The sequence below is a fragment of the Mesoplodon mirus genome (assembly GCF_964341445.2).
Source record: "Mesoplodon mirus genome assembly, chromosome: 19".
Classification (NCBI taxonomy): domain Eukaryota; kingdom Metazoa; phylum Chordata; class Mammalia; order Artiodactyla; family Ziphiidae; genus Mesoplodon; species Mesoplodon mirus.
In genome coordinates, this window is record NC_138995.1 from 10940845 (window position 1) to 11012400 (window position 71556).

The following is a 71556-nucleotide window of genomic DNA, read 5'->3' on the forward strand; positions in this document are numbered from 1 at the left end:
ATTTCCCTACATCCCATCTTCACAATGTGTCAGACCAGGGAGTGCTACAAACAGCTTCCCTTGTTGTCATGGAGATGAAAGGAGGGTGAGGCACAGATTCTGACTTGAGCTTCAGAATAACAAAAAACAGATCAACATTAATGGCTGTCACTGGGAGGAATATACTCAGAATATTAGTAAAATATTTACTTTTTAAAAATTTTAATTTGACATTGTTTAACTTTCTTCTAGAATCCTAAAAAATTTTTGACTTTGATTTGTGGAATCAAATAAATTTAATTTGATTTTGTACGGAATACTAGTTTTTTTCATTTGTTATGTCCTACCTCAATTAAGGCCATTAAAAACGTGTATATGACATGTTAAAGTAGGCAAATTTTGCATTTTATCTCATTTGAGCGTATTTATCTTTTCAAATACACATGCTTCAGCACATCCCTGCATTTACAACACCATCATCACAAATAAGATTAACATTTTTTTCCTAATATTACCTAGTACCAGTCCATATGGAGATTTGCCAACTGACCCAATGGGTCTGTTAAAACTGGCTATGAATTGTTTAGCTGTGGGAAAAAGCCTTCAAATATTAATAACATTAAGTTATGGATATGGGATTTGGGAATTGGAGCTATTTTGTTTTCATTTCTAATGCGGTTTTAGCCAATCACACATTCTCCATTTGTTTGGAAAAGTGAGTGAGAGTTAACTTTAGAATAATTTTGCAACCCTTCGTTAGAAACGAGACTCTAACCGCTCAGTCCATGGGTCTCACATGAGCATGTGCATCACATAAGGCACTAAACACACAGGTGGCTGGGCCACACACCCCCCCAAGCCCTTCTGGTTCTGTGAGAAGGAGGGGGGACAGGAAACATGTATTTCTAACAAGTCACCAGGCAATTCTGATGTTGCCACTCAGGGGTCACACTTGAAGAACTACTACACTGGATTATTATGTTTTCACAACTCTTTTTTTTTTTTTTTTTTGGCCACCATGCGTCTTGTGGGATCTTAGTTCCCCGACCAGGGATTGAACCCGGGCCCAGGGCAGTGAAAGTGTGGAGTCCTAACCACTGGACCGCCAGGGAATTCCCCATGTTTTCACAACTCTTACGCATAATTTTAGCTATCCTAATTGATGTACCTGATCACCTAAGCTGGTCAAACAGGGTATTTAACTTTCTTTCTTACAAACTAATTTTTGAGGACCTACTGTGTGCAAGCCGAATGCCATGTTAACACCAGAAGCAAGAGTTGTGGGTCATGAGATGTTTCCCAACATTTCTCTGAAGCACCGCGACTACCCTGAGCACAAAAAGTCCATGTGAAAGCAGCCCTTTATCCACGGTGAACGACATTCTGGGGGCACAAGGCCGGACCACGCTCTCACCAAATCAGTTTGGCTGGGCCGCTCTGCGTGCACACACATACACCTTCTGTTGAGCTAATCGGTCCTGAGGGAGCAATCTGGACCGCCCGGGATTTCACTGCTTCTTGATGTAGTGATGAGAACCACTGCTATTCCGTTGTGAAGGGGAAATTTGGAAAGGTCAAAACTCACCCCCAGGCCCAGGGTGCCTAATGGGCTTGCTCTGAAGAGGCTCTGGGGAGAATTTATTTGACTCGGCAATGTTTCCCTCCAAGCAGATGCAAACCAGCCTGCCTTTGTTGAAAAAAGGCTATGAGACCCAGCCACGCGCTGCAGCTTGTGAGGGGTCAGAGGGCGGAGCCAGGGCAGGTGGGACCACTGTCACTCTCTCCCCCCCACCCCGTGTCACACCCGTGTGCTCCCTCCGACACACCCGATGACGCCACTCTCTCTTCTCACAGCCGGACACTGATTAACTATCGCCATCGCCCATCAGGCTTCATGCCGCAGGCCTGCCTGCCCCTCCTCTGCCGCTGACCCTGTTCAACCAGCGACCGCCTCTCAGCCCAGGTCGTCAGAGGAAGCTGCCGCTGCCTTGAGAAAGAATCTGATCAGATATGGTAATTAGGAAAAGAGGAGTGGAGGCGGCTAGTTAAATCCATGGAGGATATAAAGCCAGGTTGGGAACACAGGGTGATTCAGAGAATGAGCAATGGAAGCCCCTGCTTACGTCTTTATGGACGAACGCGTATAAACCTGCGTTTGCTGCTCAGTAAAGCTCTGGACCCTAAATGGCCTCCTATGTAAGTTAACTGGCCCTGCAACAAACTACCCCCAATCTTAGTGGGCGAAGGGGATAAATAGCAGTTGTTTGTTAATCCCCATGCGCCCAGGGGGCAGTGGAAGTCCTGCTGATCTGGGTGAGGCTTGCCTGCTGAGCTGCTCACGTGTCTGTAGAACCTGGCTTGTTGGCTGGAAGCCCGTGGATGGAGGCTGGCCTAGGCTGGGATGAATGAGCTCTCCCGCAGGTTCCCTCCAAATCCCCACCAGGGAACCCTCTCACGGTGATCACAGATGAGACAGCACTGAAGTGCAAGCATCTAACGTGCTACTGTCCTCTTGGCTAAAGCAAGTCATCTGAGGCCACAATCACTGTGCGAGGGCACGAAGGAAAGGTCTGGGTCCAGGACCAGAGATGAACTCAATCTACCATACCTGATTTTTGTTTAATTGTAGGAACTTGGGAAATTATGAAAGGTATAAAATTCACCATATTTCACCATCTAGAGAAAAAATATCCTGCTGTATTTCTTCCTTGTCTTTTTTTTCTATGATTATATGCAATTCCATTTACAAAACAAGAATCATAAGGTACATACAATTTGCATCCTACTTTTCTCGGTTATTATACTACACCCATTTTCACAAGTTTGTTCTTAAGCTCCATGATTTTTTTGAAGCCTGCATAACATTCTGACTTGCTGTTAAGCTCTATTAATTTAAACATTTGCAAGTTACGGATGCATTATTATAAAAAAATATTGCCTCCTGAGGGCAGTGGATTTAACTGAATATTAACTGGCCAATTATTCTTAAGTTTCTCAAGGTCTGTAGCCAAAATGCATCCCAAAATGTCTGTTCAACTTTCCATGACCAATCATGAATGCACTGCACCCGCTACAACCCTGAGTATTTTCTTATTAAATAATTTTAATAAGAATAATAACTGCAGCTTCCTCTAGGACCGTAGTCAGGAGTCAAATAGTTAATCCATATGAAGTCACAGAACAGCATTAGAGAAGTGTTAAAAAATGGTAGTGAAGTTATTACTCCTACTATAGTAATTGGAATATATTTGATTATTCATGATTAAGTTTAATTTCTCATTTTTATCTTCTTTTGTGAATCATTTCTTCACTTTCCTTTCCCCTTTCCTTTTTTCAATTTGTTATTTTCTGTCACCTTTGTTTTGTTATTTCTTTGCTTCCCCTATGAGTTTCTATTTTCACTGCCTATTTTATATTTTAAAAATACCAAATTTAAAGTTCCCTCATAAAATTCTTTCAAGAATTACACCATATGAAACAAATAGAATTACTAGTTTCTGTGTTGCCATGTTTCCACAACAACACCCAGTAAAACAGAGAGAAACCAGCTTCTGAAGACAGAGACAAGCCTGCAAACAGCCTCAATACTTTAAAATGTGTCCATGTTCTCGTGTTTCCTGTCAATAACTAGAATTTCTCTTTCCCACAATTTCCAGCGATGAAATTTAATCAGGTAGATAGGACGATGTTCTCACCCGGGACTCTCAGCTTTCTATATTGTGTGCTCCTGTGCTGGCGCCGTCAGGAATGGGTGGCTTCTCCTGGATTGTTGATAAGCAATGATTGTTTCGTCCATCAAGAAATGACACAAAGGCTTCCCTGGTGGCGCAGTGGTTGAGAGTCCGCCTGATGCAGGGGACACGGGTTCGTGCCCCGGTCCGGGAAGATCCCACATGCCGCGGAGCGGCTGGGCCTGTGAGCCATGGTTGCTGAGCCTGCGCATCTGGAGCCTGTGCTCCGCAACGGGAGAGGCCACAACAGTGAGAGGCCACAACAGTGAGAGGCCCGCGTACCACAAAAAAAAAAAAAAAAAAAAAAGACAAAACACTAGAATTACTCTACATGTGGAAGATAAATGTCTTCTCTCCTTACTGTGTTTTATTGGAATCAATTAAATTGATATAAAAATACATCCCTACAGCCTCTTGTGTGCATTTCATACTCAAACATTCATAATTGCTCCCCCAGTGTAATAGCCTAGACGTTAATTTTAGAGAGCTGAAATGGCAAGTCACAGATTTTTAAATCATTGAGTCATTTTTAATTAATGTCTATTTGTTTTCATTTTGAAGCTCAGCTGAAATAATCAGTAAGGATGTTGAAAGTACAGGCCACAGCAGTAGTTCTATGAATTTGTATTGGCTGTAAATTATTTGTGGAATCTTTATAATTTTTTAATGTAAAATATTCTGTTAAATTGGCCTCTGCTTAAATTGGTCTGTTAAATGAGTCATCCCACAGATGACTAAAGTTACACCTCCCTTTGAGTTGTCTGTGAAGAAGAAGCTACTACACTTGGAAATATCATTTCTTCTGTTTTCCTTGCTTCAGATAAAACTTTTTCCCAGTTTTGTTTGTTTCTATCATGACCATCCTGATGTCTTGCTGGTGTTTTGTAGGGTTGCTATCACCAGAGAGTTTGTTGATTTTCTTTCTTCAAAGTATCTGTCTGTGTTTTTGCTGTTCTTTCTTGACTATTTTTAGTGTATACTAAAATTCTCTATTGATTCAAAAGTTAAAAATGCATAATTTGATTTAATTCCTCATTTCTGAGATTTGGGATGTAACAAACACTGGATAGTATTAAAACAGCATAATATTATGACTTAGAATTGTTGAACCTCAAAGTCTACAGTGTACATATGTTTTAGGATCTCTGAGGAGGATGGATGGTAATACTTCACTATCCCTAAATAAGCTTTTGAATATTGACTTACAATCACCAAGGGTTTTGAAGAGAAACTTGCTGATACTTATCTCTTTAAAGTATTTCTAATAAAAATCATTTACCATCTGCTTTAATAGTCTTTAACAATGCCTACAGCAGCCAAATGGATTTGAAGACAGGCTTACATTTGTAAAAAAATCTAGTTCTGAAATTGCAAACCAATTTGAAAGTGGAAGGAATTGAGCCAGTGATAGGAAACAAGACAAAAGTCAAGCAACCAACTAACTTTTATAATTAGTACTCATTCAAAGCTCTTAACCACACTTTTTGATAGGTAAATCAGTATTATTTATACATTACATATGAAGGTATAAGCAGGTCTTTACAGGAAACCGCCCTCAGCAGGAAGCCCCTTTTCTTGTCACTTCAGCAAAGCTATATTGTACCTCACTTTTAAGCCCGGCACCGCCATGCTCTCTTATCTCCGACCCAAGCACACCTTTCAAATCTTTTAATCACACAGTACCTTACCTAACTTGCCGGTTCTTTCCATAGATCAAAAAAGTAGAAATGAAGAATAAGTAATTAACAGATGACCAGATCTCTTCCCTAGTTTCCCCTTCAGTAATCTGCTGAACAAACTGTGTGATCAAACTGTGTGAACAGGATCACATCTAGAGGAAGATCACAAGAAGCTGAGAAGCCTGCACACAGTGGGGGATGGCAACGACTCTGACCCCCATCTCAATGATTAACTGAGATTACTTCTGTTTCCCTTTCAAAATTTTCATGGCTGAGCAGAATCTTCGGGGGTGGTTTTGGGGGGGAAGCTGAGTCCACCATCTCCCCAGATGGTTGGCATTCTGATTAAAGGCGCCTTTCCTTTCTACCCTTTGAGAGTACTGATTTTGTTAGCGGCGAGCAGTGGGAACCCACATTTGATAACAAAGAAATCTAGACATAGAATTTTGTAAGATTGGTTTATAATAGTCATATTTCCAGTTAGGCAAAGAGCCAGAATTTGAACTAAAAACCTTCCTGAGCCTCGCTTGGCTCTTTTCCTAAGATTTTTTCGCCATCTGTAGTGGGTTCACTACTGTGCTCCCCAAATCCAGAACATCTGAATGTGACCTTATTTGGAAATAGGGTCGTTGCAGATTTGATTAGTTAAGGATTAAAGTAAGATCATGCTGAATCTGAGTGGGTTCTAAATCCAGTGAGAGTGTCCTTAGAAGAAGAGAAAAGGACGCACAGAGGCACAGGGAAGAGGACGATGGAGATGGAGACTGCAGTGATGTGTCCACAAGCCAAGACACTCCAAGGATTTGTTACAACCGCCAGAAGCGAGGAGAAAAGCACGAGACAGTTTCCCTCAGGGCCTCCTGAGGACACTAACCCTGCTAACACCTTGATTTCAGACCTCCAGCCTCCAGAACTATGAATGAAGACATTTCTGTTGCTTTAAGACACCCAGCTTGTGTTAGTTTGTCACATCAGCCCTAGGAAGCTAGTACACCATCACTTATAGGAAACAAATTTTATTTCCTAATATAATCCACTTTCTTCACAAAGCCAAATGCCTTTTCATTCCAGTGTCTCTTGAAACATGTCATGTAGACTTTTCCAGAGTGAATCTGAAAGTTGTGAGGAATCAGAATCATTTATAGTGCTTAGATTAGCTGTAAATGGAAAGTAGTGATTAATTTCCATTTGAAATTAGCTAATGTTATGGTTGGTTTTATTTGAAGTATGGAGGCTCCTTCTAAAATTCTCTCCAGACCTCAGTTTATCTTCTTATATTTTTATTCAAAATAATTTAATTACACTCACTGAGGGTGAAAAATCATGTTTATATCCATTTAGTTGATTACTGTTGGATGGAACAATTGAAAAATCATTCACTGCCTTTTTAACAAACCCAACCCCAGAAGTGATTTATATTGTTTCACTTATTTCTGACCCTCTGAACCTGACACAACAAAATCATGAACAGAAAATTTTCTAGGGCTAAGAAAGAGAAAAATCACATTACATTATTTGGAGTGTTTAAATACTGTGAATGCAGTGAGACTTGCCAACGGACCACAGCATTCCATCTCTTAAATGTTTTCTTTTTCAGATTGAGCCTGTCCCTCTTTCCAGAAATCATGCAACCATTATACTCTAGAGGATGGAATGTATTCCCTGCAACCTTCTCATCTTTTTACCTCACCTCTCCAATCTCACTCATCTTTTCCTTTTTATTTAAAATCCTATCAAGATTACTTTTTCCTGAAACTCATTTTTGGCAAAAATCTAGGACTTAACTCTACAGATAAATAACAATTAAGACTAGATTATAGCCCAAGCTTAATATTTAGAATCAGTTCATTATTAATAGCACTTACATGCAATACCATTTCTTTCATGACTTCATTGTGCTTGGAATTGAGAGAATGAATATACAAATGGACAACGGCCAGAACACATATGAAAGTAGAACTGACCCAAATCTGCAGCAACTACAGTCTTCAAGACACCAACCCATGATACCTAAAATCTATAGCAACCCATCCAGGAAGCCAAACAGCAACTCCTTTAGCAGCTGTCCCAAAACGACCAGGACTTGATTAACAACTGACAGGTTCCCTAACTCTTGCACTTACTTCCCACCTAGCACCAACAGGAGACAGCCTTTACCAAGCAACAGAAGAACGCGCCTCCTAACCAACCACAAGGATGCCCTTCTTGCAGTTCAGCCAATCACAGCTTCCCCACCCAACAGCCTCCAATCAGGGCACATCTGACGCCTTTTTTTTTTCTTGGCACTGTAAAGCTTTCTTCTCCCCTGCCTGCCTTTGAGTCTCTGACAAAAAGCAAGTGATGGTGGCAGACACCCTTTCTATAGTAAATGCTGCATAAACAGCTTCTGCTTATTCTCATTTGGGTGGTCTTCACTGATTCCCACAGAGGAGTGAGAATGTTCCTGCTCGACTGGCACTTGATAAGGAGATTTCAGTGTGACTATTTCCTAAGCAGAAACACAGATTCGGCTATTGTTATTTTCAGTGGCTGATTCTTCTCTGTAACTTGAGCTTATGCAATCATTTGTCCTGTTTTCCAACACATACTTTGTACTCATAATCCAATTTTATAAATATGTATACAGAGGCAACTGATTCCCCTGGTGTGTTATTTAACACACGTGATTTATTTTGTTAGGTAATCTCTCATAACACTTGCTTATATTTTTATTTCTGCTCTTCCATGTGGGTTCCCACTTATCAATGTCAGCATGTTATAAATTGAACTGAAATCACCTAAGGATTTTTATTTTTAGCTTGTGCCATGTTCACAAGGACAACTGGGAGATTTGCCAATGATCCTCTGTTGTCTTTGTTCAGATGCCTTATAATACACAAACCAAGGCGCAAATTTTTTTTTTTTTTTTTTTTTTTTTTGCGGTACGTGGGCCTCTCACTGCTGTGGCCTCTCCCGTTGCGGAGCACAGGCTCCGGATGCGCAGGCTCAGCAGCCATGGCTCACAGGCCCAGCCGCTCCGCAGCATGTGGGATCTTCCCGGACCGGGGCACGAACCCGTGTCCCCTGCATCGGCAGGCGGACTCTCAACCACTGCACCACCAGGGAAGCCCTCAAATATTTAAAAAAAATTTTTTAAGATAAGAGTGCTAATGTTTTAAGGGGAGATGTAATTCCCAGGGGAGGAGGGGAGGGAGGGAGAGAGGGAGAGGGAGAGAGGGAGAGAGGGGGAGAGAGGGGGAGAGAGGGGGAGAGAGGGGGAGAGAGGGGGAGAGAGGGGGAGAGAGGGGGAGAGAGGGGGAGAGAGGGGGAGAGAGGGGGAGAGAGGGAGAGAGAGGGAGAGAGAGGGAGAGAGAGAGAGAGAGAGAGAGAGAGAGTGAGAGAGTGAGAGAGTGAGAGAGTGAGAGAGAGAGAGAGAGAGAGAGAGACAGGGAATATCTGGAAGCAGAGATGAAGTTGTGCATTACTCAGGTGGCCACTGCTTCCCAAAGAGAAACAGCTAGTGGGCCAGCCACACAGGACATCTCTGGACTGTGTATAGCATGAGAGAACAAAGAGGGGACAAGCATCTCCAGCTCGCTGTCACCTCCTGTCTCTCACTGGTCAAAGTCTGGCCCACTAGGCGTTAACTCCTCATTGCCAGCTTGCATCACCCAAGCGTTTCAGACATTCACAGGTGAAGCAACACGGCACGCTCTGGACCACGGCACTTCGTTCTTGCCCAGAAGCTGTGGGAGGAATCAGAGCCTCAGGGGGTCCATCAGGTCGGGGCTGCCTGGAGCTTGTGTGTCTCCATCCAGTGGTGACACAGGAGTCCTTCCAGATGCCAGAACTCACCCGGGGGGGAGGACGAGAAAGCCTGTGCTATTAGACGATGGGGCAGTGGCCATGGTTTGGAGGTGGCAGCAAAGGCTGGGACTCGCTCCATAAACGAGGAGCCAAAAGCCCAAGACCCAGTGACGCCAAGAGAAATGTGACCCACACAGGTTTAACCTGGGAAGACTCTGACAAACGAAGTGTCAACACAATAAAGCTCTGAAGTAAATAAATTCTCCTAAAAGGGGAAACAGAAAGCTGTAGGATGCCAGAATGTATGTTACTGGAATATACGGCCACCTGCCCTTCCAACAGCGTGAGCAGAATGCAATCATACTAATGGATTCCCATTTAATAAAGGGAATCCTCAAACCACTTGTCTTCAGCTGGTGTGAGTTTAGAGAAGCAACAGTGAAAATAATCTACCCTGAGATTAAGGATGAATTTAGGCTGACCAAGACCAAATATAAAGAGGACATAGACATTTTTAATGTCTGAAAATAGTTATTTTGAAGGAAAAGATCACTATTGCCTTTGATGTATAAACATAGTCCTACACCCATAACAAGTATAGAGCATTCATTCAAGGAAAAGCCAAGCTACATGAGATGTCACAATGTTTTCAACTGTTTAATTGCATAGGAAAATACTAATATTTATATTTTAATATGTATTTGTTTCACAAGAACTTAGCTATGAATGAATTAAGTCCTGGGGCACATGTGGTCTTGTAAGACTATCGTCAGCAAAAGTGGTCCTTTTTAAGCATGTTAATAAGAGGACATTAAAGCTAATACATGTGGGATATGCAAATATTTGGATACTAGATTCCTTTTCCCTCCATTTCTCTAATCCCTGTAACATGCAGCACAGGAACGAGCTCCTCGTTTGTGTTCAATAAAGCTTCAGATATGAGAGGGCACCGCTGCCACCTCTGTTCTCCTCCCCAACTGCCCAGGCAGGGGCCCTGCTCTCACCCCTTCACGGGCGCCTTCTCCAAACTACACCACTTACTAGTAAAAGAGTTCCAGAGACAAGACTGCTAGTCAGTCAAGAGCAGCCTTGTGCCTGTTAAATCCCCAGTTGGGGGCCTGCACGGACTAATGACTGATTTCATCTGCAACACGATGTCATGGAAACCACAGTGAACTTGGAGTTAAAAGACGTGGTTTCAATGCTGAGTAAGATACTTTCAGCCCTCTGATGTCGGGAACGTAGTTTTACCTAAGCATCAGTTTCCTCACTCAAACAAGGGAATTCTAACATCTAGTTAGAATATAGAGCGGATGGTTGTAACAAACCCCAAACAGGAGAAGCTGAAAGAAGGTAGAAGTGATTTCCCCTGTGCCTCATAGTAGGCTCCTGAGACATCCACACCTGACATGGCAACTCCACGGGGCCAGGAACTCGGGCTCCTTTCTTGTTCTCCCATCACTGATGACGGAGCTCTGTCTGCGGGGTGAAAGGAGGCCCATAATCACACCGGCTGGGGTCACATCCCAGCTGACAAGGGGGAAACCGGAGTGGAACACAGACCTCTCTCTTCCGAGGGCACAAGCAGGACTGTGCTGGGGATGGTCGGAACCAGCCTACGAGAGCCAGCTGTCTACTCTTCAGGAACTACGGGAGCTGGTTGTTACACACAGCCTTTGTTAAAAATTAAATTACAGAAATTCTCAAATTACAGTAAAGTCAAGGGCAGCAGACGCTCAGATCTCAACCCTTCCTAATTACCGCACTACATTTCACCGTTACCCCTGTTCTGTGGTTATTTACTCGTAGTGTCTGTGTGTGGGCACACTGCATCACCATGTGCCGCTGCAGGCCTGCAGACAGTGAAGACCCTTCATGTTGCAGCTTGAAATCCATCATGCTTGGTGTGTTTACACTACGGAATTGGCAAACATATCAATTCAGGCCTAAATTTATTGTTCTGCTGATTGTCTAAGATCAGGAGCTAGCAAACCACCCAGAACCTGTTTTGGTTTAGTCCTTAAACTAAGAGTGATTTTTTTTTTTTAAACATTATAAAGTACAGGAGGAAGGAAGAAAAAGAGGGAGAGAGAAAGAGCAAAAGCATGAAAGCAAGCAAGAAAGCAAGAAATAAAACTTTGATGGAGGCAGGCTGTATGTGGCTGCAAAGCCTTAAATATTTACCAGCAGGGCTTTTGCAAGAAATGTTCCTGAACCTGATGGACAAAATATTAAAAATGCAAATGAAACTGAGAAGCCTCCTTGCTGGCTGTTGCCCTCAGGGGATGGAAGCAGCCTCATTCCTTGTCATGTGGCCCCTCGAGATTCTAAGACAGTGAGAAAGAACATACCTTGTGTTGAATCCCTCTCAGGCTTTGACTCTTTCACCAGGAAGCACCCAGTGCCTTCGAGGTGCTCACCTGAATAGCTCAGGGGATAAGCACCCTCCCTGGAAGTTAGCTGTGCCACATCCCACACTCTCACCACCACGGGAAGGCCCCGCCCCGCATTTGTCTCTATAGTTACAGGTCCCGCCCCCAATCAAGAGGATGGATTCCACATGGCCTTGGATCACTGGCGCATCCTAGAAGTCCTCCTACTCCAAGGGGAACCTCATCGTTGGTGCCACATCTACCTCTTTTATTTACATTATTATTTTGAGAATTTAATGAGATCATGGATATGTAAAAGCACTTTATTAAAATAGAAAGTCTGTAGTGTTAAAAAGTGTTCTGTAAAAAGTTACAAGTGCCGTGAAATCTAAAGTTATTCTTCCTGACCTCTCCTCTTGCTCAAATTCATGTATCTGAATGTTTGATAACAGAGCTCCTTTCCAAATCCTACCTCAGAACCCAGGATGCAGGTACATCTCTGACCCTGCTCTGGTTCTGTAACTTCTTCCAAGTCCCCCTGAAGAGCTTACTGAACATGAGGAATACAAGACCCCTTCATGGTCAATCTAGCAAGTTCACTGTTTACTGAATAATCCTTCCTTTGGTAATGAGAACTCAAGATATTCCACTCTCCCTTCCCTGTCCCTCCCCCTCCCCCTCTTCCTCCCACTTTTTTTTTCCTTTTATTTATTTCACTAACACATTAGCAAAGTGTATAAAAAGCCTAGAGTTTAGCAATAAGAAGTTAGCTCGCACCTCTAGTCAGCTCCCAGACACTGCTGCGTTGGCCAGAGGCCAAAAGATAATAATTAGTTTTTAAGTTCATCTTTATAACGTACATCTGCTGCCCACCATATCTATTCATAAGCTAGTCCTAAATTTTCTAAGGAAATAAGGAGGCAAATGTAACAGATTCTCCCTCCAGTGGAGCCCAGCCTTTCAGTGAGATGCACACAAGGATCTTTGAGGCTTCTTTGAACAGGAGTTACAACATTTGATTTGAGCTTCTTTTTAACTGAAAGCAGTATTTTCAGTATTGATGGTTAACAAGAACTTACTTCAGGTGCAGAAATAAAGCAAAAACCAACCAGCTGTATTTCTCACAAGGTCTGTAGAAACACTGGGAACCCACGCACACACGGATGTCATGTAAACAAAAGTTGCATCTGCCATTTCAAGTGCCCACAATGTCACCTCCACCCCATCTTTTTAACAAAGATAAAGATAATGGCCCCAGCCTTTGTTAAAAACAAGACAGCGGGCCCAAAATACAGTAGCTTATCCTAAGCCTCACATCACCCAACCGAGACAGTTTCAGTTCTCCCAGAAATCGAATCTTAAATAAGTCAACCAGAAATCCCCTGATTGGTGCTAGTCAGGTAATCTGCCTGACGGGCCCCTGCCATCCCCTAAAGGAAAGTAACTTTGCAATAACCAACCTGCTTTTTTGACTAATAAAACTTCCTCGTTCTTACTCCCTTCTGCCTATAAAATTCTTTCATTTTGTACAGCTTCTCGGAGCTTCTTTCCACCTGCTACACTGGATGCTGATTCGAATCAACTTTTGCTCTTAAAATTTTTTAACATGCCTCGGTTTATCTTTTAAATAAATAGGCGTCGGAGAGGGAACCTAAGGAGACCCCCTCCCCCGACAGCCCTCAGGAGCACTGAGCAACCCGGGAAGGTACCTGCGGAGTCCCTGGAGCTGGCTGTTTTCTTGCTGCCTCTGGAGGTGCTGGGCAAGTCCTCTGGGTCCTGGATCCTGGATCCGCAGCTCTTGCCTTATGAGCTTTCCGACCATCTGAGCATTTCTTTTTCTGGCCGGGGTCCGGAAACCTGCTGGAGGCTGACTGGTCTGACGTAGAAACGCTCACGCCTGGGGTGGGAGTGGTTCTGACTTGAGCCGGAGCGGAGCCAGTATGAGGCCTCAGGTGAATACAATTGTGTTTTAAGGCTGAACTAGCAGGTTAAACTTATCAAAGATAATCTTGAATTAGAGAGGCCATAGTGGAGAACTTTCAACTTCGGTAAACTTATCCATTTACAAGATGCCCTAGAAAAAGAAGTCTCAGCCAAGGACTCACTATAAAGGGGAGAAGAAAAATTACTCTTCCTCCTCTCTAGAGCCTGCAGACGGCATCCTGGGAAAGCTAGCAGAAGCTGGCAAAGAGTGAGACTTTTTACCAGTCACTTCTCCCAGGTCTCTATCTGTGGTGCCTGGTTGAGAGAGGAAGGTACAATTTTACATTGTCCTTTTCTTTGCAAATTCAGACTCTTATTAATTTGGTTCTGGGGATCCACCGTGGTTTTTTATTTTTGTTTTTGTTTTTTTTCTTTTTTGGCCACGCCGCGAAGCTTGTAGGATCTTAGTTCCCCGACCAGGGACTGAACCCAGGCCCTGCAGTGGAAGCGCTTAGTCCTAACCACCGGACCACCAGGAATTCCCTGTTTTTCCTTAATTGAAGTTTAACTGACATACATTATATTAGTTTCAGGTGTAGGACATAATGAGCCCACATTTGCATAACTGTGAAATGATCACCACAGTCTAGTTACCATCTGTCACAATACAAAGTTACAAATTATTTTTCTTGTGATGAGAACTTTTAAGATTTACCTTCTTAGTGACTTTCAAATTTGCAATACAGTATTACTATAGTCACCATGCTGATGACTAGATATTTAGTTACATCCCCATGACTTATTTAATTTTAAAACTGGAAATTTGTACCTCTTTATCCCCTTCACTGGTTTTGCCCACCCCCCTTCCAACCCCCGTCCTCTTTGGCTATCATAATCTATTCTCTGTATATATGATTTCTTATTTGTTTGTTTTGTTTTTTAAATTCCACATAAAAGTGAAATTCTACAGTATTTTTCTTTCTTAGATTTATTTCACTTAGCAAAATATCAAGATCCATCCATGTTGTCACAAATGGCAAGAGTTCATTCTTTTTTATGGCTGAGTAGTAGTCCATTGTGTGTGTGTGTGTGTGTGTGTGTGTCTGTGTCTGTGTGTATCTCACATCTTCTTTTCCATACATCTACTGATGGACACTTAGGTTGTCTCCACATCTTGGCTATTGTGAATAATACTGCAATGAACATAGGTGGGCATATATCCTTTCAAATCAGTGTTTCATTTACTTCAGATAAATATCCAGAAGTGGAATTACTGGATCATATGGTAGTTCTTTTTTTTTTTTGCAGTACGCGGGCCTCTCACTGTTGTGGCCTCTCCCGTTGCGGAGCACAGGCTCCGGACGCACAGGTTCAGCGGCCATGGCTCACAGGCCCAGCCACTCCGCGGCATGTGGGATCTTCTCGGACCGGGGCACAAACCTGTGTCCCCTGCATCGGCAGGCAGACTCTCAACCACTGAGCCACCAGGGAAGCCCCTGGTAGTTCTATTTTTAATTTCTTTAGGAACCTCCATACTGTTTCCATAGTGGCCGCACAAATTTACATTCCCACCTAGGCTCCCTTTTCTCCACATTCTCACCAAAACTTATTATTTCTTTTCCTTTTGTGATAACCATTCTGACAGGTGTGAGGTCATATATCATTGTGGTCTTGATTTATGTCTCCCTGATGATTAGTGATGTTGAGCATCATTTCATGTGCCTGTTGGCCATCTGAATGTCTTGTTTGAAAAAATGTCTATTCAGATACTCTGCCCATTTTTTAATTGGATTGTTTTTGAGTTTTATGAGCTCTTTATCTATTTTGGATATTAACCCCTTACCAGATACATGATTTACAAATATCTTCTCCCATTCAGTAGGTTGCCTTTTTATGTTGTTGATGGTTTCCTTCACCGTGCAGAATCTCTTTAGCTTGATGTAGTTGCATTCATTTATGTTTGCTTTTGCTGCCACTGCCTTTGGAGTCAGATCCAAAAAAATACCACAAAGAGCAATGTCAAGAAGCTTACTCCCTATGTTTTCTTCTAGGAGTTTTATGGTTTCTGGTATTACATTCACGTCTTTAATCCTTTGTTTTTCTTTTTTTGGCTGCGTTGGGTCTTTGTTGCTGCATGTGGGCTTTCTCTAGTTGTGGTGAGCGGGGGCTTCTCTTCATTGCAGTGCACGGGCTTCTCATTGTGGTGGCTTCTCTGGTTGTGGAGCTCGGGCTCTAGGCGCAGGCTCAGTAGTTGTGTCTTGCGGGCTCTAGAGCGCAGGCTCAGTAGTTGTGGCACATGGGCTTAGTTGCTACGCGGCATGTGGGATCTTCCCGGACCAGGGCTCGAACCCTCTCCCCTGTGTTGGCAGGTGGATTCTTAACCACTGTGCCACCAGGGATGCCCTTTAATCCATTTTGAGTTAATTTTTGTGTATGGTGTAAGATAGTAGTCCAGTTTCTCTCTTTTGTATGTGTCTGTCCAGTTTTCCCAACACAATTTACTAATGAGACTGTCTCTTCCCCATTGTTTTGATATATTCTTGCCTCCTTTGTCATAAACTAATTGACCATATATGCTTGGGTCTACTTCTGGGCTGTTTATTTTATTCCATTGATCTATGTGTCTGTTTTTATGCCAGTCTCATGATGACTGTGGCTTTGTAATATAGTTTGAAATCAGGAAGCATGATGCCTCCAGCATTGTTCTTCTTTCTCAGTATTGCTTTGGCCATTCAAGATATTTTGAGGTTCCATACAAATTTTAGGATTATTTGTTCTATTTCTGTGAAAATGCCACCAAGATTTTTATGGAGATTGCACCATTTTTACAATATTAATTTTTCTAATCTATTTATGTCTTCTTCAGTTTCTTTCATCAATGTCTTACAGTTTTCAGTGTACAGATCTTTCACCACCTTGGTTAAGTTTATTCCTATGTATTTTATTCTTTTTGATACAATTGTAAATGAGATTTTCTTGATTTCTTTTTCTGATAGTTTGTTGTTAGTATATAATAACACAATGGGTTTTTAAAAATTTATTTCACTTATTTATTTTTTATTTTTGGCTGCACTGGGTCTTCGTTGCTGTGTCGGGCTTTCTCTAGTTGCGGCGAGCGGGGGCTACTCTTCATTGCGGTGGCTTCTCTTGTTGCGGAGCACGGGCTCTAGGCACATGGGTTTCAGTAGCTGTGGCACGTGTGCTCAGTAGTTGTGGCTTGCGGGCTCTAGAGCACAGGCTCAGTAGTTGTGGTGCATGGGCTTAGTTGCTCCACAGTGCGGGATCTTCCCGGACCAGGGCTCAGACTCATGTCCCCTGCATTGGCAAGCGGATTCTTAACCACTGCACCACCAGGGAAGTCCCCACAACAGGTTTTTATATACCGATTTTTTTAACACCTCAACTTTACTAAATATGTTTATTAGTTCTAACAGTTTTCTGGTGGCCTTTAGGGTTTTCCATATACAAAATCATGTTGTTCACAGTGACAGTTTTACCTCTTCCTTTCCAATTTCAATGCTTTTTCTTTTTTCTGACTAATTGCTCTAGCTAAGATTTCCAATACTGTGTTAATAAAAGTGTCTAGAGTAGGCATCCTTGTCTTGTTCCTGATCTTAAGGGAAAAGCTTTCAGCTTTTTTTTCACCATTGAATATAATTTTAGTTGTTGGCTTGTCATATATGGCCTTTATTATATTGAGGTACATTCCATCTATACCCACTCTGTTGAGAGGTTTTTTTTTAATAATAAATGGATGTTGAATTTTGTCAAATGCTTTTTCTGCATCTATTGATATGATCATATGATTTTTATCCTTCATTTTGTTAATACCCATTGGTTGTTGAATCTTTCTCTCCCAGAACAGCTTTTGCTTTTTTGTTTGTCTCATTTTGTGTCCTGAGAACTTAGCTTTGGAACCATCAGGTTGGGTGTCCCAAAATGTGGCCAGAAAGAAAAGCAGGTTGCACTCTATTGGCAACTAGAGTTCTACTGATTGTTGCCAGCTTTCAAGGCAACTGTCTACATCTTTCTCTCTCAGCTGTCTTTTGGGAATGGTTTGGGTCTTGGGAGGGTAGTATCTTTTGCACCCTCCTTGGGAGTATTTCTTGTATCTGAAGGGGAGCGGGCTTTGCCACCCCAAAATATGCCACTTACACATGAGGATTATTTTTTGAGCTCTTGATTATTTTTGAGCTCCTGAACCCAGCAGATCCACTGCCTAATTTACATTGGAAAGAAGGCCCATACCAGGAAGAAAACTATTATCAGAGATATCATTTTGAAACAGGAGGGAAGGCAGCAGGTCACAACCTTTAAAAGAATGACATAGCTGTTGAGGATATGATATAAACTGTTTAGAACCAACTAGGTCCAAGATGGTGGAAGATTTGATGTCCAGTGGACCTTAAGCCTCATTATAAGCTCATTGTAATACATTAGCATATGCTAAATGACACACCCACAGGTGCCATGACCATTCCGAGAGGCTGACCATAAAAGGGCAAAAAGTGGTTGGTGGCCCAATTCCTGGAAATCCCTGCTCTTTCCCCAAAATCATTGGAATAAACCTCCTACTTGTTAGCCATGAAATTATCCAGACCACAAAAACTAACCACCCCATATTTCGGGGCCACTCTCGCCTTTTGAGACAGACTGCTTTCTGTCTATGGAACGTGTATCTCTCTAAACAAATCTACTTCTTACCTATCACTTTGCCTCTCACTGAATTCTTTCTGCGATGAGACATAGGAACTTGAGTTTCTGGCTTCCCTAGTGGCGCAGTGGTTGAGAGTCCGCCTGCCGATGCAGGGGACACGGGTTCGTGCCCTGGTCCAGGAAGATCCCACGTGCCGCGGAGCGGCTGGGCCCGTGAGCCATGGCTGCTGAGCCTGAGCGTCCGGAGCCTGTGCTCTGCAACGGGAGAAGCCACAACAGTGAGACGCCCGCGTACCGCAAAAGAAAAAAAAAAAAAAAAAAAAAGGACTTGAGCTTCATTAAGTCCTGAGACCAGGTGTGCGATTTCAATTAAAAGACAGTGGGTTCGAGTCCCAGTTCATGGGTTCAAGACCCAACCTGAGTTTTGGTCTGGTTTGAGTCACACCTGAGGTGTGTGGTTTCAATTTCACCTAAGAAACTTATGTGCCTAACCAGGCAATCTTTGTTTTCTGAACATCTCCTCTGCCTTCCTGTGAATGACCTTCCTCCCCTTGGTATCATCAGACCCCCTAACCCTTTCCTTAGCTCAGGTATTATATAGGATGTCGTTACTTGGCTGCCTTTTGAGCCTTCATATCTTTACAGGGCTCCATAAATGTTTGTTTCTCCTGTTAATCTCTCATATCAATTTAATTATTAGACCAGCCAAAGAACTTAGAAGGGAAGAAGGTGGAAAATTTTCCACCCCTACACATCCAAGTGGTTGTTCAATACTGCCAGGAATATTTACTCTTCTTCTCGGCTGAAGCCTGACAAGATATTTGAAAAGATTCTTTTTAAAAGTAGCTCTATGGTCAGAAGTTGGCCAAGTTGGAAACTGATATTCAGAACCTGGTAAGAACTTATTTTTTTAGGCTTTCTCCTTTAACCTAAAATAAAACTATGTACCCACAGGGGGGAAAAACATTCTGAAGCCTTTGTGGAAGGATTTACTAAAACATTCCAAAGACACATAGCTCTAAATCTAGAACATAGGAATCTTTTGATTTCCATCTTAGTGGAAAATCTTCTCCCTGATATAAAGAAGCAAATTGAGGATAATGTAGCTGGGTGAGTGGGTCAACCTCCATATTATTCAGGTGGGCCCCAATCTTTTGAGGAATTAAAAAATGTACTTGTCTTACGAATCTGGTCTTTACAAGACCAGACATGTGGCTCTAGAAACAATTTAAAGCGCACCTATTATTTTTACCAAGCCCCAAACATTCCCTATTCATCTCGAAAGGCTTGCAGATATTTGTAAAACCTCTGAATTTAGGAAACAAGAGCCCTTGGTGGCGGAACTTGCTTTCTCTCCCAGTGCCTTTTGAGATGTGAGTATTCTACAAGCTGGGTCGGGTCAGTCTCCACTTTCAGAGAGTTCAGTCTGGGAGGGGCAGTCCCGTGCACCAGCCATCTCCTTGTGTATCACACTGTATTCACATGAGAAGGAGGAGATTCAGGTTCCCTCAGAGGAGGTTTTGGAAGGAGTGAGGAGTTGGCCAGGTTTATAATAAGTTCTGTGCAGTTGGTGGCACCATTTTCAAAACTGAGTTTTGGAGACATTAAACAATTTGCCTGAGGTCACTCAGTGAGCAGGGAAGCCAGGATTTGAATCTTAGGAGGAAAGTGATGTCAATGGAATATCCAGGCTGTCTCCATTTGTGTGACATAGAGAACATTTAAGTTCCCTAAAGATCCCTGGAGGGTGGTCTAAGGCATGCAGGCAGTGTCAGTTGGGCAGGGGATCAGGACCCAGGCCTGGGGTCAGCTGGACCTGGTGTGAGCCACGGTACAGGGATTAAAGCCTTCTGGGCCTTGTCTGTGGACTTGGGATAATAATGGCAACAACGGTGAGACCCAACATTTATCCTGGGCTTACTGTATACGTTCACTGCCTCAGTTTTCCTCATCCCTAGATTGGGAATAACAAGAATAGTAATGAGAATAATAAACGATAGGTGGCATTTATTGAATATTTTTTGCATGAAACTCTCTGTTCTAAGAGAAATACACACCCTGGTGTTCCTCATCTGTAGCCTGGGAATAATAATAATAGTAATAATAATAATAAATGATATGAATGATTAAATACTTAATGGATTATAGGCCCCCATTCTAAGTGATTCATGCATCTGAGTTTCCTTCACAGATGGATTGGGAATAATAATAAATCATCATAGTAATTAGTGACAGATAACATTTTACTGAGTGTTTACTATATGCCAGGTCCTGTCCTGAGAAGAACAGACTAGACAGACAAGGGCCACCTTGCCTGGGTCCCCAGGAAGTCTCTCATATTGTTAAGGGAATCACTGACTGAAACCACCTGTCCTGGCCAGGCCCAAGAGTACCACTTGCAGGAGTTATCTTACAACAGGAGGTCCTGGTAAGGAACGCAGAACTAACAAGCTACCACCAACCGGAAGAATTCAGGAAAGGTCAAAAGGAGACCAGGAAGGACCCTCAGTCAGAATGATTGGCCAGAGACAACCCGGAAACTAACCCCATCACCATAAAACCTGAGACTGCGAGCCACGTGGCGGAGCAGCCCTCCTCGGTTCCCTTACGCTGCTGCGCTGCACCCGGGCGTCCCTTCCCAATAAAGTGTCTAGCTCTGTCAGCACGTGTGTCTCCTCGGACAATGCACGTCCAAGTGTCGGACAGGAGCCCGCTCTCGGGCCCTGGAAGGCGTCCCCCTTCCAGTGTCAGCACTCCATCCCGTGCCTCGTCACCTCGCTCGGCTCCACCACACTGGCCTCCTCCAGATGCTCCTCGCACTGGACAAACTCAGTCCCCTCCACAGCCCTTGCGGGCGCCATCCCCTCTGCCCAGAGCCCCTTCGCCCAGACACCTACGGGCTCACTCCCTCGCCTGCCCCCTCACCTCCCTGCTCAGGCACCACTACCTCAGTGACATCCTCCCTGACACTGCTACTTAAAATCCGGGGCCTACAATAGTGCCTGGTACACAAGCAGACATTCAGCAAATGCTTGTTTAACCCACACGTGCTTAGCAGGTGGCAAGGTGCCCTGTGGAACTGGGTCCCCCAGGCCAGCCTCCTGAGCAGCTGACATCCTTAACAGCCCTGCCGTCCAAGGAGACTGGGGTAAGGGCACCCCAGATGACGACACAGCAGGGCAAAGGCCCTGAGATGACAAGGTGCTTGGAGAAGGGTGGAAAATCAGCTGTGTGGCTTGAAGCAAACCTGTGAGGGTGTGAGAGGCGAGGCCAGGTAGGCGGGCAGATCCGAGGGAGTCTGTGGGTAATGCAGGGACTCTGGGATTTTACTCTGAACCACAGGAGACTCACAGGACCTGCAGCGGGTTTTTAACACGTCCCTTCTAGCCCTTACTGGTAAAACAGACGGTTCAGGAACCCGAGATGAGGCCGTGGAGATGGAGTGGTCTTGACACCCACCCAGTTATTGAGCTGTCGGGGGCGTTTACTGAGCTCCCGCGGCCTGAGCCGGCCAACGGACTGGTAGGCGGAGTCCGTCGAGGCCCCGCCCAGACTTCCTGAACCACTCCCCTTTCTCCCTGAGAGAGGAAGGGTACGACCCCCACCCCCAACGACTCCTGTGGCACAGACTCAGCCGGGGAGTTGGAGGATGGTCCGCAAACGTCGCCTTTATTTCCGGGCGGGCCTTGAAGGAAGGTGGGGCCGGGTGGGCCCTACTGGCCTAGGGGGGCGTCAGGGCCAGATCCGCCGGCGGCGCCAGGTCGTCGCCCTCGCTGGGGAGCTGGGGGCCGGCCTGCGGGGGCTGGGAGTCAGGCTTTGGGGCCCTGGCGCCCGCCCACGCTGGCCCGCGCTGCTCTTTCCCTGTCCCCACCGCCCCGAGGACGCCCTGCACCCGCACACCCCCCTCTCAGAGGGGCTCCGGATCCCAGATCCCGCCCGCTGTGTCTCGGCCCGTCTGGCCTCCGTCCCGGGCTCTCTACCTCTCCGGCCCGGTCCTCTGGGGTGGTCTGGGTCTGGACGGGGACCTGCCCCCCGAGTTTCTCCAGCTCCGCCTTCAGCCTGCGGAGAAGGGTCAGAGGAGAGGAGGAAGAGAGAGGGAGTGTGGAGGGGGCACAGGCAGGAAGCGACTGACACACTGAGCCCTGAAGACTGCAGAGAAGCCCCGGCGGGAGGAGAGCCCAGCCCGCGGAGGCCCCGCCCTTCTGGGAGGGGCAGAAGGGGAGGTGCTGGCGGGGCGGACCTCGGCCCCCCCCGCCCCGCCTCCTTTCCCCTTTTACCCGTCTTTTTCTGCCGGGGCGCTCTGGACCTCGGGCGGCGAGCGCAGCCGCCGCTCCACCGTCTCCAGCTTGGCCCGCGTCTGCCTCTCTGCGGGTGGGCGGGGCGTCATGGGCGGGGCCGGGAGCTCCCGCCTGCCGCCCCGGCTCCGACCCCACCCCGCGCAGGAGTCCCACCTTCGGTGAGCAGCTGCTCCTTGCTGCTCTGCAGGGCACGGATCTCCCAGGCCAGTCGCTGCTTCAGCATCTGTGAAGAGAGAGAGGAGCCCTGTCCGTCCAGCTGTCCTCCTGGCCCCTCCTCCTTCGCGCCTCTCGGAAAGTCCTTACTTGAATTAGGGCGTTCATTCATTCATTCATTCATTCAGCTCTCCGTTAGTTCAGTGTGCAGCTTCTGCTGTGGCCGGGCGCTGGCAGAGATGCTCTCCCCCTCAATCACTCCCCATGTCCCCGTGTACCTTACACCTCATCTCTTCCCACTGTCTCATCCCCCAGCCCCACTGTTTGCTCTTCCTCAAATACCCCAGGCACAGTTCAGCCTCCCAGGGGACACTGGCACTCAGATACCCACATGGCTTCCTCACTTACTTCCCTCGTGTCTGTGTTCAGATGACACCTGCTCAGAGAGGGCTTCCCCACTGGCGTTACATGATCTATCTACTTATTTTCTTGTTTAGAGTCTGGGTATGCATCTCCTTGCTCCTAACCAACTTGGGGACAGCAAAGACTTGGCCCCTTTGGAATGCTGCTGGACACATCCAGAGACGTTGGTTGAACGAGGGAATGCCCTGACCATGTCTGGTTCAGAGTTCCCATTTGCCACTGCAAGATAAGCACTCTAGGCAAGCAGGAGGGAAGCAAGATCAGCAATGGCTACTGCAACACTCTGGGCAATGGATGCTGGGTGTGGCAGTGGGGGATGATGAGAGGTGGTTGGGTTTAAGGTAGAAGCTGAAGGACTGAGTTGAGGCGGTGAGAGGAAGAAAGGAGTCAAGGACTACCCCTCGGCATTGGGCCTGAGCAGTAGATGGACCCTGGGCTGGTGAGCAGAGACACTGAAGCTAGGGGAGGAGTGGATTTGTTTGAGGCAATGATAATGGCTCACGTGGAATTCCCAGGGGTCCTTGTGCTGGCCTGTCAAATCCTCCAGACGTTCTTCCACGTGCAACCTAGGGGCCAACATCCATGAATGAGAAAACACGTGCTAGGACTGACACCCAGCCTGGCCCAGTCCGGGGGTTTCTCATTCATAGGCCTTCAGATCTTTGCCTGGTGCTCCCTTGCTAGGAGCCCCTTTATGGGCTTTTTCCTCCAAGCCTTGCTTCCAACAGCACCACTTCCAACAAACTCCCCCTCACGCACGCCCCACTCCCATTCCCCACACCGCGCCACCCCAGGCCCTAGACCCAGGGTACCCCAGCTTCCTCTGTCCTTGACTCTCTGTGATCTGAGAGTTATGGATAGAAATTTGTTCCATGTGCTCCGCCAACATGTACTTCCTGGGAAAGGAAAGAGAACCCTCAGTTATATTCTCTGAATGAGCCACCACTCCTTCCAGCAGGAGAGGGGCTGGGAGTCCACATTCTCCCTTTCTCTGAGCAAATGTGAACCTTTATAGGCCTCTCTTGACACCATCACCCTGTCCATTCTGTCCCCCATCAAACCATGCCTTCCCAAGAAACCTTTGTGAAGGGTACAGTAGTTTAGTTTCATAAATTATAAAGTCCTAGACTGAGGCCTGGATCTGCTATTCCACTGTGATCTTGGACAAGTTAGTTAACCTCTCTGGGTCTCAGTTTCCTCATATGTAAAATGGTGGTACTGTCATTGTGAGAATTAGTTGATAAATGAACATAAACTGCTCATCAGACAGTGGTAGGTGTGGTGTGGTTAAGCATATATACACTTTAACTATCATCAAGTTTTACCACATTATTAAAATCATGATGTGCCAGCATTTGAGACTTCTGGTCACAAGAATGTAAAGGTTCAAAGGATGGAGAGATAGATGGATAGATGGCTGGATGGACAGTGAACTGGATGGGTGAATGGTAGGCTGGAGAGATGATGTCTGGTTAGAGAAATGATGAGTGGAGAGATGATGGATGGATGGAGAAATAAAGGAAAGATTGTCAGAAGGATGCATAGCTGTCTGGATGGATGGTTGGGTAAAGAAATGAACGGTTAAATGGTTGATTAGAAAGGTGGAGAGAAGATGAATGAATGATTGGATGGGTGAAAGATGATTAGACGCAAGGCTGGAGAGATAATGGCTGTCCGTCTGGATGAAGAGTTGGACAGTTGGATAGATGTATGGATGGATGAGTGGGACAGTGGGTGGACGGGTGGGTAGATGGACGGCTGGGTCAATGGGTGGCTGGGGTCATAAATGAATAGACAGATAAACAAATGAATGGATGGCAGAAGAGCTGGCTAACCAATAGGGGAAGACTTAGAATAATACCAATGGATGAAATTTATTTGATAAGGAAACTAGCAATGAATGATTAAATGAGTTCATTTTAACACCACCACTTAATGATGAGCAGGGGTGTCTCTTGTCTAGCCACTCGATTTTATAGAAAGGGAAAGTGAGGAGTGTGTGTCCAAGATTTATTTTCCCTAGCTCTTGCCCACTCCTCCCTCAGGCTGGGGAAAAAGGCGGGGAAGAGCTGGGCACGACCTCTTACCTCTGAGCCTCACTTTCCTTCCTTTGGCAGTGCAGCTGGAGGGTCCTCAGTGCCTCTGTGGGAGGGGGGGACCAAGGGGCTTTGTGAGAGCTCTTGAGAAGTCAGGGTTGGGTAGAAGCAAGGGGCCTCGCATCGTGCTGGGCATTGGAGGGCACTGAGGGACTTTAGTGCTTACTCCGAGTCAGATGGCAGCCAAGGGAGAGATCTGAGCAGAGAGGGGAGCACCCTGACTCAGGTGTCAGGGGGGTTCCTCTGGCTGTCTGAGAACTTCAGGCATTTGTGGGGTGACGGGGTAGGAGGAGGAGGACGAAGCAGCTGGTAAGTACCTTGCTTTTTGCTCAAAACCTCCTCCAGGTGCACTTTCTCTCCATTCACTGGAAAACACAATGACACTTTGAGTCTCCAGGGGCCTCATCCTGGGCCCTGACTGCAACTTCTTGCAAAGGGAAGGCCTAAGGTCACACAGAAGACATGATACAGCCTCAGGGGAGGAGAGGTATCTCCTCACCAACCGTGCACCCATCTCCCGCTGGGGACCATCCTGGTCCAGTTTTTCCCGCTCGGGCCACACATTCCCTGTAAGTGCCGAAGCGGTGAAAAGCTGCAGGGCTCCCTTGCGTAGGATGCCTATGGTTTATACTGAGGGTAGAGATGATGAGAAATACAAAAGTACACCATGTCAAGTAGAAATAAAGGCTGTGAAGAAATCAATCAAGCAGGGGAGTGAGAGAAGGTGGTGTTCTATTTTTAGAGGGGGCCATCAAGGTAGACTTGCTGGGGTGAAGTTTCAGCTGAGGTGAAAGGTGACTCGAGATAGCACGAGGCAATGTGGATTATGTAGGACGAGAGCCTCTCAGGTGGAGGGAACAGCCCTTGCGGAGACCCTGAGGTGTGCACAGGAACGTCAGCACGGGTCATGAGATCTCTGGGTCCCTCTTCTGGTCCCACTTACAGGAGTCCAGGTCCCTATGCAGGGCCTCCCAGAGAGCTTGGGCTTCTCCCAGTTCCTCACTGGATTTCTTCTTTGCTGGGTCAAAAAAGGGAAGAAGACACGGTGTGAGTGCAGCCACAGCCTTGCTATTCTCTCACAGACCATGCCACTGCACACTCATCTTCAGACACAGACCATGACACTGCACACTCATCTTCATACAACCTGGAGGGGCCTGGATCTCATAGATGAGGAAGTGGAGGCTTTCAAAGCCCAGGTCCCTCTTGGGCAGCTGGCCGTCTTAAGTTCCGGAGCTTACCTTGCTGAAGCTCATTAATCCGGTTAATCAGGTCTTTGACCTGTGGCTCCAGGGTTCCCTCTGCAGAAGGAAAGAAAGACTGAGCCAGAGAAGGCAGATGCCTGGCTGTCTAAGGCAGAAGGAGGGGGGCGGGTGTTGCCACTGTGTCTCTGCTGCTATGAATCAGCATTTATTGAGTGTGCGCTGTGTCCCAGGCTCTGTAAGAAACCCTTGCAGGGCTTGCATTCTGGGTGGGAGAGATGGACACTAAACAAAGATTCATGATGTCAATGCTGGAGGCAGGAAACTCCAGGAAGGGAAATAAAGTGAAGCAAGGTACCTCTTGAGATGTGGAGAGGCCCCGAATGAGGTGAAGGAAGACAGCCCTGCAGCTCTGTGGGGTGGGGAGTGTGGAGTGGGCGACATGCCAGACAGAAGGACAATGAGTGCAAAGCCCCCACAGTGGGGCTGAGTGAGGCACATGCCCAAAATATATGGCCAAGCAGTCTGCTGTGGCTCGTGTGGCTCTAGTGAGCTAGTGGGGAGTAGCTGGAGGCCAAGTGGGGAAGTGGGAGTGGCAGATCGCCCAGGGCCTCCTGGGACGTGGTAGAGGCTTCTACATGGAAATCTGAATGTGGTGGGAGACAAGGGAGACTCCCCCCCGACCCCCCAGGAAAAGACTGGCGGGGTGGGTTGTCGCTTCTGTCCACCTGGACTCTGGTGCTGACCTCATATGAGACATGGGGAAAATGCCACTTTTCATTCTGACAGCTATCAAGTTCTCCAATGACAGGGAGATCAACTGTCCCTTTAGGGCGTCATCGCTAACTTCTCACAGTCCGAATTTCAGTGCTCCGTATGGGGAAGCCCTCCTCGTCCCTCTCCGGCTTCAAGGTTGGAAGCACAGAGTCGAGATAAAAATCTGCCCAATCCTCGCTGGGTCTCACTACCAGCCTATGAGACACTCTGGAGTTAAGTTCAAGTTCTGGATTTCCAGAGGCCACCAGCTTCATCTCCTGTGACTTCCAGGAGACTGAGTGCTCTCCGAGGTGCTGATTATGATACAAATCCCTGGGGTCCTTGTTTTACTGGAGACGGGCAGAGTCACTGCATTTTCAATCACGCAATTCCTCTACCTAAGTTTAGTCTAGGCAGCAGCTCCAATGTACTTTTGCATGTGGCCACAGAGTCAGGGGAAGGGGAGGTTCCCCTTTATTTGGAACAGACCAATGGATTGTAGTATTTTAAGCTGCTGATGGACTTGGGGGGATCCAACCTCAAACACAGCCAGAACTCTGCCCCAGCTCTGTTGTGGGTACTGGATGCTGGCTGGCTCCCAGTCTCCCATCAACAAGCAAAGCAAGGTGCAAAGCTGTTTGCATTGCCATTTGTATATAAAAAAGGAGGGCAAAGAATACACACCCAAGAATGTATTTTTTTTAATGTCTAGAAAAATACCTAAGAATTTAAAAATAGTTGCTGCTGGCCTATGGGTCAGGGAAATGGATGGCTGGGGTGTGTGTGAGTGTGAGTGTGTGTGCATGTGTGTGTGTATGTGTATGTGTGTGCATGCATATGAGTGTTGGAGGGTAGGGTTTTCCATCCCTTTATACTTCTTGAATTTTGAAGTTGTGTTTTCGGTTTAAAGAATTAAATTGTATAAGAGGGAGAAAGTGCAATGGGATAATTTCCCAAGGTTGTGAGTTGAGAGGGTGGGTTTGAACCACATCTTCCTGACTCAAAACCTCAGGCTAGGGCTTCCCTGGTGGCGCAGTGGTTGAGAGTCCGCCTGCCGATGCAGGGGACGCGGGTTCGTGCCCCGGGCCGGGAAGATCCCACATGCCGCAGAGCGGCTGGGCCCGTGAGCCATGGCCGCTGAGCCTGCGCGTCCGGAGCCTGTGCTCCGCAACGGGAGAGGCCACAACAGTGAGAGGCCCGCGTACCGCAAAAAAAAAACAAAAAAAAAAACAAAAAAAAAAAACTCAGGCTAAGCCTGAGACACGAGGAGACACATGACCTTTCTGCAGCTTCTTCACCATTTCCAGCAACTCTTCAGTCTTCTTTGAAGACTTGGCCTGACCTGTGGAGATGAAAATCAGAATTACAGCATCCAGTGACAGTGAGAGGGGACTGAGGAAAGGTCCAAGCTAATCTGGGCAGGGAGGAAGAAAGCCTCACTGGGTTCTGAAGACACCCCTGCGCTGAACCAAAGATAGGCTGAGGGACAGCTTTCCAGCCAGAGCAGGGTCCCTGCAGGACCCCTGTCCCTTTTTTTTTTTGGCTGCACCACACGGTTTGTGGAATTTTAGTTCCTTGACCAGGGATTGAACCCAGGCCCTTGGCAGTGAAAGCATGGAGTCCTAACCACTGGACCACCAAGGAACTCCCAGGACCCCGTCTTGTGTCTCTAGGGTTGATGGTGTGTGCTAGATGAATCTGGACCCCTAATGGCCATTTCTTCCTGAGAGGTCAAAGAACACCACAGACATCCCTTTAATGAAATTCAGGTGTGAGAGAAGGGGACGCACTTTTGCTGCTACTGATGTTCAAAATCAGTATGAAGTTTTAAGCAATGCAGTAGGACAGGGCAATTTCATATGAATTTCTTTAAAATCATTATAGGCCACAATTTGCAAATTCTTAGAGAACTGATGGGTCTAGGAAATGGTTTACTAATGGCTGCTAACATCCACAAAAGACAACTGGATATTATAAGCCTCCTGATGGAAGAACATACCACCACCTGTGAAGGATTCTGCTCCCCTCAATCCCAACCGGAAAAAACAAACCAAAAAAAAAGGAAACTTCAACCTTTGTCACTTTTGCCAACGGGATAGGCAAAAACAGCATTTCATTTCAAACTTTCTGGTAGTAAATATTAAAAACGTACTCAACTCCTCTGGATCAGAAATTCCACCTCTAGACATTTTAAGGGAATAATTAAGGATGGTGGGCAAGATTGTTCCATTGTTCATAATCTTAAAAGACGGAAGCAACTTAAAGGTATCTTAGTTGACTACGGTACATTCAGAGGATAAAATTCTTTGCAGCCATTAAAACTCATGATGTAAATCAGGGGTTCTTGGGAATTCCCTGGAGGTCCAGTGGTTAGGACTCAGCACTCTCACTGCCGGGACCTGGGTTTGATCCCTGATCGGAAACTAAGATCCCACGAGCCTCGGGGGAAAAAAAAAAACAGGGCTTCTTGACCTAAGCTTATTAAATTTTGTTGAAATGTTTGGTGGTATGTTCACTTGCTTTACATCTTTTTGTCTTGTCTGAGATCTTTTACAGATTGGTATGTATTAATTTAATTGTGCATAAATCTCATTGCTTTTCTCTGGTATCATTGGTTGGTATGTCTCCTGTGGAGACTTTTATGTTCTTTAAATATTCTTAATATTTGGAATGAAACAAAAACAATTAAATCTACTTTAATAACGAAGGGAGATATTTGTGATTACTTGTTTTTAATACTATGAAAATTTCCAAAGGCACACGAAAGTAGAGAGGATACCATGATGAACTCCAGTTTACTCATTGTCCAGATCTGACAATCATTAATATTTGCTTCAGCCGAAGAAAATGTATTTGCTTCAGCTATGTTTTTCTTGTGCTAAAGTATTTTCAAGCAAGCCCCAGACTTCATGACATTTCATCCCTAGATACTTCACTGAGTCTCAACTAAAATAAAAGAAAGTCTCAACTACTAGAAGACATTTTCTTAGATGACTCCAATCCTATAATCACACTGACAAGATTAGCAATCATCACTAATCATCGGATCATTTATATCACAAAATGCCCACAACGTATGTGGTTTCCCGATTGTCCCCATATGTCTTTCACAGCTGGCTTGTTGAACCATTTCTGTGAAAGCTCCATCTGTGTTTTTCCTCTCCACTGCATTTATTTTTTTATTGCAGTATAGTTGATTTACAACGTTGTGTTAGTTTCAGGTGTGCAGCAAAGTGAATCAGTTATACATATACATATATCCACTGTTTTTTTTTTTAAAGATTCTTTTCCCATATAGGCCATTACAGAGTACAGAATAGAGTTTCCTGTGCTATATAGCAGGTTCTTATTAGTTATCTATTTTATATATAGTAGTGTGTATATGTCAACCCCAATCTCCCAGTTTATCTCTCCTCCCACCCTTATCCCCTGGTAACCATAAGTTTGTTTTCTACATCCATGACTCTACTTCTGTTTTGTAAATTTGTACCCATTTGTACCCTTTTTTAAAGATTCCACATATAAGCAACATCATATAATATTTGTCTTTCTGTGTCTGACTTACTTCACTCAGTATCACAATCTCTAGGTCCATCCCTGTTGCTGCAAATGGCATTATTTTGTCCTTTTTTATGGCTGAGTAATATTCCATTTTATATATGTACCACATCTTCTTTATCCATTCTTCTGTTGATGGACATTTAGGTTGCTTCCATGTCCTAGCTATTGTAAATAGTGAACATTGGGGCACATGTATCTTTTAGAATTATGGTTTTCTCTGGTATATGCCCTCAGAATGGGAGAAAATATTTGTAAATGAAACTGACAAGGGATTAATCTCCAAAATATACAAACAGCTCATGCAGCTCAATATATATATATAAAAAAAACACAATAAAAAATGGGCAGAAGATTTAAATAGACATTTCTCCAAAGAAGCCATACAGATGGCCAAAAAGTACACAAAAAGATGCTCAACATCACTATTAGAGAAATGCAAATCAAAACTATAATGAGGTATCACCTCGCACCTCGACGGTCAGAATGACCGTCATCCAAAAATCTACAAACAATAAATGCTGGAGAGGGTGTGGAGAAAAGGGAACGCTCCTATACTGTTGACGGGAATGTAAATTGGTATAGCCACTAAGAAGAACAGTACGGAGGTTCCTTAAAAAACTAAAAAAAGAACTACCATATGATCCTCTGCGCTGCATTCCTAGTCCTAGTCACACAGTAACATCATAGGTGATCAGTAAATCTTTCAAATAGTCCAGCTAACATCTTGACAAAAGTTTAAAAAAATCAATGTGACAAAACAAAACAGCCTATAGAGCATGAACCCCTTTGAAACACTTTATTTTGAAATAATTTCAGATGTATTGAATACATAAAAGTTGTAGAAACAGGCCACAGGGCTATTTGCCCTTGTATCAGATTTCCCATTTGTGAGCATTACTGCACATAAATTGCAGGCATCATGACCCGTTATTTCTTAATATTCCAGTATATATTTCCTATTTATAAGGGGACTCTACCAGGTAACTGCAGTATAACCATCAAAACAGAGACATTAATATTGACCAATATTAATGTATGATCCTCAGATGCCATTCAGCATTTTCCCTCTTATATTTTAATATTATTTAGCACTACTTACATTTTCCTTTTTAAAAAATTACAAAAATGCTTCCACCTCTACACAGCCCCCAAAATCCAAGTCCCTTGTTGAGAGTCACCAGTTAGGCCTTTAGCCTTCAGACATTTTTCTAAGCAGCACACACAGGGCTGTAGTTGAACTGCTTCTTTTTTTTAATCTCAACTTGCTTTTCTCTCGTAAGAATATGATCTCTTTTGAAGCTCACTCCCTGTTAATGAATCACCATCTTCTCCTTTTAAAATTAATTTTAATTAATTAAATTAAATTGGAATTTATTTTTTCCTGCCTCTTAAGAAAAAATGTCTACTCTACAGGCATTCCATAATGCATGGATATGCCTAAATTTAGTCATTTCCGTGACTGCTCCTGTGTTTTGCTTCCATCAGCAACATTCCAATGACCCTGCTTGGTCCACACATCTGTGTATTCTAAGATTACCAAGCATGGTGACTGAAGATATGAAAATACCAGATACACTTTTCCAAAGCCAATTTTGATGGGTTAGAAATCGTAACTTGATATGCTTTTCAACTTTCTCCATTGCTGGCGAAGTTGATCATAACTTCCTTTTTTAAAAAAATTTGATAATAATAGTCTTTTTTTTTTTAAGCACAGTGGCAGCTATACTAAGTGCTTAATAAGGAAGATTTATTGGCATCTGCCTTATTTCTTGCTGAAAGCTTGCACTCAATGTGAGGCCAAAATCTAAGAGAGCTCTCAGTGTTAGTTATTTCATTATTCATGCAGTAAAAAAATTACTGAGCACCTACTATATGCCAAGCAGGCATTGTTTCAGGTGCTGGGGAAACGGCAATAAATGGTCTGTTCTCATGAAGTTCACATCCTAAGACAGACAATATACAAGTGCATAATTATTGTCATCTGCATAGATATATCTGAAAAGATGGAATCCAATGTGTTCATTAATATGATGGTTTAAAGAGTATGTAGGAAAGGTGGTCAGAGATAAATGAAAGGAGGGCCAAGAGTCGAAACAGTTGATACAGAGTGATGGGCATTCATCATGCTATTTTCTGTGCTTCGGTACATTTTGAAAATTTTTAGAATTAAAAAAAAATGCTAGTGGCTAACAGGGAATCGTCTTGGGAGATTTTCTTCTTTTGGCTAGACCTAAATTTCCAACTCCCTCTAGGAAAATTTTGTCTTTCCTCTCACTGGGGTGTGGGCTGTCAATATCAACAAAATGCCCTGGAGAATTTTCTCCAAAGAAGCCGTCTGTGGGAGTGGCCATTCACAATTAAGATTTAAGAGTCCGGGCCTCCCTGGTGGCGCAGTGGTTGAGAGTCCGCCTGCCGATGCAGGGGATACGGGTTCGTGCCCCGGTCTGGGAGGATCCCATATGCCGCGGAGCGGCTGGGCCCGTGAGCCATGGCCGCTGGGCCTGCGCATCCGGAGCCTGTGCTCCGCAATGGGAGAGGCCACAACAGTGAGAGGCCCGCATACCGCAAAAAGAAAAAAAAAAAAAAAAAAAAAAAAAGATTTAAGAGTCCATGCAAAGTGGGATATGGGCTCGGTGTGAAATGATGAAATTGGGGAATTACTGTTAATTTTCTTAGCTATGGCAGCAGTTGAGTGGGTTCTGTGAGACCATCCACCCCTCTTTTGTTTGAAGAGATGCATACCGAAGTATTTAGTCTATTGTTTACTTTAAAATACGTAAGCAATATAGCCAATAACGTTGACAACAATTAATCGAGCTGCTGAGAATATACACGTTATTTATCTGCACTTTGTTGAAGAGCATTTTTTGTTTTTATAAAAGGCTTACAATTTTTCTTCTTTAAGTACTGCTGTCAATATTTCATTATTGTAAGGGGACGAAGCCTCCCTCCCTTCTACCCTGGCCGCCAGATGCCCACTTGCCCTCACTACCTTCAGCCTCCTCGAGGACCTCCGGCGGCGCCACTTCCGAAGGCTCCAACTTCGCCGCCATTTTCCAACGCACGCACGACTGGCGCGCCTGCGCTTGGGACGATGGTTGGTTTAAAAAAAAACAAAATCGCGCGAGGGCGGAGGGACTGTGCAGAGCGCATGCGTCCAGTGCGTGTCTGTGCGTCAGTTGACCAGGGTGAGGAGCGATGGGCTTTTAGCTCCCGGGAGGGGACAGCCCAGAGCCCCCGAGCGACAGTTGGCCCGCACGCGTGCACCACGAGGCCTGCAACCCCAGGTTAGAGAAAAGAAGGGCAAAATTAGGGTCTTGGTCATTGGCGAGTGAGTGCTGCGTGCACGCATGGAAATTACAGGCAGGTCTCGCTATCTCCCTCTCTAGGATGCTTGTGTTGTGCAAGTCTGGGACAAATGTCCATGCGCTGTGTGGTGGTACGCAAGCGTTGAGTCCGTTTTCGTTCACGAATCCTCACTTAACAGCCTATGAGAGGTTAGGTATCTCCATTTCACGAATGAGTAGAATGAGCCGTGGAAGGTAAGTGGATCTACGTAAAAATTCTGGATCTCAGCCACCATGTGAAGTCAGGTGCTTTGCCCCGGGTTACACAGACAGGTAGACGCTGGAGGCCATCTTCTCATTAATATTAGCAGCAGCCAACACTGATGGGGGTCATTTTTTTTTTTTTTTTTTTTTCCGTACGCGGGCCTCTCACTGTTGTGGCCTCTCCCGTTGCGGAGCACAGGCTCCGGATGCGCAGGCTCAGCGGCCATGGCTCACGGGCCCAGCCGCTCCGCGGCATATGGGATCCTCCCAGACCGGGGCACGAACCCGTATCCCCTGCATCGGCAGGCGGACTCTCAACCACTGCGCCACCAGGGAGGCCCGATGGGGGTCATTTTTGACTGGGTAAAGATGAAGTACATGAAGCACAAAGGAATGTCTTTATGGGGATCGGTTTTACGCTTTTTAAGTGCAGTTTTTTTCTTTCAAATATCTTCAGGCCGTTTCTGGGCACAGGCTGGTCCTGCATTCCAATTCCAGAACCCCCGTGGGCCACCCAAGGAGACCTTGGCCAGCCCTGGACCCTCAGGGCTGAGATCCCATGGGGGAGGCAGACCCCTGATGCAGGACAGAGGGTGTGGTGCCCAGGGTTGGAGGAGGCGGTCCCTGACAGAGGCTGGAACATCATCCAAGTGAAGGAGGTGTGGCAGGGGAGGGGAAGAGGGAGTCCTAAGGACTTCCCCAGAGGTGGAGGGGCCGGAGGGGGCTGGGGAAGCAGCCTGCTCACCTGTGTGTAGTCACACTGCCACCCGTCTCTCATGTGTGGGCAGCCCCCCAGATCTTGCTCCACTGCCTGGGGAGACAGGGACCAGCCACAGCCACCACCACCAGCAACCTCCCCCACCTCGCCCCACCCCGGCCCATTTCCAGGATGGAGACAGGAAGTAAAAGCCAAAGGTGGTGGTTCCCCACACGGCCCAGTCTGAGAGCTCCGCCTCTCAAGGTCCAGTAAACAGGCCGTTATGGGAAGCCTGGTCCGTGGAGGCAGCTGGGGCTGCTGGGGGCGTGGAGTACTTGGGTGGGTAACGAATAAAGAGACGATCCTCCTCTTTCTTCACCCAACGCAGGAGTTTGGTCACTACGAGGATGGCACCTGCCTTGGTCACCAGGGGGCTGAGGCAGGTGTACAGCTCAAATTTGGAGGTCACCTGGGGGTTTGAGAGGAGACAGGGTCAGCTGGGCCGGAGCTGGCCATGCCCGGTGCTGTCCACCCCACCCTAGCCCCATACCTGTCCCGTTTGGAAGGTGCACCTGGCAGCAGCTCCTCCTCGGTGCTGCCTGGTCACTGGGCTAAAGCGGGTAAGCTGATGCTGTTGTATCACGAGTGGGCCAAGGGATCAGCGAGATCTAGTGGCTTCAACTGGGTGATGCTGGCTGTGTGTGTGTGTACGTACACTCTCTGGACCTCAGTTCACTCATCTGTGCACTGGCGACGACGACAATGCTTCACATTTAATGAGCAGTGGTTGTATACAAAGTCCTGGTCTAAGCTCCACACACCTGTTTCTATCATCTGTAGCCTGGGCATAATAGGAGGATTAACGCAATTTAATCTTCATACCAAACCTGAGAGGCTTAACCTGACCAGGTCACCAGCACCTTTCCACATCACCTCTCTCTGCTCTCCCCCTCGCTCTCTCTGTTCCAGCCACTCTAGCCTCTCCTTGCTGTTCCTCAAACATAACCAGGCTCAGCCTCACCTCATGGCGTTTGCACAGTCCTTTCCCTCTGCCAGGTGTACTGTCCCTGGAGATACCACACGACCTGTGACCTCCCCTTCCACGTGGATGTCATTTCCTGACCACCTGATTTAAAATCCTGGGCCTACCAGATCTTGTTTTTGAAATACCATCCTCCACTGAAAGGTACAAGGGCTCATTGGACAGATGGCCAATTTCAGGACTGGCACAGAGAAAGTACAAAATGAGCTTGGAATATCTTGTGCCAGAAAGTAAGAAGGGCTTAAGCAGTCATGCAGACGTGTCAAAAAGATACAGGGGCCAGTCTGGCTAAATCATGGCTCCTGCTGGCTAACTCAGAGACAGTTTGAGCACAAAAATAAATGAAAGGAAAAGATTTTAGCCCACTGAATTCAAGAAAATTCCATAATATAAAATTTAAAATTCAACAAATAAATAGGAGCAGGGAAAGTTCTTCCATACAGTAGAATCTCAACCAATAAATGAAGTTATGATGGAGTTGGAAAAGTAACCATCTGGTAAATACCAGAGAAACAACTGTCAAAGGCAAAAATCATTAATGGATATTAAAATTAGTGGAACAAAAACAAACAAAAAAAATTAGTGGATGAAAATATGGTGAAAAAGAGAACACTGACATAATCACCACAAGGTATTTACTAATTACAAAGGGCAAAACCCCCTAACTTTAAAGTGGAGAAACCTGGCAGATACCACCTTAATAAAGTGATAGAAGTTAACATCATCAATGGGACACAGTGACATAGTGGTCCTCCTGATATGAAGCAGAAAAGGACGCATCACTTCTGTGATATACGTGCCCAAAATGCATGGCCTCAATTTAGTCTTGATAAAATACTAGAAAAACCCAAGTTGAGGGACATTCTACAAACTAACTGGCTGGTACTTTCTAAAAGTGCCCAAGTCATAAAAGAAAAAAAAAAGAGTGAGGAAATGTTCCAGAATAAACGAGACTAGGGAGACACAATAAATAAATCTAATATGTGATCCTGGACTGGATTCTGGACCAGTAAAAGGACATTAGTGGGAGAAGTGGTGAGTCTGAATGAAGTCTGTGGATAAGATGTGATTGTACTGATGTTAATTCCCTGATTTAATGAGTTCCTGTGGTTATGTTAACATCTGGAGAAACTATGTGAAGGACCTATTTAAAGTAACTTTTTGCAACTTCTTTGTAAGTCTAAAATTGCTTGAAAATGAAAGCTAAGGAAAATTTTTTTAATTAAATAAAATTCTCAGCCTAGAACAATGCCTGATACATAACAGGCATGCAAATAAATGATTTAATAAATATGCACTAAATTGCAGAATCTAGGGGAAAGTGCCATTTCCAGTGGAGTCACATGACCAAACTCCCTGAAGCTGACCTCGAATAGACCCATAGGAAGTGAGGACAGGAGCCCTGAAGAGACCCCAGGGAAGGATACCCCAGGTGGAAGGCACAGCAGGGGAGCAAGCCTGTAGTGTTCAAGGGTGCTGGGAACTCATGGAGTCAAAGCTCAACTGGTACCTGCAGACACGTGGGCGGGGCTCATGGGACATCGGCGAGCACAGTGATGGTGGATAACGCGGCCTCTTGAAAGTCAAAGACACGCTACTGGTGGCTAACCAGTAGACACTCTACTGTAGACTGGTGGTTTGTCTACAGGTGTCAATGCATGTGTCTAAGAAGAAGAAGACTTAATTTCTGTTTTATGTGAAGAACAAATTCAGATTTGGCACTTTTGTGTTTTAAGTGCCTAAGAATGGAAAGAGATAACTAAAGAGTATTTAAGAAATTTAAGATCATGAACTGGGAGAGTCCTAGGCATAACTGCTAAGAATCTTGGAAACAGAAAAAGAAGTTGAGTGTCTGTCGTGCAGTTTCCTTAAGCTACAATGAACACCATCTTCTCTCTGGAAGAAGACAGAAACTAGGAGTAACTGTGCATGGTAACTTTCACTAAATTCTTCTAAGAATATTTACCTTGTTTACAACTGGATTCATTTATTCCTTCTAGTATTGACTGGAACACTCCAGTCAGATACAGGAATTTTTTGTGTAAGTGTAATTTCAAAAATTTCCACATGATGGCGGAAGATCCTAATATCTGGAAACACGTTACTGAATGAAATTCGGAAAACTTTGTATTTCAATTTTACCTGAAATAGTATGCATCTTTTCATATTTCCGCTAGTAATTTTCACACTTGTATCGTCTGATAGAGACAGTTATTGCTACTTAGAACATTTTAAATGTTTTCAGTAATTTTAAAATTTTAAAAATAAATGTTTTTCCAGAAAAAACCACCAGACTCTCTACTGGTTGTTTCTCTGGTATTTACCAGATGGTTACTGTTGACCGAGGGGACGGTCAACACAATGACGGAACTAAAGATTCTGGACTCTGCAGCTGCTGGGTTTCACGGACACGCAGTGGCCAGGACACTTCTGGAGGCAAAACCGCAGCCCAGGCCAAGGCGTGGTGCACTTGAAGGGGGGCTGTCACAGCTGGAGGGGATACGGGGGGGGGGAAAGAAGGCTTGAAGTGGGGCCATTAACTCCTTCAGAGCCCCCCACTCAACTCACCCAGGCCAGCAGCGTCTCCTTCTCAGCCACGTGGTAAATGAGGCGCAGGGGCCGGGAGGTGTTATGGAGGCGTGCGTGCAGGCGGTGGTACAGGTCGGACAGGCGCTGCCGCTCCTCCTCTCTGCTGTATGGGGCCTCCAGCTCGGGGCTGCAGTGATGGATGGGGGTGGGGGACAAGGTCAGTCTAGGGCTTTCTTGGCTGGCCTATCTCCCCTCAGTCTAGGGAGTTCAGTTAGGAGCTGAGCCTCCCCCATTAGACTGGAGGCTTCTCAGGGCCTAAGCTCCCCATCAAACTCGATTCCTTGAGTCCTGGGGCCCTCCGCTCCATCGGAACAGGGGATTTCTCGAGGTTGGTGGCTGAGCCTCCCGCATCGGGCAGGCCCATTCTATTGCATCTCTCTAGGGCATGGCTGGCTCTCTCTCCAGACTCATGTCTATGAGTTGCCGAGCCTTCCAGTTAGATAAGCCCTCCCACCGGGCCACTTGCCCGCAGGGTAGGGGCCCACCTGGTAAACTGGGGCAGCTGGCGGTGATGGTCGGGGATGTCCAGCGGCTTATAGAGGAAGTGCCGGAGGCCGGCGGCCTCCACAGCCTGCACACTGTAGGCCGAGGCACTGGCCGATGGGGTGTTGGAGAAGCTGGCAGCCTCCCTGAGGGTGCGCATGGCCCCAAGGGAGTGCATGCCGTCCTCGACCAGGCGCCGGCAGGTGGCCATGTCGTGGAAGGCCTCGGGGTCGGTGCCGAGCAGCAGCAGGCAGACAGGCATGGCGTCCAGGCGGGCCACGTAGGCGTAAAAGAAACCATCGGGATTGAAGCGGGGCAGGCACACAGGCGCCCAGGCCTCGCCCGCCGCAAAGGCCGGTGCCCCCACCCAGTCCAGCAGCAACTGCAGGTCGGCTGGGTCGAGCCGGCACTCGGCCAGCACAGTCCGCTCCTGGGCTGCTGTCACCAGGCGACCGCCAACCGCCAGCACCGAGAGGGCCAGGCCAGGCGCCGTGCAACGTCGGAGCAGCGCACCCAGCGCGTCCCGCAGCGGGCGAGCGAGAGGCACGCAGCGCACGGCGCCCAGCAGCAGGGCCCCCGGGTCCCGCTCCACACTGTCCAGAAGCCGGTCTAGAGTGCGCTCCGAGCCGGCCAGCAGGCGGCGGAGGTCGTAGTTCTGCTTGCGCGCGAAGATGCGGGCCACGCTGGCGCGCGTCAGGGTGCTCACGATCTGTGCGTGCACGGCCATAAGCTCCCCCCGCAGCTGTGCTGCTGACTGAGGAGTCCTTGACACGGCCACCAGCAGCAGTGGGCCCTGCTGCAGGAACACCAGCTTGTGGTCCTCTGGGGGAGGGAAGGGGCAGGGGGTAGAGATGCGTCAGTGGTGACAAGACGGGGTCAGGCGGGGCTCTTCCACCCTTCCCCGGAAGGCATACACTCCTGGTCCAAGCCCACACGGTCACTCTAGGGACACAGCACTAAGGTCAGGACAAACTGGGGGAGTTTGGACATTTGCAGAGACATGATGGGATGGTCAAGGAATCAGGCACACAGCATGGAGTGAGGAAGATGCGGCAAGGACTAAGCTAGAAAGACACCAACTCGGCCCAACAGCCCCCAAACCCACCCTCTTAGGCAAGAAGGAAATATCCAGCCAGTTACCTAGATCCCAGTGAGTTAACCACTCAGAACCCAGCAGGGCCAACAGACAGACAGACCCCTTGGACAGACAGACGCCTGGCCAGCCTCCACACACACTGACTCACTCCTAACTAGCTGGATAGTCTCCCAGGCAGCCAGCCAGACAGAAAGACCTACTGCCAGACAGACGGCCATAGTCCCAGTCACCGTCACCTGTTCTGCCTCCTGCCCCTTTGCTCACCAGCATAGATGGCGCGAATGGCATCTCCTGCACTCTGCACAAAGGACACGAGAGCTGTCATCACACCCATGGTAGTTGACAATGCCTCCACGCTACCATACCGCGAGTAGATGGGCTTGCCAGCCTCACTCAGCACAAACACGTGCTTCCGCTTCCTGCGCCAGTCCTCGTCACTGGGGTCCCCGCCCTGGCCCCCTGAGCCACTCTCAGGGCCACCCACGGGACTGTTCTCAGAGGCTGCCGGACCCCAGAGCCCATAGGTGCATGATGGAGCCTCGGACTGGAGCAGCAGGCCGGGTGGCTGGTCCTTGGCCTCGGATCCTGAAAGGGAGCCCCTGGTGAGTCATCTGCCTGTGGACTCCCAATAACCCCATGTGCCCGCAGACCCACCAAATCCCTACCAGCCCTGCAGTGACCCCCTGCTGCTGACACAGACCTCCAGGTGTCTCCTCTGCCCCTCAATGACATCCACTAACACTTAGGTTTCAACGATTCCCCTAAAACTCCAATAATCCCATCTCACTGTCATTACTGAACCCTTTATATCCCTACAGACTAATCATTCCCCTTTCAATAACTGCCATTCCCAAGTCTTCAAAGCACTCCACTGCCTCTGAATGATTATCAATATCTTCATCTTCAATGATTCCCCCATTAATCTCTGACCCCTCTTTTATCTTCCTGGTATCTACTCACCCCTCAATAGCTACCATTATATCTATTAACATCTGTGTCTTTGAATGTGCCCCTCACTACCCTAACCCCTTATTTATTCTCATTGATGTCCACTGATTCTAATGACCCCATTGACTCTCCCAGTCTTGGTGATGATCACTAATCCAAATTCTGCCATGATTATCCCTAACATCTGGATCTTTAGGACTCCCCTCACCCCCTATTCATTCCCACTGCTGTTCACTAACATTCCAATGACCCCACATTAACGTCACTAATACCTGGGTCTTCAATGACTGCCCCGGCCCACAATTTAATCTACTCCATGTCCACTGCATTCCCAAGAATGACCACCATTAACCTCCACTAACATCCAAGACTTCCAGTGACCTCCACTGACTCCCCTGACTTTTATTCTCATTGATGTGACTCCCCTTTATTCTCACTGATATTCACTCCCCTCCCTACAATAACCACCATAACATCCACTAACACACAGGACTTTAATGACCTCTATTGCCCTTCGCCATGACCATCATTAACATTCACCAATGAAATCCACAATTTCATTGCCCTCTACTGACTACCCTCCCATTTATTTTAGTTGATGTCCACTGATCCCCAGTGACAACCAGTGTTATCTACTGGCAAACTATGTATCAATACTTTCCTCATAAAATCCCAATGACCTCATATTCCCTCATTTTCTCATTGACAGTCCCCAAGTACCTACTCCCAATACTTGCCAACAAGTTCTCAAAGACGCCCCCCCCATTACTGATTTTCAGTGATGTGTACTGATCCTTCCCAATGACCCCATTAATATCCACTAATTCCAAAGTGGTCAATGAGCACTCATTCCGCAATGACTTCCGCTGATCCTCCACTCTATACCTTTACACATACACCAGAGTCTTCAAAGATCTTCCTACTGGTTCTCTAACTCTCCAGATAATTTCATTGATGTCCATTGTCTCCTCATCAATGATCATCATTAACGTCCACTAAGATCTGGTTCCTTAAAGACTTCCTCCAACAACTACCATCAACTCCTCAATGATGTAAATACTCTGAGCGCCCACTGGCCCCCACTGATCCCCTTTCCCACCTCAATGATTTAAAGACCCCAAAGGGGTCAAAGGGGGGACTGACTTCTAAACAGTCCCCCTTTGACCCTATTAACTTTTTTTTGGTCATTCACTGACCTTAACATCCTCAATCCCTAGTGCCCCTCTCTAACCCCAACGGATCCCTTTCTGATTCTTCAATTACCTAAATTCATACCAGCTCCCCAATGAACATCCATTGATACCCACTGATTTCATTTTCACTCCTCAATGATTTAAACTACAACGTGAGTACACAATGACTTCCCACTGACCCAAGCTATGGTTTAAACTACTTCCCCGAGTCCCAAAAGACTCCCCTCTGGTCCCCCATGGACCTCCCCCAACAGTAACACCCCCTAGGGATTCCTTCCAAGACCCCAGTGAAGGGAATGCATACCTGTTTTCTCCACGCTCCCATCTCCAGTACCGGGTAGGTCCCTGCAAATCCCTCCACCGTCTCTAGCCTCCTCACTGGGGAACCGCATCTCCTCCAAGTCCTCCGCGTCCCCAGGGGCTGGGGCAGCAGTGCCTCCTCCGGCCTCCATCTGCACATCCCTGTGGGGGAGGGGAATGGAGAGTGACCCGCAGCAAAAGAAACTTCTTAAAAGCTGTTACTGAACCTGGCCCCCTTGTACACACTCCTGGGGCTCGTTTCCCCTCGCGTTTCAACAGGATGAGACATTCAAAAACACGACCACATACTTGCAACCTCCAACACTTTACGAAAAGGGAGGCTCTACCGAGCCTCTGGAAATAAAGATATATAAACACCTGTTTTAACTCCGTATCTCAATTGGCCAGGTACCATTACTTCCCGCAGCCGCGGAAGAATCACACTTCCGGGTGTGGCTGCTCTCTTGCCACACTTCCGGGTGCGACGCGGCTCCGAAGACACTTCCGGTTGCGGACTTTATTCGCTCGCTGGGCGCCGGACCCCTCTCTCCCGCCGCCCACTTGTGTTCCCTCACCGTAGAGAAGGCGCGCGCCACTGCCGGGTCTACGTCGGATGTGGCCCGGAACCCAGAGCCCCTTCTACCCTCGTTCCCACCGCACCCGCACCAGCGGCTAACGGGCGAGTCCGGGCCACTTCTCGTACCCAAGGTTGCCGGCGTGAGGGGGGCGCGGCTCACGTTCAGCCAATCCGGAGTACGGAGGGCGGCACTGCCTCCTTTATGGCCCAATCAAGCGAAGCCGGCCCCCCTCCGACCGTTCCGCCCACATTCTGTGAGCTTCGTATCTCCACCAATACTGTGCGTCGGATTGCTATTGCAACCGCCGATCCCTTGACTGACATTTCTCTGGACCCAATCGAAGGTTCGAGCCTATTCCTCTCTTAACTGGAGGAGGTTCGCAGCCTAGGTCATGATAGATGCCCGTGCCTGGTCTATAGACGTGCTCGCCAGAATTGAGGCAACTTCACCCTCCTTTATCCACCAGGAAAGGCAGGGGCGTGAGGGTGGAGTGGAGTCTTGACAAGAGAGAAAATGATTGACGGACAGTCGCCCCTTCCAATCAGAGTGCCGTGCGCAGGCTGGACAGCCTATGGGACTCAGCTTCTAAGGCGAGAGGCGGGCCTCTCAGATGTAGGAAGTATTCGTGGGTGTCTGGGTATTCAGGCAGGCGAAGGGCTTAGCGGCCTCTGGAAAAAAGGCAAGCGCGAGCCGTGGACATGCTCATGGCGCAGAGGGGTGAGTCTGCAAAGGCAATGTGTAGGCTGACCAGGGCCTGCCCAGACCGGCAAAAGGCCGAGCTGACCTCACTTCCGAAGATAGGGCTCTGTGGGCGGAGCCATGCAGATTAGGAGCCCAGGCCTAACTGGGGTGCTTGTGGGCGAGGCTTTGGGAGCCTTCTGAGACCTCATTGGTTGAGGAAAATGCCCCTCCGGTCTCTGAGCGCCACCACTGGCTGGACGAGGGTAGGGCAAGATGCCCGCCGCTGGGATCCGCCCCCTGGAGGGTGTCTAAACTAGCTTAGAGGAGTGCGCGGTCCTGATGATCCGATCTTCTTTTCCTGGGCTGCATCAGGCGGTCCTAGCCGACAAATTTAGTGTGAGGGTGAGCGCAGATGAGGACAGGCCTGCTCTGGATTCTCCTTCTTTGCTCTGAATGTCTCTGCCCGCGACTCCTTGTCTCTGAGCCTCTTTCTCTCTCTGTGTCTGGATGTCTCTTTGCGTCTGAATCTCTGTCTCTCTTCCGATGTTTATGTCTCCGTGTGTCCTCCTTCCTTATCCCTTCAGCTCTTTTTATGTCTTTTTCTCCAGGTCTTTGTCTTTCTTAGTCGTTCTTCAGTTTTCTCTCCTCCAATATCTCCCTTTCTCTCTCTTCCTCTGTGTCTCTCACTTTGCTCTCGCTTGATCTCTGGCTTCCCACTCTTTCCCCTTTGGTCAGCCGAATGGAGCTCAGTGAGGCAAAGTCCCTGAGGACCAGCCTAGTTGGAACCCCGACCTCCACTGCCCACAGGATTCCCATTTACGTTGAGGAATCTTAGGAGAAGTTGACTCTCATTGTTACCGAGTCCAAGCTCGTTCTGCTCGCCTCATGACAGGCTAATAAATCAAGAGAGGAGGTGTTGGGGCAAGGAACTTTATTTGGAAAGCTGGGAGTCTGAGAAGATGGCAGACTAGGGTCCTAGAGAACCGTCTTGCAGGGGGTCTGGATGCGTGTTTCTTTTCTTTTTTAAAAAAAATTATTTATTTTTGGCTGAGTTGGGTCTTTGTTGCTGCGCACGGGCTTTCTCTAGTTGTGGCGAGCGGGGTCTACTTTTCCTTGCGGTGCTTGGGCTTCTCATTGCAGTGGCTTCTCTTGTTGCGGAGCATGGGCTCTAGGCGTGCGGGCTTCAGTAGTTGAGGCTCACGGGCTCTAGAGCGCAGGCTCAGTAGTTGTGGTGCATGGGCTTAGTTGCTCTGCGGCATGTGGGATCTTCCCAGACCAGGGCTTGAACCCGTGTCCCCTGCATTGGCAGGCGGATTCTTAACCACTGCGCCACCAGAGAAGCCCTGGATACTAGTTTCTTTTATAGAACAGAGAGGGGACAAGTGAGGAGGTAAAGTAAAAAGCCCATACGTTTTGCAAATATCTTCTGGTTTCACCAAACTCAAGGAGGGGATATGTTAATTTCTTCTTTCCTGCAGTCATTCACAGGTGGCTTGGGTCAGGACGTTTCCCTGTGAGCTGAACAAAGGTATTTTAGTTTAACATTCAGGCTGAGGGGGCAGGGTTACTTGAGACGGGCCATTATGTATGCTTCATGCTATAGGCAACATCCTTTTAGTGATTAACTTGTAACAAAAGCAAAAGAAATCAAAGGTTAAAGTAAAAGAAACAGATCTAATATGGAGTCAGATTTGTTATTCCCTATTACAATTCCCCACTGTCAATGTCCATTCCACAATCTTATGGGAAAAGGGGCAATGACCCCTCTGGCTACTTCCTGCTAAATAGGGGTGATGTGGGTGATTGTAGAATGGAATTGATCAGCCTTGGGCTGATAAGAATATTCTATTCTAGTCTAAGAATAGTCCTTAGAATCTTTGGTAGATAGGACAATTCTCAATTATTTGAACCTGATGAAATCCCTCAGTCCTTCTGTTGTCTAATTTGTAATTGGACTTGGGGGTTTTGGTTCCAGTTGCTATACATATCTATTAATTTTAACTTTCTGACTGTGTCATAATTACACTAGATTGCTGTGTTGTTCAGTTGAACAAGATTAAACAAGTAGGTTGACCCACCCTTCTCCAGCTATAATGAAATTGCAATCTCAATATTTATCTTTTTTGAAGAGCAATCTTAAGTCTTCTAAGGGTTCACAAACCCATTGCTCTTAGGCCTTTCGGGAGTTGGGCCACTTTCTGATGACAGTGGTGCTGCTTTAATCTGAGTGTGATAAACCCATGGCTTTTCTTCAGCTAACTTGACAGATGAGTGCATGGTAAGTAATACCACATGTGGTCCTGTCCACCTTGCAGTCAGCTGAGCTTCAGGCCCTTGTTCTCTCCAGGTTTTAAGGAAGACTCAGTCTCTGGGTCAGAAAGGATGTAAGGCTACTTCAGTTGGATAGGCAGACCTGTGGGAGGCAAACTCATGAAGAGAGGTCAGTATAGTGCCCAAAATTTTAACCTAATTAGCAGCAGCTAGATCTTTCAGATCGTTTACAGATTCCCTGGTCCAGGTAGACACCTGTGATGGCCTACCATAAAATATTTCAAAGGGGCTTAATTTAAGCCTGCTTCTGGGAGCCACTCTGATCCATAGCAGGGCAGTTGGCAGAGCCTTATCCCCAGTTAAATTATTCTCTTGACCTATTTTAGCAGTGCTTCTTTTTAATGTATGATTCATTTTCTCATTTCTTCCTGTTGATTGTGGTCCCAGGATGAATGTAACTGCCCATTAATTTGTAGTGCTTTAGACGTCTATTTGTTGGATTATGCTAGAGACAAAAGCAAGCCTGTTATCACTTTGAAGGGTGCTAGGCCGTCCAAACCCGGGGATAATTTCCTTAAGGAGGGCTTGAACCACTTCAGAGACTTTTCCTGTCCTGGTGGGTTATGCTTCAGCCCATCCTGAAAAACTGTCCACAAACACTAGCAGATATCTGAAATTTCCTGCAGCTCAAGACGTTTGAATCAACTTTATTTGCCTGTCATCAGTGGGGCAGGTTCCTCTGTGTTGAGTCCCCATCTGGGGAGGCCTGACAGCAGTCTTTGGATTATTTTTAGCCCAAATCATGCAATTCTGAGTGACTCACTGGATGGTTTTTTGTAGGTTAGGCCCCATTATATACTTTTGAATCCATCGTAAGGTGGCATCTCTCCCGTGATGGGCACTATTATGAATGTGCTACAGCACAGTGTCCAGGAGTATCTCAGGAATCAAAACAAATCCTTGTGCACTACATTTCCAGCCAGGTGATGTGTGGTCAAGAGTGAAACCCCACTCTTCGGCCCTCTCCTTGTCCTTTTCTGAATACACTGCCTGGTATTTTGACAAGTCAATCTGTGGGAGAAGTGATCCTATCATGGCTTGATTTTTGCCTTCTTTGCTCCCTTCTTTGAAGCTTGGTCAGCTAACCAGTTGCCCTCTATATATGAGTTTCACCCTTTTGGTGGCCTGGGCAGTGCATTATGGACAATTGGGAGGGCTTATGGACTGCTTCTAACAGTGAAACCACTAGGTGGCATTTCGGGGGGCTCCAAGGAGCTCCGGTTCTTTATGTCTCAGCACAGAAAGAATGAAGCGAGAGGCAAAGTGATAGATAAGAAGTGATTTATTAGAATAGGACACTTGTGAGGCTTACAAGTGGGTGGGTGAGAGGGTGCTGCACCCTGAGAACTCAGTGGGCTACAGTTTTATAATCAGAGGAAAAGTGGTGGGGGGAGAAGGCCACCTTCTTCCTCATTCTTGAGTAGACATCACAGTTCCATTATCAGGTCATCCTCCAGGTTGGGCAGGGGAGTTTTCTTGTCCCTACATGGTCAAGCCAGGACTGTCATGGCCCTATGGAAAAATGATTTCAGCTCCTGGTACAATGAGGGTCTTTCACTTTGAAATGTCACCCTTCCATAAATTATTGTTTTTTATGTGTGCAGAGAGCATGTCCTAGGGGTCATTAACTTACTGAGCTCACTGGGCAGGATGTGGGTCTCTTGCCACCATTGTTTTATTGTTTTGGGGCATGTCTCATGCTTCTGTTCCATGGTTTTATTGCTAAGCAAGCCTGCTTGTTTTTGTGGTTAAGCAAACCTGCTTTCTTGAGTGATCATTAACTTACAGGGGTCTCCCACCCCTTTTTCTTTACCTACAATACCCTAGTGGGATTAACTATTTAATTACCTACTTTGTCCCTTTACTCTGTCTCTATCAATAGAGATAGGATTTCAGAAGAATGTTTTATGTCTTTATCGTTCGAAATGAGGAGCCCCTTTTCCTTCCAGATCGCCCTGTGAGCATGCGCCATGGAGAACACATAGCAAAGAGTCTGTGTATATAGTTACTCCCGTGCCTTCAGTGGGAGTAGGGCTCTTGTCAGTGCAATGATTTCCACCTTCTGAGCTGAGCTCCCTGCGGGGCAGGGCTTTTGCTTCAACAATCTTTTTAAGGTTTACCACCACATGCCCAGCGTGTTGGTCCATGCAGCCGCTTCCATCAGTGAACAGTTCCATATCTGGCTCAGCTGAGGGTTGGTCCGTTAAGTCTGGTCTGCTAGAATACACTAGCTCAATGAACTGTAGGCAGTTGTGCTCTGGGGATTGTGCAGCATCAACTGGGAGCAATGTGGCTGGATTTAGGGCTGAAGTGGGCTGAAGTGACCTGAATGCTTACATTGGAATTGTCTAAGAGAATGGCTTGGTACTTTCCCATTCTCCCAGAACTCAGCCAATAGCCCCCTTTTTGTTCCAGTAAAGAAAGGACATGGCGAGGGACATACACAGTGGTGGGTTGCCCCAGGGTAAACTTCTCAGCTTCCTGAAGTTTGTCACATGTAGTGGCTACAGCTCGAAGGCAAGGTGGCCATTCCTTAACAGTCTCTTCTAGTTGTTTTGAGAAGTAGGCAGTGGGTGGGGGGATATTCCCCAGAGCTTGAATTAACACCCCAAGACTTATGCCTTGTCTTTCATGGACATACAATTTGAAAGGTTTCTTTCAGCCTGGCAATCCCAAAGTCGGGGCTGAGACTAACTTTGTTTTTATTGTTTCAAAGGCTGTTTGGCACTCTTTAGTCCAAGTAAAGGGTTCAAGATCATGTCCCTTTAAAGCCTCATAGAGGGGTTTTCCTGTGGGATCCAAATCTGAGAGAACCCTGCCATTCCCAGGAACCCTCTCAGTTGCCTGTGGGTCTTGGGTATTCCCAAGCCTGCAATTGCCTGTTTTCTATCAGGCAAAAGATCCCGCTGTCCTTGGGAGAGGAAAGAGCCCAGATAGGTGACTTGCTTACATATCTGGGCTTCTTTCTGGGAGACCTTATATCCACAATTGGCCAAATAGTTCAGGGTTCTGATGGTATTTTATAGACATTTATCATATGTAGGACTTGCTATGAGCAAATTGTCCACATATTGGAGTTAGAGTCCTTCATCCAATATTAAGTTTCTGAGGTCCCTAGCCAACATTTCCCCAAACAAAGTAGTATTACAGAATGAATCAGGTCCTGCTGCTTGCCGCTTACAAAATCAATACTCACAAATGTCAGTAGAAAGAAAAGGTGCCTTTAATCAGAATGCCAGCAATCTGGGAAGATGGTGGCCTCAGCCCAAAACCACCTCCAAAGATTCTGCTCAGGCATCAAAGTTTTGAAAGGGAAACAGAGAAGGAATCTCAGTTAATCATTGAGATGAGGGTCAGAGTCAGCGCCACCCCCCACTGTGTGCAGGCTTGTCGATTCCTCCTGATCTTCCTCTAGACATTATCTTGTTCACAGAGTTTGCTCACACAGTTTGTTCCATAGATTACTGAAAGGGAAGCTAGGGAAGAGATCTGGTCATCTATTAATTACTTATTCTTCATTGTTACTGCTTTGATCTATGGAAAGAACCGACAAGTTAGGTAAGGTATTGTGTGATTAAAAGATTTGAAAGGTGTGCTTGAGTCAGATATGAGTAGAGCATGGGGCTGCTTGGTTTAAAAGTTAGTTACAATATAGCCTTGCTAAAGTGACAAGGAAAGGGGCTTCCTGCTGAGGGCGGTTTCCTGCAAAGATCAGCTTACAGTAGGGGAATTCTTAAATCCTTGCAGCAGGACAATCCAATACTGTTGGACTACCTGTGTTTCTGGGTCCTGCCACGTAAAAGCAAATAGCTGCTGTGATTCTTCTGCAATAGGAATGCAGAAAAAAGCATCTTTCAAGTCCCAAACCGAGAACCAGCCGTCTTCTCCAGCAATAGTTGTGAGCACAGTGTATGGATTAGGTACCACAGGGTGCAAAGCTTGGACTATTTCATGAATAGGCCTCAAGTCTTGGACAAAGCACTATTCTGCTGAGTTTGGCTTTGACCGGGAGAATAGGGGTGTTGTTCAGGGACTTGCAAGTTTTAATCAGTCCTGTTTTCAAAACCTTTTCGAGAATTGGCTGATTTCCCTTTTGGGCCTTTGTTTTCGATGAGGTGTCCCAGCATTCCTTTTTTTTTTTTTTTTTTTTTGCGGTACGCGGGCCTCTCACTGTTGTGGCCTCTCCCGTTGCGGAGCACAGGCTCTGGACGCACAGGCTCAGCGGCCATGGCTCACGGGCCCAGCCACTCCGCGGCATGTGGGATCTTCCCGGACCGGGGCACGAACCCGCGTCCCCTGCATCGGCAGGCGGACTCTCAAACACTGCGCCACCAGGGAAGCCCCCAGCATTCCTTTTTAATGGGATTCATATTGGCCATGCATTTTGGGCTTTCCCTGGGGTGCTCTCAGCCTACACTTCTGGCCTTACGTTTTCATCGACTTCGGGGGGAAAAGAGCTGTGTCTCCTTTTCTGGGGTTTCCACGAGCCCCATCTGTAGGCTCAAAGCATACTCTAGTGGGTTCCTGCTGTCAAGCCATTCTGTCAAAAAGGTAACTTGAGCTTTTAATGTACAAAGGAGGTCCTGTCCCAAAAGAGGGATTGGACACTCTGGCATATATAAGAAAATGTGTTTCAGGGTGAGGTCCCCTAGTTGACATTCTAGAGGTTGTAAGAACGAACAATTTTGTACTTCTCCAGAGACTCCCATGACCAGGATGGATTGAGATGTTTTCTGTGCCACCTTGGTGTTTACCACAGAATATGTTGCACCCATGTCTATTAGAACGTCAATCAACTTGTTCTGCACTGTCAAAGTTGCCCGGGACTCCTGTGGGGAGATTGGAATTTGATGTCTCGAGTTCAAGGGAGCCCCCGGGCCTTTTCATTTATCATGAGCTTTCCTCTCTTTCTACCATACAAGAGAGCCTCCCTGCTTCCTTTTATCGTTTTTGTTCCTATGTTTTAGCCTAGGGCAATCTTTCTTCCAGTGCCCTTCCTCCTTACAGTAAGCGCATTGTTCTTTCCCCAGTGGTGGCTTACCTCTCTTTGGGTTACTCACCTTCTGGGAATCCAGTGCTGCTGCCAGAAAAGTGGTGTTCTGTTTTGCATCTTCGTTCTTATGTCGTCATTCCCTGTTGTTGAACACGTTAAAAGCAACACCTACCAATTGAGAAGGGTCCACTCCAAATGCACCATCTAACTTTTGTAATTTTCTTCTTACATCTGGGGCGCTTTGCCCAATGAAGGTCGTATTTGCCCTCCTTATATTCTCAGGGGCCTCAGGATCTGCATCCCTGTAGCGCCTATGAGCTTGATAAATTCTATAGACTCTGATGGATTCTCATTGGGTTTCTGTTCTATCTCCTGAATTTTGTTTAAGCTGTTTTGCCTAGGTACCCCCTTTGAAGACCCGCCACACTTTCTATTGATATAATGCTCTAGGTGTGGCATACGTCCATTTTTAGGATCCCAATTAGCTTCAGCAATAGGACTGCCAGATTTGCTTCTGGAGCTTCACCTGGATCCGCTAGATGGAGCCGGTGTGCTTCCTCTCTAGCCTTGTCAACAACCATCCTCCTTTCATCCCCAGTAAGCATCCTATTCATGAGTGTGAATGTCCGCCCAAGTGGGATGTTGAGTGGCAAAGACAGATATAAAAAGTTCAGTCATGCAGAGGGGGTCCTCTCGGTAAGCAGGGTTATGGTCTTTCCAGTTAAGCAAATATGAAGTTGAGAATGGATTGTGCATCCATAGAAACCTAGCTGGTTGGCCATTTGCATTAAAGCCTTCTATGGGATATCAGCACAAGGGAAATTTCTCAGCTCCGGAAGTGGCTCCAGGTCCAAACTGAGTGCGCTGTTGGGTTTTAAATAGTGATACCAAACCAGGTCTCCGTGCCCCAGCGGTTAACCTAGAAACCTCTACTTGATCCCCATAAGTAGGGGAAACAGGAGGCGGTAAAAGGGGTGAATATATTGGCGGCATGGGGACGGTCGGCACAGCTGCTGGTACAGTCGTCTCTGCCGGTGGGGGAAGCGGATAGGCTAGAGTTGCGGGGTAAGTTTTTTTTTTTTTTTTTTTTTTGCCGTACGCGGGCCTCTCACTGCTGTGGCCTCTCCCGCTGCGGAGCACAGGCTCCGGACGCGCAGGCTCAGCGGCCATGGCTCACGGGCCCAGCCGCTCCGCGGCATGTGGGATCCTCCCGGACCGGGGCACGAACCGGAGTCCCCTGCATCGGCAGGTGGACCCTCAAGCACTGCGCCACCAGGGAAGTCCCGGGGTAATTTTGACATAACATGTCCCCGCTCTCATTTCCTCTCTCTCCCTCTTGTAGAACAGATTTTCCCTTGGGTTTCCTTTCAGACCGAGGCACCATAAGGCGTTAGCCCTCTGACTCCTTTTCCTCCTGATGTAATAGTATAAATGCTTCAGTGTGTAGGATCTTGTCAGTTTCCCCTGCTCTTTCACAAAACAGTTCTAACTGCAAGATCGTATAATAATTGAGTGAGTTATTCAGGGGCCATCGCTCTTCTGATCCTGACATATATTGTGGCCACACACTATTACAATAGAATATCATCGCTTTCTTAGTTCTAGGCTTGTTATCGAGTCCAAGCTCATTCTCCTTGCCGCATGACAGGCCAGTAAATCGGGAGCGAAGGTGCTGGGGCATGGAATGACCACTTTGTCTGGAATGCCGGGAGTCCGAGAAAATGGCGGACCAGTGTCCTAGAGAAGCATCTTACTAGGGTCTGGATGCTAGTTTCTTTTAGAGAACACATAAAGGGGGAGGTGAGGAGGTAAAGTAAAAAGGCCATGAGTTGTTGCAAACATCTCCCGGCTTCATCCAGACTCCCGGAGGGGATGTGTTAATTTCTTGTTGCTTGCAGCCATTCACAGGTGGGCTGGGTCAGGATGTTTCCTGTGAGCTGAACAAAGGTATTTTAGTTTAACATTCAGGCATGGGGCTGGGGGTGCCGCAGGGCTCTCAGAGAAGACTGGCCATTCTGTATATTTTAAGCTATAGGCAACATTCCTTTAGTGATTATCTTGTAGTAAAAATAGAAAACAAAAGTTAAAATACAAGAAAGATGTAATACGAAACCAGATTAGTTCTTCCCTGTTACAGGGCCTGATGTAAGGCCGGGCACGTTACAGAAAGCCAGGCTCTTGACGAAAAGCAGGGTTAGGAAAGTTAAACCAGGATAAGACGGGTAAAGCCAGACCACCTGACGAAAAGCCGCCTGAAAACCTGAGGTCACGCCAGGAAGGAGAAATGCCATAAAGCAGGGTCAGGTGAGGTAAAGCAAAGTCAGCTGATGTAAAGCCTGGAAGTGCCGTAAAGCATCGTCAAGCGACATAAAACAGGGTAAAGTGACGTAAAGCCTGGGAAATTAATGTAAACAAAGCCTGGTAGTGCCGTAAAGCATTGTCAACTGACGTAGAGCAGGGTAAAGTGTCATAAAGCAGGGTCAGGTGACGTAAACGCCGGGAAACTGAGGTAAAGTCTGCGGACCCTTGTGTTTAGTTCCAGTTACGTTACAAAAGCTGGGCACATGACGTTCAGCCCGAGGACCAGACATAAAGAGGGAACGTGAAATAAAGCTGTGGCACCAGCTATAAAGCCGGGAACCTGAGGTAAGGCTGGGCACGTGACGTACAGCCGGGGCACGTGACCTAAACCCGAGGGATAAACGTCAGGAAGGAAACATCCTGGATTTCATCCTAGGGGTCTGGCTCCATTCTCTTTGATGCTGTGCCTTGTGGAAACTTGTCACAAGCCTGTAGTGTCTGTGCGTCATCCACATTATACTGACATAGTAGTGTTGGTGGTGGTCAGCAAGGTTACTGATAATACACACTTCATGAGTTCAGCGTTAGGCAGGTATATCCTTCCATGTTTCCTCCTACTTGTAGCCCCGGAACCCTTCACCCCCCACCCCGCCCCCCACCCCAGTCTCCTGTAGCTGCGGGAGCCGGGTGGGTCTCAGGCCTCCAACAGGTCCTGTTGAAAGAACAAGACTCTGGCCCTTCATCCCACAGAAACTCCTGTGTCCCATTTCATTCCTTTTCTCGCCGTAGATGACCAAAAGCTTCGGGAGGACATTTGCTGTCTTCTAATTAGCTACGCCATTGATTCTGCTTGAGACCAGCCATGAGGCTGGAGTCCCAAGCAAAGATTGCCTCATGTGGGCTTCGTGACCCACGCCAGTCTCCTTGCCCCGCACGATTCCCGGTAGCTGGGTCTCAGACATGGACCTGGCCACACAGAGCCTCTCACGTAAGGTCTTCTGCCCTCTTGAGTTGTCTCCAGGACACTGCTGCAGAACGAGGAGTCCTAGAGGATTCTTTACCTGCCTCAGCGTCCTCTGAGCTTCTGCAACTGACCCTTGTGAACCACACTGTGTCCTTTTATGGAGCTATCTGGACACATCGTTCTGGCTCTAATGTTGTACCGTGTGTTCCCTCAAAGTTATCTGTATAACAGGTTATCTGAGTCACAATATTTGCCCTGTGGATTCCTGGATGCTGCAGCGTTTTGAGCAAAACCAGGTTTCCTGGTACACAACAGGTGGGATGAAACGGCACCACAAACAGCTGAGCCTGCAGCTCCAGGACTATGGCTTGTTTTCCCTCCGTGTTCCCTCCTGCTTCTCCGTGTTCCTTGTTCTCTGCTTTTTCTTCTCCTTCGCTGCCTTCACTCACTGACCCTGCTCTCCCTCCTCCTCCCCAATGCCTGTCCCTGTTCCCAACTCCTTTACCACGTTCCCCGATCCCTCTCTCCCTACTTTCTGATCCCGATGCTGTTCTCTGTGGGATCTGGTCTCTGTTTTTTCTCCCCGTTCTCTTCCCGCTCACTCTCAGCCTGTCTCCATCTCTCTGCTCCGTGGCTTCACCAAGACTCCGTTTCCTCTTCTCAAATATTTGATTCACTTCTCTTCTCTAATTGGGGTAGACTGCCGTAATGGAGAGCCGACGGGGACCGACTTTGCTGTACTTTGAACTCTGTAGATAGATTTCAAAACAGACATGGGTTGCTGCTTTCCTGAATTCCTGTCCCATGAAGCCCCATTTGCATAAAAACATTGAGTTCAATCCACTTGCTGGTGACCGGCTCCTGATGCCCTCTCTGCTCACTGTCAGTGAAACTACAGAAATAAGAGCCTCTGCCTTTCACTACACCTCACCCAGTTGGTTAGTTGTCTTAACCTCTAAGCTCGTAAATCTCCCCAAGCCTGTCAATGTTCCCAAACACTTTAAGGCTGCCAGGCTCACCAGTCATTCCAAACACACCATTCTTGCTAATCCCATCACCCCTCCTCCAAGCCCTCAAAGCTCACTAAGCACGTGAATTCTTATCTGCATGTGGGCACTTGTTTTGTTTTGTAACAGTTCACGGAGTTGTACACTTACGATGTTCACACATCAGTACAATAGAATAAATAAGTATACCCAAATTGTCATCTCCTCTATGCCTCTTCATTCTGTGTACTTTGCTATTTGAATTCTTCGTCTCTTGCAAGTCACACTCCTGGCGCTGTTTTTTCCTCAATCTCAAGTATAGTCTGCGTCTTTACCCCACTGAGAGTATAAAGCCTGAAGCTAGAGAGGGTGCTAGATCCAGAGTGTTTTGGGGGTAAGAAAACTTCTTTCATCTTGTGAACCTCTCTTAAAGATCATGGAAGCCATGAGTCATCTGGGATAGGGAGACAGGGAGAACATCTGGCCTGTTTGGAGGGTTGAGTGTTACATTTGACTGGTAGATCCCACAAGGTCTTAGACATGCACAGGAGATGGTCTTGAGACGTGGGTGTAGTTTAAAGAGTAGGGTCGTGCCTCATGGATGCCATTGGCAGCTTGACCCTTTTTCTCTGATGAGCCTGTCAGCCTGGCTCCCAGTCCAAGGCAGGGACAGGTCTGTGGCTCATGGGGTAATGGACAGGTCTGTGGAAAAGGGCATGGTGCATGGGGAGAGGTTCCTGTGCTGCCTGTGACCTCCTCCTATCTGCAATCTGGTTTTCCTCTGAATCCCAGTGGCCCTATATCCCTCTTCCTGGTCTCCTGTTCTCAGAGGGTCTTTGGGGGACTACACGGCTCGTGGCAGGAGGCACTCACATTGGGAGTTCAGGCGTCATCATGGCAGACTGGATGAGCTAGTCAAGGCCCGTCCTGCCAAACCGTGTCTCCTCCACAATACCCTGGGGACTTTGAGAGGTCCAGAGCCGTGCCTGATCAAATGGATTTAATTGTGAAGTGAGTGATCTCCTGCTGTGTACAGAGAAGATCTTGGAGAATGGTTATGACTTGGGGTCACAGTCCAAGAAGAGAGCCCTGGAGGAGAACAGGGCCACCAGTGCCTGACCTGCCTGTGTCCTCTAGCCAAACACCTGCTTGGCCCTGGGCCTTGCCAGGACTGGGAAGGAGCTGATGGTCTGGTTACAGACCAGTGTGTGTCCAGAGTTTATGAAGGCATGGTGACTGCTTTCTGACCCATAATTGCCCTCTCACTAAGTCCTTGATGTGCCCTGCACATTTCCTTGCTTGACTTGTGCCCTCCTATGATTGCTGCACGTAGGGTCTCCAGGAGTCAAGGGGACCTGAGACCTTTTAGGAAGTCAACAAGCTGTAGTGCAGACCAGATGAGCTGGTTGAGGCCTCAAAGACTCAGATAAGAGGAAGCCTGCTTCTCTCCCCATCCCACAACGAGGCATGGACTGGCCTTAGTAATGGCTTGGGCATGGCCAGCCCTGTAGATTGAGGTGGGGGCCACGAGCATTGATTATTGACCTGTGCATCTCCTTCCACTTAGGGCCTGACATGTCTTGGACATTCTTAGGCTGAAGATGAAGCCATTAATGTTACATATAATTAGCCCAGTCTAGGACCTGGGAGCTTCCTAACTGGCCTCAGATCTTTGTGTGACCTTCCACAAGATCTAGCCAGGGCCTTCCCAGGGCCTAATGTATGGCTACATATAAGTACTTGAGATCTCTGTTCCCTTCCATGAAATGGGATGATCCTAGTAATTTGCAAAAGGTAATACACCAGAGGTGTTTCACCCATATCTGGACCAGATCTAGATGATAAGATTCCGGATTTTTTAGCTTATATTTTAACAGGAATTTGGGAGTCCTTGGGAGGGGATGAGAGTATTTTGCCTGTAGAAGTGTTGTGAATTTTAGGTGCCAGAGGGTGAAATGTAGTAAATAGCCTCTAAGATATCCTTCGATTATTCCTGCCTCTTGTTGCTCATAAACTTGTGTGTAAACCCTTCCATCTGAGTGTGCACTCGATTTAATGACACAGTTCTGAGGCATAGAATGTTGCAGAGTAATGGGATGCCATTTGCTGATTAGGTTATAAAGACTGCATCTTCCTTCTTGGGCAAACTCTTGATCTCCCTTATCTCTCTTCCTTCTTCCTTCTCTAGGGGAAACCAGCTGCCATGTCATGAGGCAGGTGAAGAGGGTCTCAAGGCAAAAAACTGAGTTCTGCCAAGAGCCAAGTAAGTGACCTGAGAGGCATACCCTCCTACACTCGAGTCTTGAGATATCTGTGGTTCTGATTTTCATTTTGATCATAGTCTCACAAATCACCCTGGACCACAGTCACCAAAGCTGAAAAAAGAACCTTTTGAAACACTGGACTTCATTAAACTTTAAATTATGCTATTTGAAAGATGTTGTTAAAAGAATAAAAGCCAAGCCATAGTTTAGGGGAAAATCACATAGCTAATAAAGGACTGTATCTTGAATACATAAAGAAGTCTCAAATTTCAACAAGAATATGAATAACCAGATACAAAATTGGCAAAAAAAAATTGAACAACTACTTTACAAAAGAAGTTTTACAAATGGTAAATAAGCATATAAAAAGGGCTGAACTGGGCTTCCCTGGTGGCGCAATGGTTGAGAGTCTGCCTGCCGATGCAGGGGACACGGGTTCGTGCCCCGGTCCGGGAAGATCCCACATGCCACGGAGCGGCTGGGCCCGTGAGCCATGGCTGCTGAGCCTGCGTGTCCGGAGCCTGTGCTCCGCAATGGGAGAGGCCACAACAGTGAGAGGCCCGCGTACCACAAAAAAAAAAAAAAAAAAAAAAAAAAAAAGGGCTGAACTAATTAGTCATTGGAGAACTGCAAATTAAAATCACAAAGAGATACCACTGCATACTTAATTAAATGTCTAGCATAAAATAATGAAATTTAATGAAAAAGTCAAGAGGATAAATAATAGCATCAACACCACAAAACAGTTAGTGGGAATTTTAGCAAAATATGTGTAAGACCTGTATCCAGGTAACTACAGAATTTTGCTGCAAGAAACCAAGAAGATGTAAATATGTTGGGATGTATACTATGATCATTGATTGGAAAACTCCACAGAAGTTTCATTTTTTAATATAATAGTAATGAAAACCGTAACGTGCATTTTTGAGGAAACTTATGAGATTATTTTAATATTTACATGAAAATGCAAATATTTTAGAGTAGTTAAAACCATTTAAAAAATGAGGGAAGACCTACACTAGCAGTTTTAATCACATACTTAGGCTATATTAAAGAAATATATATGATAGTGAGAAAGTTTACACATATGGATCAAAGGACCAGACTAGAGAACTCATCCCCCCAGCCCCCCACCTCTATGGTGCAACAAAAATGACAAGATAATTCAGTGGGGGAAATGATGGTCTTGCCAACAATGGAGTTGGAACAGTAAATATTCATACAGAAAAAAAATACTCAACCCTAAATTAACACCATACAATGAATTAATATAAAATACGTCAATCACCTAAGCATAAAAGTTAGAATTATACATTTCTAGAAGAAAACATAGAAGAAAAATTTTCACAGGCTTGGGTTAGGAATGCTTTTTTCACTTATGTCTCCAAAAGCATCAATCATGCAAAAAAAAAAAAGAGATGAATTGGATTTCAAAATACACCACGAAAATAAAAACAAATAACACAGACTGAGAGAATATGATAGATTAGATAGATAGATAGATAGATAGTTAGATAGATAATTGACAAATTTTACCAAAGAAAGTGTGCATTTGGTAAATAAGCACATACAAGATGATCAGCATCATTAAGGATTGGAGAAATGCAATTTAAAACCACAGTGAGATATCACTGCACATTTAAAAATTTTTTAATGTCTCAAATTCTCAGGCAAAGAATATATGGAAAGAACTCTTAATAAGAAGAATACAACCCAATAAAAATGAACAAAGGATTTTAATAGATACTTTTTAAACTAAGGTATGCACATGACTAATCAGTACATGACAAATGCTGAATATCATAAACCAAACTGGGAATTCAGATTTAATCTGGAATTATCCGGTATTCGTGGCCAGTCCCCTCAGTGTCACTGCAGCCTCCACAGGAAAACAGATTGTCCTTCATTTTCACCCCCCATCAAATCTCCCAGATTGCACAGGCCCAGCGATTCATGTTAGGGGAGCCTGGAAAGGGTCTCTGCACACTTTCTCCTCCAAAGGTTTGGGTATATGTGTAAGGATAAATTCTTTAGTCTCTTCATAGCAGGGAATTCCTGAATTGTAACTCCTTTCTTACCCTGGCCAGCCTCCTGTGTTAAATTCCAGGATCCTGGCCGTATTAGCAGGAATATGCCTTTTCATGAAATCAACATTTAAACAAATGCACTTTTCCAACCTCCGTGTCCCCACCAAAATACAAGGTCTTTAAAAACAGCTCTGGGTGAATGGGGTTGGGTGAATTCCTAGAGCCCAACAAATTCTTTTGAAATATTAGGACTCTGGATTCCCACAGATTCCCTTGTATTAATCACCTCTTGCTGCTTTAACAACTTATCACAACTTTAGTGGCTTAAAACAATACAAATGTGTCTTATTACAGTTCTATAGGTTAGAAACCCAACATGGATCTCACTCACCAGGCTAAAAATCAGGATGTCATTTGTGGGGGGCTTCCCTGGTTGCGCAGTGGTTTAGAATCCGCCTGCCAATGCAGGGGACACGGGTTCGAGTTCTGGTCCGGGAAGATCCCACATGCTGCGGAGCAACTAAGCCCGTGCGCCTCAACTACTGAGCGTATGCTCTAGAAACCGTGAGCCACAACTGCTGAGCCCATGTGCCACAACTACTGAAGCCCGCACGCCTAGAGCCTGTGCTCCTCAACAAGAGAACCCACTGCAATGAGAAGCCCGCACACCGCGATGAAGAGTAGCCCCCACTCGCCATAACTAGAGAAAGCCTGCACATAGCAACAAAGACCCAACTCAGCCAAAACAAACTAACATAAATAAATTAATTAATTAAAAAAAAGATCACTGGGGATGTGTTCTTTTCTGGAGGTTCTACAGGAGAACCTGTTTCCTTACTTTTTCTAGCTTCTACAATCTTCCTATATTCCTTGGGTCATGGTCTCCTGCCTTCATATCCAAAGCTGACAGTGTTGCATCTCTCCGAGTACTCTTCTGTCGCCACATTTACTTTTCTGACTGAGAACTAGGAAAGATTCTCTACTTTTTAATATTCACACAATTAAATCGGGTCCACCCAGATAATCCAGAATAATCTCCCCAACTCAATGTCCTTAAATTTAATCATGCCAAGAAACTCCTTTTTGCTATGTAAGGTAACATAACCACAGGTTCTTGGGATTAAGACACAGACATATTGGGAGCGGGGCATTATTCTGCTATGGATTGAATTATGTCCACCCAAATCCATATGTTAAAGCCTTAACCCCCAGTGTGATGGTATTTGGAGATAGGGCCTTTGGGAGGTAATTAGGTTTATACAGCCGTGAGGATGGGTCTTCATCATGGAATTAGTGGCCTTATAAGAAGAGACCAGAGAGCTTGCTCGCTCTCCACCGTGCAAGAATACAGTAAGAAGGCAGTGATCTGCAAACCAGAAAGTGGGCCCTCACCAGAAACCAAATCTGTCATCACCTTGGTTTTGGACTTCCCAGGCTGCAGAACTGTGAGAAATAAATGTCTGTTGTTTAAGCCACCCAGTCTATGCTATTTTATTATAGCAGCTTAAGCTGACTAAAACACTTCCATACTCTTCAGGCCCATGCCACACTCTTATTTTTCATTATAGATGATCAAGGCAACTGAGAGAGTATCTGAGTTCATTTGTATAACTTCTAAGGAGGATAACTGTATTTACATCCAAAAGTGGACATCGCGGGAGAAGTTGAACTTCTCAGGAGGCACTTACCTTGGTTCCTCATCTAGGCTAAGTTGGCCATTGTCCAGACTCCTACCCCTAACCCTTGGTATGCGTTCCTCAAAAGTGTACCCAACCCATCTTCCCAGGACAAAAGGTCCCACTCCCTGCACATTATTCTTCATGAGCCTCCCAGGACTGACCAGCCATGTCCATTCTATACCTGCCCCAGGGTGCCCTGGGTCTCTGGAACAGACTATTTGTAAACCACAACGTGTTCTTGTCTGTGGATATCTACACACACTGAGGTGGCTCTGGGCTATGACCTCTGTTCCCATGAGCCTTTCTGAATCACAAGAAATTAAAACTGAATATATGCAGCAGGAATTACTAGGGAAGATTTCTAGCTCGGAGTAGCAGCAAGGCAAACTATGGGTCTACAAGGGAGAATGCAACTATGCTATTTTAGACTGTGTCTTGGGCTTGTTGAATATTATATGACGTGGTTCCTTTTATTTATTTATTTATTATTTATTTTATGGTGTTGCATTTGCTTTTTTTTCTTCCAGTCGTATTGAGATGTAATTGACGTACAGCACTGTATAAGTTTAAGATGTACAGCATAATGATTTGACTTATACACATCATGAAATGATTACCACAATAACTTTAGCGAACATCCATCATTTTATATAGACAAAATTAAAGAAATAGAAAAAGATTTTTTTCCTTGTGATTAGAACTCTTAAGGTTTACTCTTGTAACAACTTTAATTTATAACATATATATGAGCACTGTATATGATAGTGGTAATTATATTTGTTCATATCGTACATTACATCCCAGGTACATATTTATCTTATAACTGGAAGTTTGTGCTTTTGACAGGCTTCTTCCAATATCCCCTTCCCCCAACGATTGCCTCAGGTAACCTGATCTCTCTTTCTATGAGTTTGTTTGTTTGTTTGTACATGGTTCCTTTGAAAATCTTCCATTTTAGTAAGTGATCGATCTGTTTTGGTTTGGAACGCATATCCTGGCCTGCTTTTATGGGCTGTAGCTCAGCTATGAATTTAGCTTTCAAAGCCTTTGCAGTGTGACTCTCGTCTCCCTCACGTGTGTGCTACCCAGAGGCCAATTTTGAAACCTGTTTGGTTTTCTGTATTGTAATTCACTTCTCAAACCTTCTTCTGTGTTGGTCGGTTATAGCCCCTTTCATACATACATTTCTTAAGGGTTTACCAGGGCATCAAATACAGATTTAGCGAATCCCTTTCTCCTGCTCCATCATTTCCATAAAGCTCCCCATACTCTCTAGCTGGGATAGGAAAAAATGCCATCTTGTTATTGTAGGGAATCAGTGAGGATGTAGGAAAGGAATTTCAAGCTCTAGGCAACAAGATGCAGCAGCCACACACACACTGAGGGAGAAGCAGGCCACAGAATGAGTCCAGGGACGTCACTACACAGACAGATAAAAATCCATCAACTACAACCACCCACGAGGCAGCAACGGAATCTAAAGTTAGTATAATATACTATCTAAAATGCCAGTGTTTCAAGAATGCATGCAAAGAAGTAGGAAAGTGTGCCTTATACACAGGAAGAAATAAGTCTGTCAATAGAAATCTTCTCTGAGGGGGCTAAGATGTTGGACTTAGTAGAAAAGGACTTCAAAGCAGGTATTATCAATATGCTTTAAAAACTAAAGAATTAAAGAAAATACAATTACATGACTCATAAAATTGATAACATGAATAAATACATTGAAATCATACATATGAACTAGTAGGAATATCTGGAGTTAAATAAGTACAATAACTGGTATGGGTAATTCACTGGAGAGGTTCAACAGCAGATACAAGCCAGCAGAAGGAAAAATCCGCAAAACTGAAGATAGATCAATACAGATTGTCCAACGGATGGACATAAAAGAATGTATTCAAAGAAAAATGAGAGAATCTTAAGAGACCCTTGGGAAACCATTAAACATACTACATTAAACATGCAATGCTAATCCCAGAGAGAGATGGAAGGAAGAAGGAAAGGAGGACGGGAGGGAGGGAGGAAGGGAGGGGTCAAAAAGAGACATTTAATGGCTGAAAGCTCAAGTTCGAGGAAAAGTATTAATATGTGCATTTAAGAAGTTCAACAAATTCAGAATATGTTAAGCACAAAGATATTCACACCTAGATGCTGTGGATGACATACACCTAGCCTAGGCCACTGTTCTAAAGTGCTGCCCCTTGGGCGTTCTTGGCTGAGACACTCCACAGAGTTTCTGCAGGGCTCTCAAGCTCCTTAGGAGATAAATAGTCAACTGTATTTTATTTTCATCTTTTGGGCGTATCTGTGAGAGAAATACAGGCTGATGATGGGTTCACAAATCAATTGGAATCATTCTTTTTAGGTTACTTAATACAAGTCACCAACTCCACCTGCCCTAGACTCCTTTGCTTTATTTTGTTTATTCTTAGGAAGGGCCTTTTCACAATTTTGTTTTTACATTTTAACTTGTTAAATGAACTTTAATTTTGGAAATTTAGTATGGAGAGTTCCTTTCACCCAGTTTCCCCAGGGAAAGTACATAAAATACATGGTATGCAACCATTGTACATTCGTTAAAACTGTGAAATTAACATTGGTACAATATTATGAGCTAAACTGTAAACTTTATTCATGTTTAATCAATCTTGCCACCCATATCCTTTTTCACTTCCTTGGTCAAATTCCGGATAACAGGTGACATTGACTCCTTAAGTGCCATTAGTCTTCTACAATATGTGGCAGTTTTCAATCTTTCCTAGCTTTTCATGACCTTGAGAGTTTTGAAGAGTACTAGTCAGGTATTTCATAGAATGTCCCTCATTGCTGTCTGTCTGGTGTTTTCTCTTGTTTAAATTTGGGTTATGGGTTTTCAAGAAGAATACCATAGAGGTGTATTCCCCTTCTCATTGTATCATGTCAAGTGATACATGATATCAGTATGGATCATCACTGGTGATATTCACCTTGATCACTTGGTTGAAGGTGTCTGTCAGGTTTCTCCCCGTAAGGTTGCTAATTTTACGTTTCCATACTTTATTCTTTAGAAGTGAGTGAGTCATTAAGTCCAGTCTGCGCTCAAAGAAGGAAGTGAAGTCCTCTAGGGCAGTGGTCCCCAACCCCCAGGCTGTGGCCCTGTAGCGGGCTGCGGCCTGTTAGGAACCAGGCCGCACAGCAGGAGGTGAGCGACAGTCAAGGGAGCGAAGCTTCATCTGCTGCTCCCCGTCGCTCCCCATCGCTAGCATTGCCGCCTGAACCATCGCTTGCATTACCACCTGATCTATTCCCCGCAACTCCTCATCTGTGGAAAAATTGTCTCCCACAAAACCGGGCCCTGGTGCCAAAAAGTTGTGGACCACTACTCTAGGGGTATCTGCGTATGTTATTTGGAAAACTTTTGTAGGAAGGATTTGCCTCTTTTCCTCATTTATTTCTTTATTCAATCTTTAATTTATATCCATATAGTTATTGATATTTATTTTGTTCTTTTTGGGCATAATCCTATACTGTCACTATATATTTTGGGCAAATTATTCCAGCTTTAGCCATTGAGATCACTTTGAGATCAACTCTTGTTTCCTTTTGGGATATCTGTAACTCTTATGTATTTATTTAAAAATTGTGCTTTCTTCTTGGCCATGGTCACCGAGGGGTGGAGAACATGGAGGAGAGGTGGGTTCAAGGGTTACAGACTTTCAGTTATAAGATAAATAAGTTCTGGGGATTGAGTGTACAGCATGGTGCCATAGTTAATGATACTGTACTGTATACTTGAGACTTGCTAAGAGAGTATATTAAGGGTTCTCATAGCACTGAAATAATTTTTTAAAGAAAATGCAACTATATGAGATGATAGATGTATGAATTTAGCTTGACTGTTTTCATCATTTCACAATGTATACATATATCAAACCATCATGTTAACTACTTTAAATATATACAGTTTTATCAATTATACCTCAGTAAAGCTGGAAAAATCTATACATCCTTGATTTGTGGCACAAGATGATGCCCTGGGATCATTTTGCGTTGTCCCTGCTTCTGTCCTGGAATCAGCCATTTCTCCCTGGTGCTGCACTCTTTGTCACATTCTACCAAATATTTTCCTACCTCAGAGCCTTTCAAGGGCTTCCCACTAAGTCAATACCTATGAAAAGGTCATAATGTATCCCAGTGAGGGACACGTTGAGCCTGCTAGGAAAATAGAGACAATATCTCAGTATAATGACAGTACATAAATATCATGTACAGGCAAGAGCCATGGAGTGGATGTGGAACCAGACTCTGAAGTTGCTGGCCAGGTGGTATTGAAGATTCCATTTGGATCAGAACACCAAGGATACAGGATTTAACACCAAGACAGGAACTGTTTTAGATGGTTCAGCCTGTCTCTAGGATGGCTCCTAGCAATGTGTGATAACTAAAGTACTTGATGGAGAAAAACCAGAAATGCCATAGCAGACAGAAGAAATAGGTAACATAGACCCACAGAGGTAGGTGTGTTGGAGTGGATAAACTATGTAAGACCAGAAAAACTATCAGACAACTCAGTTCTTTAAGAGGGTCCATGAGATAACCATTTATATCATCAGTAAGTAATGCACTGGGGAGAAAGGCATCGGACTTATAGAAAGTTCTTTGGTGGCTCCCCTTGAAGCTCAGTACTGAAGATAGGAAATACTATTCAGATCTGAGATCGCTAATAGCATTGGAAATGGTAGGTAACCAAGAATATAGGTACTAGGTATAGGACTTAACCGTCCAAAGCCTGGTGACACAATTATCTTCGTGAGCTACAAGCTGGGAATGGAAGACAAAGGGGCCTGAATGGCTGAAAGTCATCGAGATAAGTAATAAAAGAGAGTCCTCCTCAAGCAGAATAGATGGGCAGCCATCATGGTAGTTCTCAATCTGTACAGTCAAATGAAGTAAAAGAGGGATGGGAGGCTCAGGGAAGCTGTCAAACTGAACACTTCCCCAGTCCTGAGCCACTGTCTTTACTGGGAACACACTAAATGCTGGAGAGGATTGGTCCACAGAAGGGAAGACCCTATAACACCACACAGTACACATTTTCCTGGTCCTCCAATGGGACTATGGACCTTTTGGTAACTATATACTGGGACAAGGAGTCTAACTGAGCATTTCCATCACTGTTCGGCGCAGGTCTGAGTTCACATTGCTATCCGGAGAAACAAGTTCGATTGGGATCATATGAGATCCAGGTAATTAATAGAGTCCTGGCCCAAATACAGCTCACTCTGAGTTGACCAGGTCCACATAAACTATGCTTACACTGGATCATTCCCAGGTGAAAACTTAGGATCCTCTCAGGTCTGTTCTGAGCACGTGCCTTGTCCTGGGCCTGTGCATAACCTTCTAACTTCCCTGTTTATGTGAGTGCTTTTGAATGCGTGATTTCCCAGAGAAACTCTTCTCAGATTTTGCTCTGAAGTTTTGCTCTCTGGCCTTAAGCAATCTATTGAATGCTTTGAAGGTAATATTTTTGCCCCAGGCATCTGTGGATAGTTAATAGGCCTTGTAGTGTTTCTGAGGAATGCCTGTTACTTTTCTGCTCTGTTGTCCTGTGCTGGCTTCCAAGTTAGATGAAACAGAGATGAGGAACTTTTATTAGTTTTATAGGTAGCCCCCAGACAGATCTGAACAGATATACAGTAATTTGAAAAAAAGATCTACTCAGTTCCTTCCTGATCCAGGGAGCAGTGTTCCTTTCAGGGAATGCAGGTTGCTGCTGCTTTAAAACTGCTGCTTGGCTGGGGAGAGGGGTGGAATAAGGGCAAATAAAATAACCACAAAACTTTCCTACAATTTTGAAGATTCATTTTTTTCTTGATTCAGCATTGGCTTGGTTGCTGTACATTGTTGATTGTTCTGGAGAGTTCTGATAAAATTGGTTCTGATATTTTCTGTTTTTTGATGTGACTGTGGGGAGACAAGAGCTTAGAGCTGCCATTTCGCTGACATTACTCCTCCAGATACTGGCTTTTAAATACCATTCTCTGATTTTAAAAAATATGGGGTTTGCAAATGGGTACAGGAGCCAACCTGAAATTGCTCCCAATAGGCGAATCTCGAACAATTTGAGCAAATACATAGATAATACTAGTACTGGATTATATAACCCAAGAAACTAAATATCCACGGGTCTATGATAATGTGAATGAATCACTGAATGCATAAATAGATGGGGGGAAAGGAGGTCGATCTTCCTTACAGAGCAATTTGAATTGATTCCAATTACTTTCCCTTCCCTGGAGTGTAGGCTGGACTTCTGGCTCACTTCCAAATGTTAGGGTATGGAGGGAATTCCCTGGACGTCCAGTGGTTAGGACTCTGCACTTTCACCGCTGAGGGCGCAGGTTCAATCCCTGTTTGGGGAACTGAGATCCCAAAAGCCTTGCGGTGCGGCCAAAAAAAAAAAAAGATAGGGTATGGAGAGGGAAAAGAAAAAGTGGCTTTACAGTGGAGAAGATGTGGTAGAAACCACCTTAACCAAATGATCACGATTAACATCACCAGAGATACCATGGGCATATAATGTACTCCTGTTATGATTTCATGAGAAGGGTACTTGCTCATCGGGGATTTTTTCTCCCATAAAAAACATAACCCTAGTCTAATAATGAGAATACAGGAGACAGAAATCGAGGGGTATAGTACAAAATATGTGATCAATACTGTTTACATTTTCTAAGTTGCACAAAAAAGGACTAAGAAACTGCCGCAGATCAGGAGACAAAGGAAACGTGGTGACTAAATGCTGTGATGTTCTGGATTAGATTCTGGCACAGAAAATGACATTAGTGGGGAAACCGGTGAAATCTGAACAGAGTCTGTCATTTAGTTAATAGTACTGTGCCCATATTAATTTTTCAGTTTTGACAAATATACCCTGGTTATGTAAGATATTCTCCTTAGGGCAAACTAGGTTAAGGCTGTAAACAATTCTGTGTACCATCTTAGAATCTTTTCTGCAAATCTAAATTTATTCTAAAGTCTAAAAGTGAATAGAACAAAAAAAAATAGAGAATGTGCTGTCTTTGAAGGACTCTAGAAAAGTTTGGTGTTGTGAAATTATGTTAAAAGGAGACATTTAATCAGTTCCCAAAATATGAACTGTTCAGACTCATATCTGCCGTATATCTTCTACAACTCTAACTTGTGTCTGCACCTTACTGTGTTGTCATAGTGTTGGCTGTGCTTTATTTAATTTTTGGAAACATGTTTTACTTAAAAGTAGTCAAACTTACTAACAATTTCCTGCATATTTTATGCCTTTTGTATCTTGAAGTCCTAAAGATATTCTCCTTTGTGTTATGATAAAATTTTTAAAGTTTTGTTCTTTGGGAGCTAGAATACCCTCCCTTCTCTTGCCCAATGATTCTTGGGTTCAGCAAATCATCTAGGGAAGGTTCAGGGCATGTCAGGTGGAGTTTGACTCCAGATCCCTCTGGATCTATTTCTTTGTCCAGGCTGTGTTTTGCTTTGGATGGAGTGAGAAGATGGCAGGAATTTTGGAATGAGAAGGGTTAGGGTCAGGCATGAGTTTGCTGGATGAATAAGAGATAAAAGGTAAATGAAGAATACAGAGGATCAAGGGGATTTTTCATCAGGATGGAGTTTGTCATCCTGAGATTTATTTTCATAAATTTTATTAATGCATATGTTACTTATAGAAGGTAAACAAAACTAAAGGGTACAGCTCAATGAACTTTCACAAAATCACCCCAGCTTGTCCCCATTTCCCACATCAAGGAACCAAACATTATAACCCTACAGTGAAAGGACAGGCTGAAGTACTGCTTGGACTACTTCAAGTAGTTTAAATGAGCTGGAGGATTTTTTGCATTCCACGTAGATGTTAGTGGTCTGGATGGAAGGGTCATAGGATTAACAGTTGGATGAGCTGGTGGGGTCCTTGGGTGGAACGGTAGAGTTGTGTCCAGAAAAGTTATCATGTGTGCTGAGGAATTGTTGGGATTCAGGCTCTAAGTGGGCAGGTGTACATCAGGATTCTTCTTTGGAGGGGAAGGATTGGGTGCCACATCAACTTGGGTCCATTCACAGCCACCAGTCATGGAGGGCACACACTTGGAGTGCAAGGACTGGTTTCCTACCCATAAGCGGCAGCCTACATCCAATGACTGGTCTCGAAGGGATATAAAAGTCCACAGACAACCCATTACTGAAAATATAAACCCCATTCTGTAAGCCCACAGATCAATACTCACTACCCCACATATGTCCATCAGTGTCTCTATATACCACCGTCATCCACCCCAAAAGCCCTGTTACTTATCCCTCAAACCCAGTTCATACTCCACAGTTCCAGTGAGGTTTGTGGGCAAGGCCCCAGGTAGGCCAAGAAAGAAGAGAAGCATCAAGACCCTGCCATCTCTGCTCACGTAAAGACTATGGTCCTTCTCAAAAATGACCAGTAGATGGCAGAAAAATATATGATTTGGATATGTAGACATGAGCTCCAAAAATTATGGAGCTTTGACAGTCTAGAGTTTTTCTGAGGACACCAGCTCATCTGCCTGGTGAATACTGAGAATTACAGATCATTGTGATATCATCAAATTTTCCATCAAGACATTTTGTTCTCAGCCCACCACTTATAACACTGCCCACCCTACTTCTAGGTCACTTGTCCAAATCTGTACTTGTCAGAAGAGTGTGTGGTTAATCTCACCTTTCTCTTCATTAAAACCCATTAGGAGGAAATAACCTACTTTTTTTTTTAAGGAATTAAAAATTTTATTTATTTATTTTTTTGGTTGCGTTGGGTTTTCGTTGCTGTGCGTGGGCTTTCTCTAGTTGCGGCGAGCAGGGGCTACTCTTCGTTGCAGTGCGCGGGCTTCTCATTGTGGTGGCTTCTCTTGTTGTGGAGCCCAGGCTCTAGGTGCATGGGCTTCAGTAGTTGTGGCTCACGGGCTCTAGAGCACAGGCTCAGTAATTGTGGTGTGCAGGCTCAGTAGTTGTGGCTCACGGGCTTTGTTGCTCTGCAGCATGTGGGATCTTCCCAGACCAGGGATTGAACCCATGTCCCCTGCATTGGCAGGCGGATTATTAACCACTACACCACTAGGGAAGTCCCTGTACTTTGAAAACTATTTTATAAAAGTCTTGAATGTGGTATTTCATGTTTCCTACTAGAGTTTTCTGCATTACAATAGAGATTTGGCAATCCGAAGTGATGAATGTGTAATAGAACGGTGTGTGAACGATTTTGGACAAGGAAAGAGTTCATGTGCTGTTGAAATTAACTTGGTGGAGGCAGCCCTATAATTTTAGTAATAATAATAAAAGCTGATATTTATTTAGCATTTACTATATGCTAGGCACTGTGTGAAGCATTTCATATTGGCACATTTAATTTTCACAATAACCCTACGAAGTGATGGCTATTTAACGATTTTTTTTTTTTTTTACTAAGAAGTACACTGATGCCCAGCGAGTTCAAGTGATTTGTTCAAGGTCCTACAATTAGAAAAATGCTCAGGACTTTTCCTTTTTATCTATTCATACTACATGCAGTTAACAATGTGGTGCTTGTTGTTAGCATTGCTGGAGCTTTATGAATTCAGGTGAAATGTTATTATTCTCTTGACACTGTGACACATGGGTTCAAATCTTCTCCTTCCTAGATCTAGGAAACAGTTTTAGCTGTGTTATCTTGAGTAAGTGTGACCGTAAATGAATGCGTAAGAGAGCACTGTGACTGCATCCAGGCTGATGTTAGCAGAATATTTTCAACCAGGACTGTCTTGCTGGCCCCAGGTTACATGACGCTAGTTTATGTTATGTTACGTTGTGTTGTGTTATGTTATGTTGTGTTATGTTATGTTGTGTTATGTTATGTTGTGTTATGTTGTGTTGTTGTGTTGTGTTATGTTATGTTGTGTTGTGTTATGTTGTGTTATGTTATGTTGTGTTATGTTGTGTTGTTGTGTTGTGTTATGTTATGTTGTGTTGTGTTATGTTATGTTGTGTTATGTTGTGTTGTGTTGTGTTGTGTTATGTTGTGTTATGTTATATTGTTACGTTATTTTTCAGGCCATGCTGTGTGGCATGTGGGATCTTAGTTCCCTGACCAGGGATGGAACCCGGGCCCCTTGCATTGGGAGCGTGGAGTCTTAACCACTGGACCGCCAGAGAAGTCCCATGACCCTCGTTTAGTATGATGGAGTGGTTAAATCACACATCCTAGC

At 45.5% G+C, this 71556-nt stretch overlaps 2 protein-coding genes across 4 annotated transcripts; both read right to left on the bottom strand.

Annotated features, from left to right (window-relative positions):
- Positions 1–21689: 21689 nt before the first annotated feature.
- Positions 21690–33668, bottom strand: SYCE1L (synaptonemal complex central element protein 1 like; the record flags this gene model as incomplete). Its single annotated transcript, XM_082606630.1, has 12 exons — positions 21690–21919; positions 22107–22185; positions 22404–22491; positions 22578–22647; positions 23503–23566; positions 23813–23896; positions 25088–25142; positions 25414–25461; positions 26040–26114; positions 26338–26397; positions 28334–28396; positions 33608–33668. 12 exons carry the CDS (start codon positions 33666–33668, stop codon positions 21848–21850), a joined length of 819 nt encoding a protein of 272 aa, XP_082462756.1. The 3' UTR covers positions 21690–21847.
- Positions 33434–43644, bottom strand: MON1B (MON1 homolog B, secretory trafficking associated). 3 transcript variants are annotated; one of them, XM_082608093.1, is made up of 7 exons: positions 42893–43083; positions 42519–42676; positions 40338–40658; positions 38980–39799; positions 38474–38621; positions 37416–37478; positions 35247–35332 (listed from the first exon to the last, which is right to left on the bottom strand). In XM_082608093.1, the coding sequence occupies exons 2-6, from the start codon at positions 42664–42666 to the stop codon at positions 37437–37439; spliced, it is 1479 nt and encodes a 492-aa protein (XP_082464219.1). In that variant the 5' UTR covers positions 42667–42676; positions 42893–43083; the 3' UTR covers positions 35247–35332; positions 37416–37436. The 3 variants fall into 3 exon arrangements, with proteins under 3 accessions (XP_082464218.1, XP_082464217.1, XP_082464219.1); XM_082608092.1 differs by lacking the exons at positions 37416–37478; positions 42893–43083 and adding an exon at positions 43090–43644 and having other exon boundaries at positions 33434–35332; XM_082608091.1 differs by lacking the exon at positions 37416–37478 and having other exon boundaries at positions 33434–35332.
- Between the last annotated feature and the right edge of the window lie 27912 nt (positions 43645–71556).

Coding starts and splice junctions, on each gene's coding strand:
- MON1B (XM_082608092.1), bottom strand. CDS start 42,666: ATGGAGGCCGGAGGAGGCACTGCTGCCCCAGCCCCTGGGGACGCGGAG. Junction 40,659..42,518: donor TGGGAGCGTGGAGAAAACAG/GTATGCATTCCC, acceptor GCTCCCTTTCAG/GATCCGAGGCCAAGGACCAG. Junction 35,333..38,473: donor AGGAGACGCTGCTGGCCTGG/GTGAGTTGAGTG, acceptor TCAAACCCCCAG/GTGACCTCCAAATTTGAGCT.